Raw genomic sequence first — 72,089 nt, forward strand, 5'->3', positions numbered from 1 at the left:
TAAGGTCCCTACAAATCGCATCTCTAAAAAAGATAATTTTCTAGGCTAGTGGATTGAATAACTTATATCCTTTTGCATTATCACCATATCCAATTAAAATGGACTAAATAACTTTTGGATCTAAATTAGTTCCTTTTCTTAGGTACATGATCAATAAGCCTCACAACCAAATACCCTTAAATGTGAAATAGAAAGTCTCGTACCTGTCCACACTTCATAAGGTGTTGTATCAAGAACCTTACAAGGAGATTTATTTAACAAGTAAATAGCACTTATTGAACAAGTAACGATCACTACTTCCAAATTCTACCTAAAAGCATTTGTCAATTCATGAACTACTTAACATACTTATATCTCTTTTCATTATTGTCTAATTTGACCTCTCTACCACTCCATTTTGTTTTTGAGTATATAGAGTAATTTTTGTCTTAGAATTCCTGCATGCAAGATACAGAATTCGTTGAACTCCTTTGAACAATATTCTCATCCATTTTCCATTCTTAAACCCTTGATTTTACAATATATTGTCTTTTCAACTAAGGTCTTCATATGTTTAAAATTAGTGAAAAATTATGGTGTGTGCCCTATAAAATATAACCAAGTATATCTAGAAACATCATCAATGAAGGAGGCAAATATCTAGATCTTCCAATTGATTCAATATCCACTAGAACAAATAAAATTGGGTGAATAATTTCTAATTTATTTTTATACTTATTATTTCCTATAGGAAATGACATTTCATTTTGTTTTTTTAGACACACATTATTCACAAAATTCAAAACTCTCACCACGATAAGAAAACCCATCTAACAACCTTTTTTTCAAAATGGTTTTTTAAGTCATTCTCACTAATGTGGCCCAATCTATAGTGCCATAATATAATATTATTTTCAGATTTAGTTAAATTAGAAGATTTAACAATAGTAATGGCTTCAAACTGAAATAGAGTTTCCTTCCTTATCCCCCTTTCTATCATGAAATTTTCTCTTAATAATAAACAACCATGTTGTTCAAATGTTACATGCAATCCAATATAATTCAACATAGAAACTAAAAAATTCTTTATAATCCTACAACATGCAAAACACCTGAAAGACATTTATTCTCCCGACTTTGAAACACAATTGAATCTCACCCCTAATAACAATAGGATATGAAGAATTATCACCAAGGTCTATTCTTCTAAATCACATGTGTGGAAATCCATTCCTTATGAGTCATATGGTATGAGCATCCTGAATCAATTGACCAATGTTCTTTGGATAACTTGAAGAGAAGAAATCAGAATGTCATGACCTAAGTTTGAAGATTTCACTATAAAGGAATCAAATTATTTCTGTAGATTCTTGTGTTCCTTCTTAATATACCATTTCTTTACATTCTTGCATTCCATCTCAATATATCTTCTCTTTTTTTAGTTCCAACACTTCACTCTATTCTTTTTACCAAGATTTTTATATCCATTCTTAGACTTTTGTTTAGGCTCATTCTTATCTCCTTTATACCCTATTTATTTAGGCCTTCCCCTAGCATTGTGAGCACCACTTGAACTATCCACAGTCTTTCTCCTTATATCCTATGCCAATAAAGCTTCAACAAGTGCATCGATCTTTATATTTTTGAGGTTAGCTGTGATAGAAAAAATGCAAATTTCTCATGAATTAGGTAAAGAGAAAAGAATCATAATTTATCTAACCTCTTCCTCAACTAAAATATCAATAGAGGCTAGTTAAATCCAAATTAAATTAAAAGAATTCAAATGCTCAGCTATTGTATCACCTTCCTTCATGTCAAGAGAACATAATTTTCATTTCACGTAGAATTTATTACCAAACTTTTGGCTTGGTATGTCTCGTTGATCTGGTTACACAAAGAATATGTAGTCTCTTCTTTTCATACATTCAAAAGAAAAAAATTTCTCCTAGAGTCTTCATCAAAAAATTTCTCAAGTTTCTCTTTTGTTATTGTGACCCATTGATCTCAACCTTCAAGGAGATCTTCTATTTTTAGCTTTCACAACTCATAATCCATTTCATTTAAATTATCTATGTCAAAACTAGATGAAGTTTCGACCATGAGATCAACACAAATCTGCAAAAGATAGATCAACTAAAACTCCCACAAAATCTCAAAAAACCTTCCTTGTACTACCCAAACCATAGAACCAGACATGATATTATACAAAATGTGACAAAATAAGAGATGAAAAACATTATATGTGGCTTCAAATTAACTATAAATCACATTTAACAATGTTTATCATATGAAATAAATCAACTAGAACATCAAAAGATAACACTACAAATTATTAAACACATAACACAAGAATTATGTGGAGAAGCCCTTTCGAGAAAAAACTCCACCAAGAAGAGATGAAAGACTTGTATTATGAGAAATATGAAGTTGCAATATAGCTCTCAAACTTCACTCTTTCTTCCAATCCAACAACATAACCCTTGCAAAATAAAAATTAAACAAACTCTTGTTGTTCCCAACTCAACCCCTCAATATATAGATTCTTGGGGGCTAAAAACACCACCATCAAACATTGCCATGGGTCAAAGAAAGGTTCTAAAATATCATGTGGTAAAAACCCATATGAACCCTGCCTTCAAACATAGTCTCTTACATGACATTAAACCTTCTTACAAGTTGTCAAAATAATCCCCCAAAAATGGGAGATACCCTTACATGCATCATAGACTATCAATAAATATAGTAAGGATATTCATACATGTTTCATAATAACTAGTTCTCACATCCAAGATGATCCACCCCATCTTTAGATCTTACAGTTGTCATAGAATCCATTGTAATGTCTCTCATAATAGGCTTTCCATATTATAACACTTGATGGTAATCTTTGACAAATAATAAATTGATTTTAAAGGAAACATCATGTAGCAAAAGTGCCAACCCATAAAACACATGCCCCTTATGATAAAGCACAATTACTTAATCAAAATAAATGTAAAATAACCATCAAAAAATTTAAAATGATAATAAATAAATAATCCAAAATTTATAAAGTTGAGATACCTTAATTCCCCATAGTAGATTGGAAGGATGAAAATATTAATGTCACCCTAATATAATGCTAATTTTAATGGATCCTTGTGATGAAATATGCTTTGATCAACAAAGTATTCCTTTACAATTTCAAAGCCATTATTACCTTGTTATGAAATTTTCTAGAAGCCTAAAAACTACTTTCATAAAAAGTAAAACCACCTAGAGAGCAAAGGTGTTGATGTAATTAGGGCATTATCTAATTAATTCTATAATTAGGTCATTATAACTTTATTCAATTAAGCTAACTTAGGTACATATTATATTAGACTAATCATATCATATTTTGTCTAATTAATTATGGTTGTGACACTTGGCAATAGTTAATTTAATCTTTCTTTAGGGTTTCATTAATGCTTTTCATAAGGATTCATTTTTTCATTGTAACATTATTGTTTCTTTATCAATATACAATTCTTAGGTCATTGAGCTAATTATTCTTGTTTGATCTTCATTTTTTATAGTTGTTATGCTTGCAAGTGATCATGAGCTTGTGGGGTTGAATAAATGTTTCCAACATTGTATCATAGCCCCAAATTTGCTAAGTTCTTGTCCAAATTTTAAGAGATCTAAGCCATGATGAGAAAAATCAACACATCTTGAAGAAACACAATTTAACTGCAATAAAAAATCATTTAGTTCATTCCTAATTTTCTAAAATATGTCAAATTTTGTGGGGATTTTTTTTAAAGAAAAAAGATTAAAAAAACAGCTTTGACCTTAATTTTTTGTTTGTAATTTCTTTTGGAAAAAGATTTTTGGGTTTTGTTCATAGCTTCAAATGTTATTTTGGTAGCTATTAGATTTTGTATGTAGTATGTAAAATACATGAAAATGAAATTACAAGGGTCATGTAAACTAGTTATCAGCTAGCTAAATTGTGCCTATTTTTCATTTTGCCATAACTTTTGCATATCTGAGTTTCAAAAAATATATCGTCAAAAAGATGATTTTGATCCTAATCTATTGGTGCTGCATTTCTCATAGATTTTTCTCCTGGTGAATTCTACAAGCCTCAAAAGTTAGATCTAGCTATTTGTGCTTAGAGGAACATACCTTGATTCTACTTCTATAAATTTCTATAATTATTAATAGCTTATTGAAAAAATACCTTTTAATAAAAATTTTATTTCACATCCATTTTGTTAGCTTTTTAAAAAAAAATTATATTTTTATATATTATTTAATATCACAAACTAGCATAAAAGTTTTGCTTCTATAAATAATTTTTCAATTAACAATTTAAATTATTGTGATAAAAAATCATTTTTCAACATCCCGAATCTCAAACATCAAGATGATAGAAGTGCAAAAAAAATGTTGTCTTTAAATTTGAGAGTAAGAATCTTCCATAGTATTGCCACCAATAGGTTGCTTGTTACATTTGTGTCAATTTCATAATTTTCGTTATAATAAAATAGAGTAAAATTATCTATTTATTAATTTAGATTATGATGACTAATTCATTATCAAGAATATACACACATTAAATTTAAGTAGATAATTAGGAATAGAAACAATATTAGTTGATTGATTACAAGATGAATAGATGATTATGTTTAAATAAACTTATAATCATTTACATATAATCAACTAAAAATTCTTTATATATGAATAATCCAATAAATAGTAGTTATACTAATCATTTAATAAAAGAAAAGTTGTTAAATGACTTAACTGTGTATTAGTTGAACAAATACACTAATATTCATTTATTTTATTTTCTAATTTATGTGTATTATTCTTTTCTATACAAAGAGAAAGTAAAGAACCTTTATTTATATGTTGAACTCCATAAATAAATCGAAAGATTCAACATTTTAAGCTTATTACTCAAATGGAATTTGAGTATAGATGAGAGGGAAGACGTGCTTTAATAACAACCTCCAAAGATACTAGTTTTGGCATTGTCATACCAACTCCTTCATTTTTATCAAGGGTTTTATTGTAGTATCCCTACCGTAATCGATTTCTAACCTCAGTTTAATCTTGATTAGTTAATCGTAATATTATGTTATAGTCAGATGTTGATTTTACGCATAGCTATTGATATGGTTCTCACACTAGTTTTATGCTAGTTGTTTAGTGTTCTTATTTCATGGTAGTACATCGAGCTAACGCATTCATTAAGTTATTATATATGTATGCATGTATGATCGTTGGTTGCAGGAGATTTCAGGTGCGAAGTCGCATGAGTGCGAGGTTCGTCGTCACCTGGTTTTGCAGGTTTGAGCATACCTTTTTAATCCTTAGAGTTGGATTAGGTGGTCGTAAGACCCTAGTTGACCTTAGTCGTGCTCTAGTGAGCATCACCAGTCGTCATCGGTAATCCCTTCTTGCTTGGGTTTGCGAGTCGTCTGTTTGGTTGACCTTCTCGGTTTGCGTGCTTGGTGTGCCTGGTTAAATTGATTAATTAGTCCTTAGTAATTATGTTGAGTATTTATGCGTTTGTGCAGTGAAGATTAATGGATTAAATTAATCGGGTTCTCATCATGTGATTTTCGTTGTTATTGGATTGCTCATTTTTAATTGGGAGTAAATTCGATTGAATGTTTGATTTGGAATATTTAATACATTTTATATATGCTATTGAAAAAGAAAGTTTGGTATTTAATCGCAATAGATGTAATTGCATTCTGTTGGATTCTGATATTTGAAAGGTTAAATTTGATTAAAAGAGAAATCGATTTTTAATTGAAAAAGCAAGTTATATTGTTGATATTGTTGAAAAGAATTAATTTTTGAGTATTATTTTTTTAATAAAAGTTTTTATTCCAAAAATGGAATTTTTGGGGTCAACTCTTCCATATAACCCAAATTTGGGGAAAAATGGAAGGGGAGACAAATTTGGAGAAGATTTTGGTTGGGAATGAAAATTGGAGGATTTGGGAGCTGGAGATTGGGGCTCTCCTTCAGCCATTCCAGGATTGCGTTTTAAGGTAGGATTCTGAACTTGTTATTGAAAATCAATGTGATTGTCCATTTTAAATTGGCTGGAAATTTTGGTTTTGAGATTTTGGTTTTGAGATGTTGGTTAAATCCTCTTTGTTTTTGGGTGTTTGAAACCCTTGGACGTTTGAAAAGAATGAGAAAACCCAGCATGAAAACGTGATAACAATCTCAATATGTTTAAACCGGATGTATAGTAAATCAAAATTTCAGTATGAATCTTTGTGTTGGGCGTTTGTGTTTATTGATATCGAGCTGTGCATTTTATATTTCAAATCTATTATCAAAAACCCGAGCCGGGAAAGTTGTTTTTAACTGGGTTTTGGGGTTCCTATCGATTTAACTCCAACTGGGCGTATCATTGTTTTTTTTATTGTTTAAACCGTTGGATTGGGGTCGGAGGCGGTGAGCAGAGCTCCACCCACTCCTCCCCCCTTTCCCCCACTCGTACCCCCCCCTGGTTTTCTTTAAACCCTCGCTGGTGCTTTAGTCCCGGGCCGCGGCACACTGCGGTGGCCGCAGGGCGCCGCCGCCGCCTGGCCGTGTTGAGTGGCACCGCCGCGAGCGCCGCCGCCCTCTCCCTCAGCTAGGGTTAGGGCACGGCCGCCGTGTTTTCACTGTGTTGAACGCGTTTTTCTTTAAAAACAAGAACATAGTTTTGTTAAATGCGTTTTGTATAACGTAGATTATTAAATCGTGTTTTTTTATTAATGTATTTTGTTGGTATTCAAAAAAAAGCATATGGCTTAATATCATGTTAATGAATATTAGTTTAATGATTAGGTTTCCAATCTTTGATTAATGATTATTATATATAAGATTAATGGAAATTAAGTTGTGTATTTATACTCATCGATATTAATTCGAAATTTGTGCAAATACACTAATCATTAGTGAGATATATTTTATTGATAGAGATTAATAATTATATATTAACTAATAATTAACTGGGTTATTGTGCACTATTAGTCGTTAATTGTGTATATTTTATTTATCGTGGAATAATAAATATACTCTTTAATTAACAGTTCATTTTGGATTCTGCTATACGTGCGTAGGGAATTAAGATTTGGATTTTGGAAATGATTATCTCCATTTAGATTCTCTTTCTGCATTTATATATTTCCGTAATCCGTAAAATACATCTGGGCTTGAGAAATAATACGAAACTGTAGAGGTTGGTTTTAGCCCAGTATGTTAATGATGTTCTATTGGAGATTAAATACCTTGTTTAATTGATTAATGGTTGTTTGAGTTTAATTAGTATGAATTTGGTTTAAAAAAAAAAAAAACTCATTATGGCTTAATTTGCCTGTTCGATGCTTTGAACCTTAGGAGTTAGAAAACCAAGAACAACTTATCCCTTGATGAGGTAGATAACTGTAATCTGTTTTAGATCATGTAGAAAACTTGATCGATTTAAATGTTTAAATCATTTTGAGGAAATACTGTCTTTTCTATTTATTGTCTTGCGAGTTTAATTACTGTATTCGCTTTAATTATGAAATGGCATGTTTTGCTTTGTTTAAAAGGACCCTGTCATATGGATGATTTGGTGTTCCTGTGTCAGTCCTCGATTCCGAGTTAACGATTGTATTGTGATGTTGTCATAGTTGGTCGTATTCCTTGAGTGAGTCGAATAATGATTCGTGGATAACCTTAGTTGTCAGGTCTCTAGTTAGAGTACCGTCAGCAAGTGATTACCCTTGAGTCGTGTTTGACCAGATGATTGTTTCTCTCTTCTTGAACTCCGTTCATCTAACCATGTGTATTCCTTGGTTTTGAGTTCGTTGAGTATAGTCTAGTGTCGTATGGGAAAGTGGCTTTCGATTGGGGGCCGCGCCCAAAGTGGCTGCTGGGTAACCCGTCGAAAGTGAGTCTAATAAGTGATAACCTAAGTAGATTAGAAAATAATTTATAAATAAGATAATGTGCCTCACACATGGGACGAGTGCTAGCATAGACTCGACATGCTGTGAGAAGGCCTGAAATGGCAAACCACCTTCCTTGTCTTCACGAGAGGATGTGTGGGTCCACATGAGGCTTGGATGGGCCGGAAGTTCGGATTAGGTTGCCAGGGTTACCATTGTATGGGCCGGGACCTATGAAGACTTGCCATGGTATCCATACCAGGTTGTGTGATGACACTTATCCCTACGTTCGCTAGTGTGTTGTCGTTTTGTCCTGTTTTGAGTACCTTTGTGAGTCGTCCTTTGTCACTGCCCTTGTGAGTGTCGGTTTCATGTTAGACCTTGGGTGGTGATGGCTCAGTTTTATGGATGCTCTTCTGGACTTTTGTTTTAGCTTTGATTATGTTCAGCTGGATCCTGTTCTTTTTAAGGATCGTTTATGTATTAATTGACCGATGCGGTCGTCTGTATATTGTATGTATCGCCTTGATGGCTGGATTGTATGGTGTAACCTCTTGCACTCTTAACTTTATTATTTATCAGAGGGGGTCTTGCAGTTGAGCAGACCCGGAGATGTAGCCCTTTAGGGGTGAACTCCGAGATCATTATGGTGTTATGTGATGCATTCTCTTATGTCTCTTTATTCAGCTTTATCATGTATGATTAATTTATGTTGAATGGTTAAGTGGATAATTGGAATTAACTTTAAATGCTTATATTCAATTCTATCTTGAATGCCATGTTGTTCGAATGCTTAATTGGTTGGGATGTGATTTATCGTAAATGTATGTGTGTAATCGTCCTTTAAATGCATTAAGTTGGAATATGGAAAGAATGTAACTTAGAGTAATGAATTATACTCAGTTGTTGATAAGGAATTTAAATATGCTTGGAAAGATCTCTTGTGTTATGATGAAATCCTAATGTATTAGATTGTTAGATGTACGGTTTGTAATTTGAAATGAAAAGCTTGAATGAATATTTTGAATGGATCTTAATGGATGAATCTTTGTTGTGATTATATTTCTGTCCTTCGAAAGAAACTATCCTGATTATGAATTATCTCGTTATTAAGATATTCAGCGTAATGGATTAATTGTGTGAGTTAAATGAATTGTGAAATTTAAGTAATCTCGTTGGGAAACTCTCTAGGTGTTAGTTGAAGTCTTCCGCTATGCAATCTGAATCTTTGGTATCTTGTTGCATCTTATGTGTTGTAACTTTAAAAAAAAAATTTGCACTCTATTCTTGTAATTTTGGCTTTTCCCTTCGGGGTTTCCTGGCGGGGCATTACATTTATCATCAGGAAGAAACCAATCAAAACTTTGTAACAACCTTGCAAGAGTTATATGCACTAGGCATGTTGCCAAAGAGGAACCGGGACATCCCCTCCTTCCTACCCCGAAAGGAAACATCTCAAATTCATTCCCTAAACTTTGTATGCTCTCTCTTTCTATATTTTTTTCCAAGAAACGCTCCAGTATAAATTCTAGTGGTTGATTCCAAATTCTTGGGTCTCGATGAATTGCCCATGCATTTACAATTAGTATTGTTCCTACTAGAATATGGAAGCCTCCAATTGTGCACGCTTTAATAGATTCATGTGGTACAAGTAAAGGCCCGGGTGGGAAAAGACGCAATGTTTCCTTGACTATTGCTTGCAAGTATTTTAGTTTTGGCATATCTGACTCTTCTGCTAATCTACTTTTTCCAATTTTGGAATCAAGCTCCTCTTGGGCCATCTTCATTATGGTGGGATGCAATATTAATAGTGATAATGCCCATTCTAAGGCAAGTGAAAAAGTATCTGAGCCTGCACTAAATATATTCTAAAAGAAAAAAATAAATTAGTAGCATAAAAATAACAAGTACAAGAAAAATCTATCCTAATGATGGATTCATAGAATTTCATCCTAATCATTGACAACAGAAAATCTACATGATCTAATCTAGAAGAAAACATATTGCTCATTATGAATTGTGGAAATTTCATGAATTTAAAGTCCACTACACTACTCAATTCTTTAACAAATATAGATTCCATAATTATTATACATGATATGAAAATGATTGTTTGTATTTAACTAGAACACATGAATAAATCACACCGAATAAATCTGGGTATACACACACATACATGGAAAAGAGCTTACCACAGCAGTGGCTTTGATGAAGGTATCTTTGTCAGGGATCGCTATTATACATGATATGAAAATGATTGTTTGTATTTAACTAGAACACATGAATAAATCACACTAAATAAATCTGGGTATATACACACATACATGGAAAAGAGCTTACCATAGCAGTGGCTTTGATGAAGGTATCTTTGTCAGGGATCGCTTCACTATTCTCCTCAGCCTGCAAGATGAGCACATCTATGAAGTCCATCTCTTCCTTCTCTTCTGGAGGATTTTCTTGGTGCTTCTCCACTATTTTCTGCATGTAAGGATTGATTTTCCCCTGCACTTTCTTCATTGCCCTCTCATACCCTTGCAAATCAAGCCATTTCAACCAGGGAATATAATCCCCAGTATTGACAATCCCATGGAGCATAAAAGACTCTTCAACCAGATGTGCAATTTCTGCATATGATACCCCCTCTTGCTCTCCAAAATACCGATCACCCATTATCATGCTCATCAGAACATTCAAAGTCATCTGGGACAAAACACTTCTCATATTAACTGTGGTTTTCATCTGAGCATGTTGAAACAGAATATCCAGAGTTTTACAAATCTGCCTCATTCTCTTGGGTCGGTATGTTTGGATCTGTTTGCAGAAAGAAGCTCAAGAGCACAAATTTTTCTAACATTTCTCCAGTAGGAGCCATAAGGAGCCCACCCCACAAGCATATAATTGTAACCCAGATGCTTTCCCTAAGTAAGACGAGGCCTAGAAGCAAAAGATAAATCATTTACTGTAAAACATTCTTTGGCTAGCTCTGATGAACTGATAATCAAAACTGGGCGGCTACCAAATTTGAGGTGCATAATGGGTCCATAAACTTTTGAGAGTGAATCAAGAATTCTATGAAAGGGCTTTTCTTTGTCTATCAGGAGATGAAAATGGCCTACTATGGGCAACGCTCTGGGTCCTGGGGGGAGTCTACGCCTATCACTTCTATCTTTTTTCAGCCAAACTACTATTATTGCACAGAGAAAAACTGTGGCAAACCCAACTGTAAAATTATAATGCATACTGGATAATATATACAGGAGTTTTGAATTCATCATCCTCTTGTTCTCCATGTTTGTTTTGATTTAATGATCAGCTGTGTAGGTAAATAGAGAAACCCTAAGCGACTGTTTCTAGTACGAATACGCAATCATTGTAAGGCCTGTTACGTAACCATGATGAATACAGGCATTTAATTTAATCAGAGGGGGTAAGAAATCAAGTCAAACAAATTTGATAGGGATATAAAGATACCGTGAACAAATGTTTTTAATGGTGATACCCAATAATTGATAAATCTCCAGCACAATTTTTCTTCAAGATCTAGAAAGTTGTTAAATCAATAATTGTAAATAATCAACTCAGTCCAAAAAAAATTCAATGTAATCAAAGACGTGCTCCACAAAATCTCTTATTAGAATTTCTTCAACAATATCCTTAGTGTCTCATGTGCTTACCAACTCGATTGAAAGCATGTATCACTGACATTTACACCCATGTTTATTTAGTGTTATTTTTATAATATAGTGGTAAGTAATTTTAATAAATAAAATATTTGTCAAAAATATCATATTTGTTCATTATTCAATTGAAAAAAATAATATATGATTATATCATTTCTTATTATGTTGTTATATTTCTTCTAAACTCTTGACCAAAAAAAAATTCTATTAAGGCTACATTTTTTTATTATATTATCATATTTGTTCTTATCCTTGAAAAAAAAAAAGATTTTATGTAAAAACACTCTCCATCCCCCATATTTAATAATATTATTTATATAATATATATTTAAAACAATGTAGAAATGTATATTTATTTATATATATATATTTATTAAGAATATTAACACACTAATCTTGTAATAAAAATAATATAAAATTAAGGGTTGGGGGCCTAGCTTGATTGGCAAGAGCTTCTAGTGGTGAACCATGAGGTCATGAGGTCTAGTCTCCCCCCATCCAACATGGTACTAGATGATGTGTCGTACCAGTGTCATCAATAAATAAACAATATTTTTTTGTTTTTCATGCATTTAAGTATCACAAACATGTCAAAATAAATGCTTCTCATTTTAGTATTTTAACATTCCATGTATTATACCATTTACTATTATCATCTTGAATTAGCTAAGCACATACTGTTTGATTAATTGGTATGTACTTGCATTTAATATATTTTAATTATATTCATTAAGATCAAGATAATATAAGGAAATATCAATTATATTCAAAAGGCATGAACATTTACATTGTTGTACTTAAAAAAATTAGATTTGCACAATTATCTTAGAAATATTTTCATGGTTGAAATTTTCTATATCTAATCATCCTTATGTATTAATAGGAAAACAAATATTACCTACCTAGTTTACTTTTATCTAGTGCCTAGTAGAGCTATTCACATTATTTTAATTTCACTTACATAGGCATCTTAATGTTTGTCTCATCTCATGTGAACTCTACAAGTATTCATACACTTATCCTAAGAGTCCTACACATGTTTCATATTTGGAGGAGTAGTTCGACTTTCAATCCTACCTTCTCGCTTCCTTAACCTTGCGTCTATATGCAAATCTCTTTCATAATTTTTTCATGTTTTGTATGATAATATTTGTTTATCTTGCATTTTCATTTGTGAAATTGATCTTGATTTCTCTAACACCATGATCATAAAGTCATTTTTTAACAAGAGTTGACTTAGAGATCTTGTATCTTAGTTATTTACAAGCCTTCTAAAGGTTTTTTTAAATACCAAAAATCCACATCACAAAGTGAAGAAAAACTCGATGATATAAGAAGTGAGAGCACAAAGTCTACTAGACCATTTCTACAAGAGAGAAAATCCATAATTATGTAAATGACCTAGACTAATGAATTCAATCCCTTGTAGAGTTTGTTAACTATATAGACCCCATGGAAATTTAGAAAGAAAGATATGTTATTTCTAGGATCCATAAAATTAGATTTTAGCATCTCTAACATATTTATGTGTCGTTGTCAATTTTAGAGCTAAATATCTTTTTCCACTCATTCACATTCTACAATGGATATTTAATAATCACTATTTTTTATATTTATACCCAGTATATCATTTATTAAATTAGTTTAATTTATGCTTTTTCATTTGTATCTATTCTCAATTAATTTTTTGATTAGAAAAAGTGGGATAGGCCCATACTATTACATAACCACCCACCTATTACATAATGAAGAACTCACAACCAGTGAGACCACCAAAATCACATCACCAAAAAAGGACAAGCCCTTTTTTGAAAGGAAGCTTAAACAAAGTAGCAACCAATAGGACAAAGGGACCTACCACAACAAAATTTACATACTTAGAATAGAGGGATTTAGGAGAGAACCCCAAACCATCTTCTTAACCCAAACCATTGCATTGAAGGAAACACGACCAAGGGAATGGAGAACTAACAATGGGTTTTGAAAGGCATCCCACAACCTTTTTTTGGAGGAAAACTTGTTGACAGTAGGACAAAAACAATGCAAGAAAAGTAAGAGTGGGGGTGAATCAGTTTTCACCCAATTCAACCATATCAACAACAACTTAAGATATAATTAAGAATAGTAGTAGAAAAGATAAACACCATATCAAAAACACACATAACACATGGATTTTTGACATGGAAAACCTGGTTAAGGGAAAAACCACAGTGTGAACCTAATCACAATAAGATGATACTCTACAGTAGTATGTGTAAATATTACAATGATGAATGCACATGCATTCAAGCACACTGCCTACAGCTCATTGCTCAAAATGACAAAGGGCTACAACCCTGGGAAGGCTCACTACCTTACAAAGATTAGACAACAATCTATATTAAATTACTAAAAGAATAACATCTCCAAATGACTTATTATAATTTTGATTAACCACATTGTCTACACAATAACTTTTCTCTTCTCTTCCATAATTTCAAATGATAGATTTGCTTGTTTTCACATACAATACTCCCTCATATCATAAACAACATTGCAGACACACAACTAACATGATTACAATGCTTATTTATACAAATCATCAACCATAACTCAAGGCCGGCTCAACACATAAAGCCTAATTACCAAATTATGTCACGCGATGAATAAATCCATAAATTGACTAATATAATGTCAGAAAAGACATAGAATGGACCCAAATTAAATCCTCAAACATGCAACACCACCAATTACTTCATCAAGATCATTCGCAATGCGTTACACCACCAAATATGTCGCATAACATGAAGACTACCACTGGACCAATAAAATCTTCAAAAACGTGCACCACGATTAACACAGACCACCAAAACGCATAGAAAATGATCAGAGCACATAAAAAATAATCATGAATTCTACCACAATCACTGCAAAAACTTGGATAATAAGAATCGTCATTATCACCATCACTAGAGCTCAAGAACACCAATTGGCAAATTGAAAGATATTCTTGTGAAGTTCTAAATCATGAACCATCTGATCATAGGACACACACGAACATCCCAAACACTCTCCAAGATTTGTAGCTTAATATATCATCATTCTAGAGCAACATGAATCAAAAACCACAACTCTGCAACACTGAACACTAAAAAACTAGTCCACATACCAGACCTCACAACTAGACCAAATCACCACATAGCATCATGAAACTCATATTGAATCAAATAGAGATAATTATCTCAAAACTCAATAAACCACATCAACACATCTACAATAGATCAACCAAACCAACTCTCTGAAACAAACCAATTCACTGCAACATAGGAATATGTTGACATCAATGATAACAAAATATCCAAACAACTCTAATATCCAACAATCTCTCCCTTTGGCATTGATGGAAACATATGAGTGTGAAAAACAATCAATTCAAGTAAAGAACTCAACAACCAACAATCTTCCCCTTTGACATCATCTCAAAAATATTTTAGGGTATTTCACATGCTCTTCTCCCCCTTTGACATCAATGCCAAAGAGACATACAAATAATTATTCTTTCATGCATCTCTCCCTATAAGAAGGATACTATCTCTCCCTTAGGAAAAATTCACAAATCTAAATAACTAAATCACACACTGGCTACTCCCCCAGAGCAACAACACCAACTCATCAATCCAGATAATAGGATAAGATAATGAAGTCCATTGGCTCGATGTGGCTCAATGCATCTAGTTCACAGTAGGAGGGGAAATCACCCCTAAATTCTCTCTCAGATATACAAATGTTTCTGCATGCAACATCTTATTAAACATATATGTAATATGTTCCTTTGTAGGTACATACTCCAATCTCACTTCCTTATGAGTGACTTTCTCTCTCAGAAAATGAAACTTGATTGATATATGCTTTGTCTTAGAATGCAATACTGGATTCTTAGAAATATTGATAGCACTAGAATTTCACAATATATAATAGTAGGCTCATTATAAACAACTCTAATATCCTTCACCATCTGCTTCATCCAAATAACCTGAGTATAGTTGCAAGTACCAACAATGAATTCAACTTCTGTAGTAGATAAAGAAATAGAATCTTGCTTCTTACTTGTCCAAGCAACTAGCTTCTTACGCAAAAAGAATGCTCCACCGGTAGTGCTCTTCCAGTCATCAACATTACCTACCCAATCAGAATTAGTATAAGCATTTAAATTGAAATATTCATCCTTCGGATACCATAGACTAAAATCAACCATTCCCTTCAAGTATCTGAATATTCTCTTAATAGAAGTAACATGACTTTCCTTCGGATCATCCTAAAATATTGGAACAAGGCATACAACATTCATAATGTCAGGTCTAGTTTGAGTCAAATAATGAAATACACCAATCATAGATCTATACAAGGTATAGTTAGCCTTTGAAGATTCATCCTCTTTTTTCATCTTACATCCAGTCACCATACAAGTTTCAACAGTTATGGAATCATCTAAACCAAATTCCTTCACATAATTAGGTTGAGATATGAAAATGCCTTTATTAGTCTATGTAATTTGTAATCCCAGAAAGAATTTCATCTCACCTATCATAGACATATCAAACTCATATTGAATCAACTAGAGATAAGTATCTTGAAACCCAATAAAATGCATGAACACATCTGCAATAGATCAACCAAACAACTCTCTGAAACAAACCAATTCACTGCAACATAGGAATATGTTGACATCAATGACAATAAAATATCCAAACAACTCTAATATCCAACAAAACTGTGCCACCCAAAAATAGTTAACCACCTCAATAGGTCCACATGTGGTAGTAACACTAGATGCACCCCTAGGGTTTTGAAAGGCCTCCCTAAAAACTTTGCTTGGTAACGAAACCTGCCAACAAGAAGGCATGAACCACCTCATTAGTTTCACAATTGACATTGACATAAGAAAAAAAAGGTCTATGGTCAGAACCCCACAAACTTTTACCACTTGCAAAATGTACATGGGACAAACATAAGCTTTCTTCATCATAAATATACACTAGAGATAGAGAGGAAACAAAGGTAGAAGCAAGAATCCATACAAAAGGAAGAAATCCTCGAGAGGAGTCCAACATCACCATGGAAGAAAGAAAGAAGGGGAAAAGCCCTCTCTGTTTAGGTGATCACAGGGTAACCAACCCTCAACCTATCACCACATCTAACCCACAACTAACAATGGAGAAGTAAATCCCAAGGAAATCTCCTTACCAATAGAAAGTTCTTGGGCCCCATGACCCCTCTGAACTCAGACAAAGAGAAAGAAGGCAAGCACTTCATACAATAAAGACTACCAGAAGAAACCCTCCCCCAAAATAGGGAGCACAAATGGTAGGGACGACACCACAAACCCCCCCAAAAAAGGCCACGATGCACTGGAGGTATGGACCTAGAAAATAATCCAAACCCCATCGATATGGGATTGAACGAAACCCAAATCAGTGGAAATAGACAGCATCACTGGGCTCCACATGGGCATAAAACCAAAACGTGAAGGGAGCAACAACCATTAGAAATTCCCAACAATGAGAAACACGAGGTCAGCTAAGTGACCACAAGACATCAAAGATGAGAGATGATCCACCAAGGAAAGCATAACAGGGGGGCAAGGCATGGAATGACACCACCCATCACAAAAGGAGAATGAGAAGACATCACATAGACACCATCCTTCTTTGAAGACAAGAGCCTGAGAAACTATCATCACAACCACTCGCGAGCACTAAAAGTAGGTGAGACAGCATCAACAACCCTGTAGTTGTAGCCAAGAAAATAATACAGGACTAGAAAGGAGATCTCCAATGCAACCCACATAGGGATTAAAGGCAAGGGGGAGAGAGCTGCATCTAACCATGAAATGAGAGCCACCCACCATAAGATCAATGGCTTGACCCAATAAAAAGGAGGGAACAATGCCAGTTCAAAAGAAAGGACCTAGAACAAGGCATGAAACCCTTGGGAGGCCACATAGGCACTATAAAGAATGAAACTTTTAGCCCAAACCAAACAAATTGAAAGGGCTGAAGAAAGAAGCTTAGGGAAGGCAACATTCCTTCCCCCATCCCCATTTTTATCCTCCTCACCGATTTCCTTTGCAACAACCCCTCCATCTCCTCCTCTCAAAATCCTAGCACATCCGCTCCCGCTCCTGTCCTCTATTATTGATTAATGTCGAAAGGGTTTTTATTCCTTTATTTAATGATATTAATTTGATTAAATTATTTATAATTATTACTATAAATTTTTTAATCATATAACATAGATGTTTTTAATGGAATATTGGAGGCTATAATGTATTAAATATAAATTTGCAGGTGGTGGTTGGACTAGGTTTGGATTATGAAGCAATAAATATATAATCCTAGTTCATGAAATAATAATATGAACCAAACTATTTAAAGTAAATTTTTTCAGCTCATCAAAAGCAAGTAATTCAAAGAAAAATAAATGAAGGAAACAAATAATATTTTATACATCCAACAAAAATGAGGAAAACACCAATGGAATCAAGTGACCAATAAGTGAGAGGAAATAATTTTTTACAAATTTTTTACTACAACTTTTCAAAAATTCAGAAACTCCTATGTCTGACCACCTTAACTTGGTCAAAACCTTATGAAATTTAATTTTTTTAATTTTTCCCTATAGTAGACGAAGCGCAGGATGTGATGCATGTTTCAGATTGAAAAAATGTTATACCGTTTGAAAGTTTTGAGTGTTTTTCAATTAGTCTATCAATCAGGACTATTGTCACAATTCAATTAGAAAATAAATAATAATTATTTATTAAATTCGAAATAAGACAAGCCTTACATTGTTGGAAAGCTGAGTACGTCCTTAAAAAACCCTTTTTGTTTTATCAATGTTGGCTACAAAAAAATTCATTAGCCACCACTGTAAAGTCTGGAAAATCAAGGAATACTGAAAACCATGTTTTTTCAGTTGACTTTCTAGGCTTTTCACTTCCAATCCAAGTCCCAAAGCATTCTCAAGCCAAAATTTGAAATTTGAAATTTGTACAACAGAAATATCCGATTTTAATAAGTAAATTCACTAACTAAATTCACACATAAATAATCTATTGTTTATTAATATATTAAAATTTAATATTTTAATATATTAATTTATAAATAAATTAGTATATGATATTAGGGAGAGGGAGAGAGAGAGAGAGAGAGAGAGAGAGAGAGAGAGAGAGAGAGAGAGAGAGAGAGAGAGAGAGAGAGAGAGAGAGAGAGAGAGAGGCAAGGAGGGAGGGAGAGGGGGGAGGGGGAAGGGAGAGATAGATAAAGATATTAGGGGAGAGGGAGAGAGAGAGAGAGGGGGGGGGGCTTGTCACTTCCAATATCCAATTTTAACAAGTAAATTCACTAACTAAATTTGCACACAATTAATCTATTGTTTATTAATATATTAAAATATAATATTTTAATATATTAATTTATAAATAAATTAGTATATGATATTAGGGAGAGAGAGAGAGATTAGGGGAGAGGGAGAGAGAGAGAGAGAGAGGCAAGGAGGGAGGGAGAGGGGGGAGGGGGAAGGGAGAGAGAGAAAGGGGGAAGGGAGAGATAGATAAAGAGATTAGGGGAGAGGGAGAGAGAGAGAGGGGGCGGCTTGTCACTTCCAATATCCGATTTTAATAAGTAAATTCACTAACTAAATTCGCACATAATTAATCTATTGTTTATTAATATATTAAAATATAATATATTAATTTATAAATAAATTAGTATATGATATTAGGGAGAGGGAGAGGGAGAGAGAGAGAGAGAGAGAGAGAGAGAGGGGAGGGAGAAGGGGGAGAGAGAGAGAGGTAGGGAGGGAGAGAGAGGGGGAAGGGGGAAGGGAGAGAGAGATAAAGAGATTAGGGGAGATATATATATATATATATATATATATATATATAGAGAGAGAGAGAGAGAGAGATGGGGAGGGTGAAGGGAGAGAGATATGAGGAGAGGGAATAGAGAGAGATAGAGATATTAAGGGAGAGGGAGAGAGAGATTATGGGTCCTATGATGTCCTAAGGGGTCATATTGTGTCCTACAACCCCTTAGGACACCATATAACCCCTTAAGACACAAAATTGTGTTGTTATGAGTCATATTGTATTCTAAGGGGTCATAATGTGTCATATGACCTCTTTAAGACACCACATGACCCCTTAGGACACAATATGACCCTTTACAACTCTATACGGTGTCGTTATAGGTCATATGACCCCTTAAGACACCATATGGTGTCTTTAGGCATCATATGGTGTCTTAAGGGGTCATATTGTGTCCTGTGACCCCTTAGGACACCATATGACCCCTTTAGACACCATATTGGGTCGTTATGGGTCCTATGGTGTCCAAAGGGTTCATATTGTGTCCTACGACCCCTTAGAACACCATATGACCCCTTAAGACACCAAATTGTGTCATTATGGGTCATATTATGTCCTAAGGGGTCATGGGACACCATATGACCCCTAAGAACAACATTCGACCCCTTATGACACCATATTGGGTCGTTATGAGTCCGATGGTGTCCTAAGGAGTCATATTGTGTCCTCTGAACCCTTAGGACACCATATGACCCCTTAAGACACCAGATTGTGTCGTTGGGGATCATATGGTGTCCTAATGGCTTATGGGACACCATATGACCCCTAAGGACAACATACAACCCCTAAGGACAACACACGACCCCTTATAACACCATATTGGGTTGTTATAGGTCCTATGGTGTCCTAAGGGGTCTATTGTGTCCTACAACCCCTTAGGACACCATATGACCCCTTAAGACACAATATTGGGTTATTATGGGTCCTATGGTGTCCTAAGGGATCATATTGTGTCCTATAACCCCTTAGGACACCATATGACCCCTTAAGACACCGAATTGTGTTTTTATGAGTCATATAGTGTCCAAAGGGGTCATGGGACACCATATCACCCCTAAGGATAACATACAACCCCTTATGACACCATATTGGGTCGTTATGTGTCATATGGTGTCCATAGGGGTCATATTGTGTCCTACAACCCGTTAGGACACCATATGACCCCTTAAGACACCAAATTGTGTTGTCATCGGTCATATTGTGTCGTAAGGGGTCATGGGACATCATACGAACACTAAGGTTAACATATGACCCCTTATGACACCATATTGGGTTTTTATAGTTCCTATGGTGTCCTAAGGGGTCATATTGTGTCCTATGACCCCTTAGGACACCATATGACCCCTTAAGACACCATATTGGGTTGTTATAGGTCACATAGTGTCCTAAGGGGTCATATTCTATCCTACAACCCCTTAGGAAACCATATGATACCTTAAGATAGAAAATTATGTCGGTATGGGTCATATGGTGTCCTAAAGGGTCACGGGACACACCATATGACCCTTAAGGACAACATACGACCCCTTATGACACCATATTGGGTCGTTATGAGTGATATGGTGTCCATAGGGGTCATATTGTGTCCTATGACCCCTTAGGACACCATATGACCCCTTAAGACACCAAATTGTGTCATTATGGATCATATTGTGTCCTAAGGGATCATAGGACACCATATGATAGCTAAGGTCAACATACAACCCCTTAGGACACCATATTGGGTTGTTATGGGTCCTATGGTGTCCTAAGGGGTCATATTGTGCCCTACGACCCTTTAGGACACCATATGACCCTTTAGGACACCATATGCCCCTTAGGACACCATATGACCGGTTAAGACACACAATTGTGTTGTTATGAGTCATATGGTGTCCTAAGGGGCCATGGGACACCGTATGACCCCTAAGGAAAACATACGAGCCCTTATGACACCATATTGGGTCGTTATGAGTCATATGGTGTCCATAGGGGTTATATTGTGTCCTACGACCCCTTAGGACACCATATGACCCCTTAAGACACCAAATTCTATCGTTATGGGTTATATTGTGTCCTAAGGGGTCATGGGACACCATATGACCCCTAAGGTCAACATACGACCCCTTATGACACTATATTGGGTCGTTATGGGTCCTATGGTGTCCTAAGGGATCATATTGTGTCCTATGTCCCCTTGGGATACCATATGACCCCTTAAGACACCGTATTGGGTTGTTATGGGTCATATGGTGTTCTAAGGGGTCATATTGTGTCCTACGACCCCTTGGGACACCATATGACCCCTTAAGACAACAAATTGTGTCGTTATGGGTCATATGGTGTCCTAAGGGTCATGGGACACCATCTTACCCCTAAGGACAACATACGAGCCCTTATGACACTATATTGGGTTGTTATGAGTCATATGGTGTCTATAGGGGTCATATTGTGTCCTACAACCCCTTATGACACCATATGACCCCTTTAGACACCAAAATCTCTCGTTATGGGTCATATTGTGTCCTAAGGGGTCATTGGATAACAATGACTCTTAAGGACAACATACAACCACTTATGACACCATATTGGGTCATTATGAGTCATATGGTGTCCTAAGGGGTCATATTGTGTCCTACACCCCCTTAGGACACCATATGACCCCTTAAGATACCAAATTGTGTCGTTATGGGTCATATGGTATCCTAAGGGGTCATGGGACACCATATGACCCCTAAGGACAACATATGTGCCCTTATAACACCATATTTGGTTGTTATGAGTCATATGGTGTCCTAAGGGGTCATATTGTGTCCTACGACCCCTTAAGACACTATATCACCACTTAAGACACCAAATTGTGTTGTTATGGTTAATATTGTGTCCTAAGGGGTCATGTGACACTATATGACCCTTGGGGACAACATATGACCCCTTATGACACCATATTGGGTCGTTATAAGTCATATGGTGTCCATAGGGGTCATATTTTGTCCTACAACCCCTTAGGGCATCATATGACCCCTTAAGACACCATATTGGGTCGTTATGGGTCCTATGGTGAGCTAAGGGGTTATATTGTGTCCTAGCTAATTAGAAAGAATGACATACTTGCATTTGAAGACCATGAGAGATACAAAATCATTCTAATGTATTTACACCTTATTATAGCTACAAATGTCAAGTTGTTGAAGCATCAAGCAAATTCGAAGACCAAAGAGCTATGGACAGTGACTACTATTGATCATGAAGCAATACTGGATACTCTTAAGCAAAGAGATGACCCTTCAGGTATACTTGAGTAATAGGTCTTTAATGGTGCCTTATTTTTTTTATCATGCATTTAATTTCAAACAATGATCATTAAACCTTAATGATCAATTTTTTTATGTGTATATTAAGGATGTGTTCAAAATGCATGTCTATTGATTAACATTTTTTTTGGCAACACAATTTTTGCATGCACATAGCGGGTACACTCGATATAATTGGAAGGGACTTATTTTTGTAACACAACTTATTATCATGCATTTGATGAGCTTTACAATTTTTGTTATTAGACAACACTATTTTACAATTTTTGATGATATAATTATCGCAAAACCTTTATGCTCATGCAGGTCTTTTTTGATGATATACAATAGTATCACATTATGATTTTTGCGTCAACATAGTGGGTTCTCTTGATATAATTTGAAGGGATGTATTTTTATGATATATAATCCCACCTTTTCATTTATTATCATGCATTTCACTTGAAGTGTTTATCATAAAGCCTTTATGTTCATCCATGCATTTTATGTGTAGACTAACAATTCTTATAAATACAGGTTCATGCTAGATCATTCATCGTTGACTAGTTTACTCTTGGTGATGGTACATATTCCTTTGTGCATTAATGAGATTAAATTTTGTGCATAAACACTAAGTCAAGTGAATTTATTTCTATTTAGAAATGACCATATCTACCATCGTCTTTAACCATGCATAGAAATGCAGTGAGAAGGGCTTTAGTCAACATGTGTCTTTCTTCAAAGTTATGCTTGTATACTTTGCAGAGAAACTAGTAAGTTTCGTAATTATACAATCTTGTACATCTTAAAAATGTTTCAAATGATCTATTTATAATTTAATAAAATAATCTGTATTAAGTGTTATAATTTATTTCTTGTAGCACATTCATTCCACATAAAAAGGTTGCTTATTTTGGTCTTCATTTATATGCAGGCATTTCTTTAGGTAAGCTTTTCTCTTAGGACATGAGGATGTCTGATGCAGATGAAGTGGGATGTTGTATTTGTATATGGATGTGAATTAATGTAACTTTATTATGATGATATACAATGTCCATGAGCAAATTGGTTTAGTTATATTGATGATATACAATGTAGCTATACATGAGTACATTGGTGTAGTTGTATTGATAATGAAAAAAAATCATGTTTGCATATCCCTTCATGGATGTCACATGCAAGTGTAATGGTAATTATATGTATACAATACATGGAAATATTGATGATCATTATGTGTCTATAGTGCAATGCTTGTGTATCTATATTTTTCATTGAATGAGATTGACGATTTTTTTGCCAACTTTGCCAAAAATGCTGCCCTAATAAAACCAAAGGGAAAATTAAAAAACCGAGATAGGATTTTGTAGGGACCCCTCTCGTGGCCCCATAGATTCAAATAGATAGTTTGCAGGTGCCACAGATTTCGAGTTAGGGCCCATCAAAATTTGACAATTTTTAACACTTACAGTGCTCAAGGGACGACGTCAGTAGGGTATGACCCCGAGCATTCGACCGAGTCAGGGAGAAAAATAGGAGCATGCATACGGTAATAATGCCTAACTAGACATGTCAGAGCCAATGGTTCGTTATCATGACGAGCACAATGAGAAATTGACCACATGACAACATTCGATTGAATGAGACTGATGAATTTTTTTCCAACCGATAAAATGTTGCCCTAATAAAACCGTAGGGAAAATTGAAAAACCAAGATAGGCTTTTGTAGGAACCCCTCTCATGGATCATAGGTTCAAATGGATCATTTGTGGGTGCCACGGATTCTGAGTTAGGGCCCGTCAAAGTTTGACAATTTTTAGCACTTAGGGTGCTCAAGGGATAATGCCGATAGAGTATGACCCTGAGCATTCAACCGAGTGGGGGGAGAAAAATAGGAGAATGCATAGGGTAATAGTGAATTGTATTTTATTGTTCATTAAATGAATTGTATTGTATTGTTCATTAAATGAATTTTATTGTTCATTATACAAACAACACTTACGATGAAATGAAATGAATTGTATTGTTCATTAAATAACCATTATTAACCATTGTTAATTATTGGAATGAAGATTAAATATTTCCATGATAACACCATGCGCAGATGAGCAATAATTTATATGATCAAATATCAACTTTTGTATATATGAAAATGTCAAATGATTACAAGTGTATGTTCATATACAAATATGGCATAAACACCAACTCAAACAAAATGTATGTATATATACGTGAATGTATGTCCACATACAAAATATACATTCCAACTAGACATGTAAGCATCCCAAAACTATCTATAACATCCTAAGTTGTTGATGGGTCATCAAAATCAATCATCTTCGCTGCATTTCTCGGTTGTGAAGGATCCCGCACAAGAAAAATCAAACCACGATTAAGATTAGTTATATTATATAACTCACTTTCGAAAAGTTAAGATAAAAATGAACTATAATTGAACTATTCTTGTTTACTCATCTCCATGTTTTCTCTTCAGCTTTGCAAGACTCTTGATGTATTTCTAGGGTAGAGGAGGTATGTTTTCAATATTTTTATACACAACCTACATATGTTCACAAACATGACATTGATACAAGTTAGCATATAATTGTCACTGATAATAACAAATTATATCTACTAAACAAAAAATAAAATAAACACACTTGTACTCGAGGCATCTCTTCTTCTTCTTCATCTTCAGGTATATTGGGTGTAGTCAACAAGGACATGAAGACAAGAATTCTCTATGCATATACACAACAAGTATATGAAACTATCAATCTAATATGTCTAGAGGTATATAATCACTATACGTTATTTAAATTATTCATTCAATCATATTTGCATTCAATTACCTTTTCCTTGTCTCCAACTGCACTACCAGATCCTAAATCACACAACCCTGCACTCATGTTGCTTGTGCCCTACAAGAATAAAATAAGATACTACATAATATAATTAATACCAATATAAATGACGAGCATGTATGTACAATAAAATACAAACGACTAGGTGCAATAATATATGTATCGTCAAGTTAACAAGGCCAAATGAAATGGCCATCAAGGTGCCCTTCTGGATTTGTGTCAACTCCTCCTCGGTCATCAACTATTAAATAGACCATGTAAATAAAAATTAGTACTTAATATTATCTAGATTATAAATGTTCATTTAAAATATAGAATGAACTATGAAAATACAAATCTTACCACTACATCATCAATGTATGATGAAGGTGCCTCCTTGCCTCTAGCATGCGAGGACTCCCCAGGGTATCCTCTAGTTTGTCTCATAACATCTGGTGCATTGTGCATCTCGTACACCTCATAATCTGCACCGTGCGCAAGAGGATCAACAGGTTGTTCAACTGGACCCAAGCATACGTGCCCACACATGACACAACTATGGGTCATGCAAATATGTGGAGCCGAGGAGGACATGTTGGCGCCACTAGATGCACCACTACCATCAAAAGTAGGCTGAGCTATTGACCCATCCTGAGAAACCAAAAGGCTACTCAAAGAGTGAATAGCCGATATGGTCTATGATGCTGCCTCACAAATGATATCTGGATGCTGCACTAGAGGTGGGGGATCTACAGGAGGAGGGGGGACATATGGGCCCTGGACTACTCTGACTACTCCAGGTCTATTTTGGGGCATACCTAAACCCACACCCTCGAAAGGTTGGATGTCAAAGTAGTTCACATGTTTTCCTAAAACAAACTCAGCATTCAATTTTTTTATGAAGTAGAAGGGGACATCAAGATTGTTGTTGGGTGGTTTAACTCAAGTAATAATATATTATTAGATAATAGGAGGTATCCATTCAATGCATCTTTGAAAAATATAGCTATTCTACATTATGAATAATCCAAGTAAGGTTTAAGGAGATGTTTTCTCTACAAATGATCATAAAATTCCACAACTTTTAGCCTTAAGGAGGATTCAAAACTATAGAGATTCTTTTTAGAAGATTAGAATCAAGATATTTTGATTAAATGATTTTATCCCACTTAAAATTTGATTTTGGGAAAAAGATTCCAAACTATGAATCCTTAAGATAGATTTTTAGCCTCCAAATTATGAATCCTTATCCATCCATTTTATTTTTAGTTGCATAGATTTATCCAAAGAATGAAGAGAATTTTTTCATATCGTCTATGTTTCCTTTTCTCAAGAATGTTTTGATCTTTTTCTCTATGTCAAGGAGGATTCCGTCATGAATAGTTAACATTGACATTATGTAGTTTGGAATTATAGATAAAACTAATTCAATCATTAGAATCCTTCTTGATAATGGGAGCCATATGCTTCTCTGTGAAGAAATTCTAAGTTTTTATTGAAGAGAAAATAAGTAACAAAAATAAGCTTTTCTTTTCACCAACAAATAAGAGAATTTCAATATATTTTTCATGGTAAAGAGTCTTGCTTGAATCCAAATAAAAATTATAATTCTATTGAAGTATTCTGAAAAAATATCTTTGATTTGAAGGGGTTTACTTTTTTCTTTCAGCTATACAAATATTACTGAGTACTATTTTTATAACTTTATCTTCTTCCATGATTTATTCATCAAAAAATAATGTATCATCAACAAACATGATATTAGTAACTACCATCTAAGAATTTGGAATACCCTTTCCTTTCCATTTTCATGGTTGTATTTTTAAATTATTGATCCATTTATCATAAGAATCCTCCAAACTCATGATGCAAGGGCTAATAAACATTGAAGTCTATTAATTTTCCTTGACTAATTATTCTATATTCATTTTTAAATCCTCATAGATTGTGCTCTCCATTAAATTTTTTGTGTTTTAAAAAAAAATTCAATATTTAATCATAAGAATCACTTTGTTATGGTTAATGTCAAACTCAATTTTCTATTTCAATCTTAAAAGATTTATAAAAATATTTTTAGCATCCACAAAGATCCAAAACTAAACTTTATATTATATATTTTGAAATAAACCTATATCGTGTTTTTCAAAAATACCCACATGATTTCTGAAAATTTCTATGATTTGGAACAAAATGAAAAAAAGTAATAAAGAGCATGCAAAATCATCAAAAATTTATCATCCAAAATCAAGAAGTCACAACCTCGAATAGGTCATGAATTGTGACAAAGCATGAGAAAATTGACCTATAGGAAAAATGCCTAATTTAATCATTCTCGTGAATTTATTTGTTATATGTACATACAACAAAACAATGCAACATGCACATGCATGTTGTGAGCACAAAGAAATAATGATGACTTCTATAGACACCCATGAACAACAAGGTTTCAAAATATAGAATACTTTCAAATTCTCATAAAGTATTTTAAACAAACATTCAAATAAACTTGTAACATTAATAGACTAATTAATTACAATTAATCTTAACTGTATCCTCTGTTACGATGACTACTATGAACCGTGAAGAATGTGAAAAGAAAATGACGAACAAAGAAGAACATTAATGTGTCAATTGCCCATTTAAAAGTACTCATAGGAATTTTAAATTCTTAATTGCTTAGAACTATGAATGTAATGGATAGATTATTGAGGAGGTAAAATAATAACGTATTATTTTTTAAATTAAAAGAAATATTATATTTGTGTCTTATAATAATACTCATATCTTATATATTATAGAATATTTAATGCTTATTTATTATACATTTTATTTGTTCAATTTACCAAAATTTATCATAATTAATTGTTGGAATGTGGTCATGTGAAATTTGATAAAGAAAAAATAATCTCCTTGATTAAAAGAGAGATTGATTTGTATAATTTATAAGCTTTACCGTACTCGACATGCGAGAGAGAAAATTTAAACATTCATAACATAAATTATCATAAATAAAATGAAGACAATAGAAAAATGTTGTATATTAGAATGTTAGGTTTGAAACAAAATACAATGTTTCTTAATTTTTTTTTTATTTATTTCATTTGAAATCAAATTTGAAGAATCTTTTGAGAGTGAGGTTTAAATCTCTATTTATAATCTCAATTATTTTCTTAATGTTTTATTTTATGGAAAGACATTATAAAATATAATCAATCATTTCATGTAAGACATGAAATTTGCTCTCAAAAGTTAATTTAAAATGAATGTGAAAACTTATTTATATGTCAATATTGAGAATCATCAAGTTATTGACTATGTTTGTCAAGATATAACTTAATATTATTTAAATGATCAACAAATACCTCAATAACAAAAACACATAAAGATAAAAAATATGATAACAGGTATTACTAATTTTAACTCTTCCAAGAGCTCTCCAGATAACCATAATGAATTGAGAAGGACCAATAACCATTTAGAATGATAAATGTAAATAATATAAATTACATGTCTATTATTTGTTATAATTTATTATGAACTTATGATAGATAAGTAAATATTTTTAAATATGATTAACATTTACAAACAATTATAAAATATATATTCTCCTTAACTATTAGATTAATTACATTATATAAAGCATTTAAAAAATCTATAAAATATAGAAAAAAAAATTAATGCATAATATAGATTTTTTTCTCTAAATTTAATCTGATTTTTGTTACAGAAGAAAATTGGTGATGAAAAACATAAATATTACAATTTATTAATTTACTACTTAAAAAATCCAAAAATAGTACAATCCACACACAAGAATCAGAAAAACATACTTACAGTATGAAAACATCATAACTAGTCTCTAAACTTTCCCTTCTTAATTCACAACCAGTCACTAAACTTTCCCTTCTTAAAATATACTTAAACACCATCCATTAAATATCTTTAATCTTTAAATGTTCTTTCACCTTCCTTCTTTTCACAATTCAATTAACGCTGCCTTTCTCTTTTCTTTTTTTCTCTTCTTTTTCTTCTGCCTCCTCATCAGTAGACTGCAGATATAGAGATGCCAACATTACATTCCTTATAAAAAAATACAAACTAAGTGAAATCAATTTATGATTGTTTAATTCCTTTATAAACCGATTGAAAAAACTGGGTAAATAGATTAAAGAGAAGTTACAGAGGTAGAAGAGCTGCTTACGAGATGGGGCTTTGCAATCAACTCCTTCTGATCTGTTTTCCCTTCACTATCACTGGGCTCTTTGGGCTCCACCACACCTCCAGGGTGAACTGTGTCTAGGTGTCCATTTACATGTGGATCTGCAGGAAGAATCTGCTGGTCACTCTTTTCCTCTTCATTCTTCTTCCCAAAACCCTTCTGCTCTGGTTCATTTCTCTCCAATATTACTCCACACAGAGGAAGATTTCCATTTAAGCTCTCTTTCTGTGTCTCTCTTTCTGATTCACTTGGGTGTTTCAGATTCTCCATAGGTTTAGTGTCAGGATCATCATGATTCACTGGAAGTGGAAGCTGCTGCCCATGTATTTCTTCTTCATTTTTATTCTCACATAAACTTAAGAAATCATCATCTTGCTGCTCTTCTGCATTTGTTTGCGCCATTACTACACACAAGCCAAGAATCCAACAATACAAAGAGAAGAATGTAGTTGAAAGACTTTGATAAAATGATTAGACGGGCATGGAGGACGTGCTTTTAATGGTCGTGTGACAGTGAGATCCATTGTTAAGGTGACAGGTGACTGATGAATCCTGATTCAGAATTTCAGTTATACAAATTTCCTTACTTTAAAGACGATTTGCACTATTTTTGGCCCTCGAAATTAATTTTTTATATGCATGGTAACGTAGAAGTCAGATTTTGTCACAGTTGTGGAGTAACGCTCAAAGTTTTTTAAATTGAGAGAAATCAGTAGAGTAACGGCACTAGTTAATTACAATGAATCAGAACCGTACCCTCCGTTACCATGAACCGCGTTACTATGAACCGTGAAGAATGTGAAAAGAAAATGACGAACAAGAACATTAATGTGTTAATTGCCCACTTAAAAGTATCTATAGGAATTTTAAATTCTTAATCGCTTAGAATTATGAAAGTAATGGATAAATTAGGGAAGAGGAACAAAAATTAATGCATGATTTTTTTAAATTAAAAGAAATATTATATTTGTGGAAGTCATATATATATATATAGTCATTCTCATATCTTATAATTACAGAATATTTAAAGCTTATTAGTACTTGCAAGCTCAAATAATTTGCATCTTATTACCGGATTTCTAAATGCTTATAATTTAATTTATAATCCTTAATGATATTATAAATTTAAACTTAATTCTTATTTATTATTATAATTTTAAAATGATTATAATAATAATTAGGATTAAAATTAGGTTTCTTAATGAAAGTTAGTGTTAGAATAAGGGTAAGGGTTAAGGTTAGGGTAAAAAATAAGGTTCAAATTATTTCTAAATAAGATTAAATTTAGGCTTAGAATTAGACTCAGAATTAGGTTAATTTTTAAAAAAAAAAGGATTAGGGTTGTTTTAATGTTAGATTTAGAGTTAGAATAAGGTTAAAATTTTGGGCTACTATGAAAATTATGTTAAGGTTAGAATTAAGGTCATTGTTAAGGTTTGAATTAGCTATAGATATTATTGTAATTTTATAACTATGTTATAATTATGGGCACTCTCTTTTCCAACCTACCTGTAAACAAATATTTCACTATTACAATATTAAAAAAGCAAGTACATACATTCTATTTTAATTTATCAAAACTTGTAATAATTAATTGTTGGAATGTGATCATCAAGTGAAACTTGATAAGAGAAAAATACATCTCCCTAACTAAAAGAGATATTGATTTGTACAGTTCATAAGCTCTATTGTATTGGGCATGCTAGAGAGAAAATTTAAACATTCATAATATAAATTATCATAAATACAATGAGGATTGAATGTGGTTCATATATATTAAAAAAATTACAACTAGTTTAACAAATTTATATACCTCATAGACATGTAACATGTTTTGAAATTAATAAAATTATAAAAGTCATTTAAGTTGAGAATTTAACAAAAATGCTACAAAATGTTTCATAAACATTAAAAATGATCACAATATTGTAAAATAAGTTGTTTAAACCTTAATCCTTCTCTACGAAAAGAAATTTCTAATAGCATTTTATTCTTAAAAAACTATTCAAAATTGAACTTCACATTTTATAAATGTATCCACATATATTGCAACTACTTCGATTAAAAAACAAATCAATTTCCACTAAATTTTCATTGATCTCCATACATTGTTCTATAGATTCTTCCATTTTTTGCGCAAAGTAATACCATACTTGAAAGAGGAAAATATTATTTAAAGGAGATCTTTATCAAAAAAGAGAATGCACTTTTGAAAAAAAAAAAATGCAAAGTAGGATTTTATCATCCTCTTTAATTGCATATTTTCAAATAATGGATAAGAGCATCATTATTTGAAAGGGAAGTTGATAAACTCTACACAAGCGGTATGTTGTATAGTTTTCAAAAATTACTGCAAATTTGTTTGCATCTCTATTATTGTTAAACCACAAAAAATTTACGCAAAAAAAATGTGTTTTGCAAATCTAAGAGATTTTTTGTGTTTTGTAGATCTAAAAAGTTTTTTGGAATGCCATTTTGTATGAAGATTAGTCTATATAATTTAAAAGAGTAGTTTTAATATATTTTGCAAGTTTTACTTCTCTTGTCACATCAAATATATCGTTGGGAATATGTCATCATTTTGGTGTATGTTTCAATAGATTGAGAGATTTTATTGTACACCAAAAAGATTTGTGTTGGAATGTGAAGTCCAAATTGGATTCTCATCTAGATGTGGTTGAGTCATCATGGATTCCAAAATTTTTGTGACTTACTATAAATAGTAATTTGACATGTGTTTTGGGTGTAGTTGTGCAAGTCACACTTAGTATATTTAGTAAGTTGTCTTTATATAGAACTCTACAACTCGGTTGCTATATGATTCTTAAAGTCATGTTTTGATGTACACTTTTGAGATTGTTGTAACTCTCAAAATTCTTGAGAATCAATACAAAAGATATTTTGTTGGAGGTTTTTTACTAGTATATTTCTATCAATTTTTTCTACATAAAATTTGTGTGTTATGTGCTATTGTTGTTCTCTACAATTTTTTTCACTTGTTATTTTTATTACATTTGGTATCAACGCATAGGTTATTTGTGTAGAATTTGTATGTCTTAATAGTTCAGAAATGACAAGAAATAGTGTTACCAGATTTGAGGTGCATAAGATAGATGGTTCCAATTTTTCTCTATGGAAGCTTAAGATTCATGCTTTGCTTGTGAAGGATGGATGTGATAAAGCTCTTAAAGGAGTAGCATCAAAACCTAGAAATATGAGCACATTAGAATGAAATACCATGGATAGCATGGCTAAAGCAACAATCTAGTTATCTCTAAAAAAATCAGTTTTTTTCAATGTTGCAAAAGAGAAATTTTCTCATGATCTATGCAATAAGCTTGCAAAGCTATATGACACGAAGTCATTGGCAAACAAAATTCTGCTACGTAGGCAGTTGTATAATTTGAGGATGTTTGACAATTCATCTATCATAGATCATCTCAATAATTTTAACACATTGGCAAGCCAGTTGGCTTCAGTAGGTGTGAAAATTGATGAAAAAATTAAGGCATCATGATTACTATGCTCCTTGTCAGATAGTTGGGATCAATTGGTTATGGCTCTAAGTAATTCTACACCAAGTGGAAAGTTGGTATTAGAACATGTGGTAGTCGCATTAATCTCTGAAGATTCAAGTTAGAAGACATCTCAAGGATCTTCTTCTAAAGAAACCCTTGTTGCAAGATGCAAAACTCAAGAAAGAGAAAATATTGGGCATGGACAAACCAGGTACAAATCCAAGGGGCAAAAAAAAGTGAAATGCTAGAATTGTGGCAAGAATGGACACGTCAAAAAGGATTGCAAGCTACCAAAAGAAACCAATGAGAATCTTAGTACAACAACATCCGAGGCAAACATCGCTAAAGTTCAGACACCACTAGAAGATTGAGAGGTATTAATTACTAATCTGAGAAGTTCTTTACTTCAAGTTTAGACTCTTAACTCTGGTGCTTCCTTTCATATGACACCACACAAAGATTGGTTTTATAGTTATCGATCTTTTGCTGGTAGTATGGATTACAGGGGAAATAACAATCCATGTGAAGTTGTTGGTGAAAGAGAGGTAAAAATCAAGATGTTTGATGGATTATTTATAACTATTCAGCATGTTAGGCATGTACCTAGTTTTAAAAAAAATTACTTTCACTTGGAGTGTTTGATGAACAAGGTTATCAATTTAGTGGTGAAAATAGTTTATCAAGGTAACAAAGGGAGTTTTGGTTGAGCTAAAGGGAGAAAATGTTGGAAATCTCTATCCGTAGGCTGGACAAACTGACACTGGAGAGGCTGCTGTGGTATCTGATGTAGAGATGGACTCATTATAAACTCAACATCAAAGGCTAGGCCATATGAGTGAATGAGGTCTCAAGGTATTTCTAGATAGAAATGTTCTCTTAAGTGAAAAATTTAAAGATTTAAGTTTCCGTGAAAATTATTTGTTTGGAAAACAAAATAGACTAATTTTTTTTAGAAGAACTACCAGAAGTAAAGATGTATTAGATTTAATTCATTCAGATACTTGGGAAGCCCATGTAACATCTATTAAAGGTTCATTTCATTTTGTTTCATTTATATATGACTATTCCTATAAGGTACATGAGTTTATCTCCTTAAGAAGAAATCTAAAGTGTTTTCTTGTTTGAAGAGGTTTAGGGCTCTATTAGAGAATCAAAAAGGCAAGACAATAAAATGATGCAATCACCGGTTAGAAGGGACCTCAAAGAGATCAATCCGGACCGTGCAACAAGAGTAAACATAATGAAAACAAGAGGATATCATGGAGGTAATGCAAAACTGACTGAATTAGATCATGAAAATTGATTACATATAATCTGTAACATCTGCAATACAAGATTCGGCTCACTGGCCTCTTATATACATGCTCAATTATAGAATTGGTCAACTCTGGACCTCTAAATCTTAAGAAATTTCTTCTATATTCTCTCCTCCCCTCTCAATTATGATGCTAAATTACATTGATTTATATAATCAAGAGGGATCTAGGTTGTCCCAAGAGGGATCAAATGCCGAAGAACAAGATCAAACGTGTAAAACTACTAGGTCGACCTTCTCCAAAGAGATTCCTCTGGAAAATCCAAAGGATGAAGTGAAACTTAGAGGGAAGGTTGGCCACCCGCCAAGGAACATTAGAATCAACAAAATGGGGCTCTACAAGCTACAAAAAGGATCTGCAAGATTCACCAATAGAAAAATACGTCTAGACAATTTCGGTATTCTAAGCTAGAAAAATGTTTCGAAATCCGGAATTGATAACTTGCCAGAAAATTATCCAAATGCTTAGTGGTTTAGGGATAAGTAAGATGTTCATGTTCACAAGAAAAATCTAGATCTGCAAGATCTGGTGAGAAAATGCAAGAAAATGCAGAAAGAAATGTTGAAACTGCAAAACATAAAACAAATTGAAAAGTAATATTTTTTTGTTGATGCAAGATTGCCAAGAACCAAGGATACTCCTGCATCAGACATCTGGGGTTGTTGAAAAAAGTGAGTCTCTCAATTTCCTGGGGTTAGAGGAAAACCAAGGCAGTCCACCTCTGCCCGAGAAATCCAAGATGAATATTCAACTGGCCTGTCCTTCCATTTCACAAGATACTACACCCAATCCTAGTGTCCAAAATGTCTTCAATCTGCTCTAGTTCCTTTCAAGGAAACTATTTCTCCAAGTCCACAATATTGTCTTCATTGAATTATGATTCATGATACGGATGTAGATCTACAATGTTGAATATGGGTGAAATACTCAAACTATCTAGCATCCACTTCATATGCATTTCCGGAATTGAATTTTCTCAAGATCTTGCAAGGTCCAAATTTCCTCATGTACAACTTGTTATAGGTTCCAACTGGAAATATTTCTTTTCTTAGATACACCATCACTTTATTACCAACTTCAAATTCCTTACGTCTTCTCCTCTCATCTACTTTCTCCTTATACTTGCTATTCATATCCTCCAAATGTTGTTTAACCTAAATATGTAAAGCCTTCATATGATCTACAAATTCTTCTTCCTCTGCACTCTGCTTATCTTCATTACTGATATCTTTCAATTTTGATATACCTCTAGGGTGTGCTCTGGTAGCAATCTCAAAAGGTGTTCATCTGGTGCTCCTGTTCATTGAATTATTGTAGGCAAGATCTTCTTTTGCAAGAATCAAATCCCAACTTCTGATTTTCTCTCCAACTAAGCATCTCAACAAATTTCCCAAGATCCTTTTTACTACTTCTGTCTGTCCATTAGTCTATGGGTGAGCGTCGATGCCACGCTAAGAAATTTGATGAGTTGACAAATCTCCTTAAGAAGAAGAACATCAATTTTCCATCCACCTATAATAAGAAGGAATCATCTTTTTCCACTTCCTCACAAACTAAGGGAAAAGGGCAAGCATTTGTGGCTACAACAGGTTCTTCACAACAGTGGATACTTGACTCGGGTGCCTTTTATCACATGGGTTCTATAAAGGAGTAGTTTTCTTCATTGGAGTCATCAAAGGTACCTCACATTTACATAGGTGATGATACACAAGTTGAGGTAGAAGGGAAAGGTTTGGTTGCCATGGATGATAGAAAATTTGAGAATGTTCTTTATGTTCCTAACTTGTCTACCAATCTTCTCTCTATCTCTCAAATCACTCACTATGGGAATGGGAAAAAGGTTGTGTTTACACCTGATTCAGTTGTGGTAAAAGAACTTGATAATGATGCCTTGGTAGCAGTGGGACAAGTCAATGTTGATTCAAGGATTTATTCATTCTCCCACTTTGTGCCAAGTTCTCCTTCTATGGTCTTTCTTACTCATTCAGATTCAAAAAGAAAGCTATGGCATGAGTGGTTTGGTTACCTCAACTACCTCTATCTTCAGCAGCCTAGCACTAAGCAAATGGTCACAGGTCTACCTCAAATCAATTTTTCAGAGGGTGTATGTTCAGGATGTTCCATGGGCAAGCATCCCGAGGAGAAGTTTGATAAGGGGGAATCTTGGAGAGCTTTGGAATTTCTTCAACTTGTTCACAACGATGTAGTAGGTTCATTTACATCACCTTCATTTATTAGTGTTGGAGTAAATAATTATTCATCTTGGATATTATTACACCTTACTTAAGTTTACTTAGGAAATGCATTTCATAGTAGTTTGGGTATGAGATAGTTGGGTGTTTGTGCCACATTGGGATAGTGTGTGTAGGAGAATTTCCACCCTTTATGGTGTTGATAATGTTGTTACACTCCACATTCAGTTTGTGATCCACCTCATGTGGACTATTATATTGTTTCTCCTACCTACCCACATCTATTTCCTACCTACCCTTGTTTCTTATTGAGCCACATGTCATGTGTGTGTGCTCACATATCCATATAGCCTTGCCTATATAAGTAGGCTCATATTCATTATATGTAATGATTGATGATCCAGTTGATCAGTATTTCCATCTTGATAGAATATAGTTTATTCCTATCAATATTTTATCTCTCTAATTTGTGATTTCCATTGCCTCTAGATGTTGGCAAAATCTCACATGGTATTAGAGCCATTAGAGTGTCATTGGTTTGTCAATTGAGAGAAATTTGATGCTATTTGGGGTTTGCATTTTGGAGCTTTCTATTATAGGTGTTTATTGAAGCTTGATGGGTCAAATATGAGGTCACCATTGGATTGAGGTGGTCCAAGAAAGTCAATTTTGCCTTTTGTTTCATCCAAATCGGACTTCGGAGGCCAAATCTAGAGGTGTTTGAAGTTTGAAGTTGCAACGAAAATTTTCCAGAAACTATAATTTTGCAGGCAATTTTCAAATAGTGATATCTCACTCATCTGGACTTCTTTTTTTGAGAATTTTTTTTTGTTGTGGGGAAGAATTTCGTGATCTGTACAGTGGTGTAGGATTTTTCTATTTTTCGGATACAGGTTTTTTGGAAATCATGAAATCCCAATTTTTATAACTTTGGAGGCTTCATTTGGGCTCATATGGACTCCTTTTCAGGTGCCGTTTTTCTTGAAAGTGCATATTTTTTCATATACTTTCATAATATACCATTTGTTTGAAATTCTTTTAAGTATAAATTTTACTTTCAAGTATTTGGCCATTCTTGGCATAGTTGGTACTTGCATTTTGCTTGGATCTCAGTTTAGATCACTAGCAGTATTTGTTGAAGTCTCTTAAATCTCATTTTGAGAAGTTGTAAACTGAAATCAGAAGTCCACTTTGCCTTGTTTTGCAAGTGGCCTATTATATATGCACTAAGTATAAAGTGCCAAAATCACCAATTTGGGGGGGGGGGTTCTTGATTGAGTATTTTAGGGGGGTGTCTTGTGTGATTGTGCCTCTATCTATGTTGTGTTTTTTTATTTTTGTGGTATGGGTTCTCCTAAATTTCCACTTTTAACTCCTCATAATTATGCATCATGAAAAATTAAGGCATGGAGTAAACTAATGGAAAAAGGACTCATTCATTATGTAAATGAAACTATTACAACACCACCTGATCCTAAGGTTGATCCTAATGCTCAAATTGAATAGCTTACTAAGAATGCTATGGAACTTGGAACTCTTAGAAAGTATGTATCAGATGACCTCATTTTTCACATTGATAAGTGTACAACAATTAAAGAGGCTTGGAATATTTTTAAGAAATTGTATGGTCAAGTTGACGAGATTAAGGGCTACAAGCTTCATAGTGAACTCACAACTTTGGATCCCAAGGATTTTGATACAATCCAAGATTATGTCACAAAAGCAACTGAGCTAAGAGCAAAGCTAAAGGATTGTGGAATTGACAAAAAGGATGCTCAATTGGTTTATAACTTGTTGGACAAGCTTCCTTTAGAGTATGAGCCTTTGTATCTAGCTTTCACACCCATAGGTTAGCTCAAGGTTCCTCATACACTTCTCCCTCATTTGATTTATTCATGGAGATGTTGATACTTGAGCAATCTAAGTTGACCACGATGGGGATTCTCAAATCTTCAAAGTCACAAGCTTTGGTGGCTAACAAAGGGAATCAAAGTAATCAAGGAAAAGGAAAGAATTAAAAGCAACTTAAGTCAAAACCACAACAAGATGGAGCACAATCTTCCTATCCACAACAAGGTGATTCACCATTCTCGCCTAAGAGGAAATCATATAAGGACAATCTTTTTTGTGGATATTCCAAGAAGTTAGGACATGATGAACATCGTTGTTATAAGAAGGATATTGCTAAGTTGAAGAATCTTCTTGAGAAGAATAGAATCAACCTACCTTCTAGAATGTCTACATCGACTTCTTCTTCCAAGGATAAAGGAAAGGATCACTCTTTTGGGACAGATAAAGGAAAGGGGCAAGCTCTTTGTGCTACTACAAGTCATAATTTAGGAAGATGGCTTCTAGATTTAGGGGCTTCTCATCATATGACATCTTCGCAGTCTATGTTTTCTATATTTGAGCCTTGCCACATGCCGCATATTTTGATGGGCAATCATACATACATGGATGTGATTGGGAAAGGATCTATTGCCATTGGGGATAACTCCTTCAATGATGTGTTGTGTGTACCCCACTTAACAAATAATCTTCTTTCCATCTATCAAATCACACATGGGGAAACTAGGAAAAAAGTGGAGTTCACACCTGATTTAGTTATCATTAAAGACTTGTAGAGTGGAGCTATCATTGTGACTGGGGTGGTTGATCATGCATCTCGGTTGTACTCTTTTTCAGATTTTGGTCCTATTGATGAGGTTGATTCTTCCTATGTTGGCTAGCTTTATAACACATGCACATTCTCTTGATCCTGTCTTTTTGGTAGAGGCTATCAGTTGTGCTACACACATCCAAAATCAGGTTCCTCACAAATCTTTGATGGGTGTTACTCCTTTTGAGGCTTGGGCTGGTAGGAAACTGATTGTGAGACATTTCAGAGTCTTTGGGTGTCTAGCATGGGCTCACATTCCTCTGCAGAAATACAAGGCATTGGAACCTCAGATTAGGCCTTGTATTTTTGTTGGATATCCCGAGGGTGTTAAGGCATATTGATTGATGGATATAGAGACACATGAGGTGTTTATTGAGAGTAGTGTTCATTTTGAGGAAAGCTATCCTAGCTTAGCCTCACTTCCTCCTCTACCTTCCTCCATTATGGATAGTGATGAGAGTGATTCAGATGAGACTCGAAGGGTTACACCTCCATAGGGTCCACTAGAAGTTGAGGAGCCTTGTCCTCCACCTCCACCTAGACCTCGTTGGGCTCGACAAACACTTGAGTCAGTGGGTTCTCTTGTTGGGGATCCTTTAGATACACAAAGGACTCGATCACAACATCAGGACCTTCCACATGCATATATTGCTACCACTTCTGATCCACAGACATTTCAAGAAGCATCAGGGGTTCCCGAGTGGGACCAAGCTATGGAGGAAGAGTATACTTCCTTGATGAGGAACAACACTTGGGAGTTATTCCCTCTCCCTAAGGGGAGAAATATGGTTCAATGTAAGTGGATCTATTGGACCAAGTTTGTAGCGGATGGTAGTGTGGATAAGTATAAGGCTCAACTTGTTGTGAAAGGTTTCTCACAGGTTCCAGGTGTTGAATATACTGAGAAATTTGCGCTCATAGCCAAGATGAACTTCATTCGCTTGACACTTGCTATTGCAGTATCTCATGGTTGGTTTGTCCATCAGATGGATGTGAAGACTGATTTTCTTCATGGGGATCTTGATGAGGAGATATATATGGAGTAGCCATAGGGTTTCATCCAGGATTCTTCATTGGTTTTCCAGCTAAGGAAATCTCTCTATGGCCTTAAGCAAGCCCCTAGGGCTTGGTACGCCAAGATGGATTCCTTCCTTCGCTCAATAGGGTTCACCGGGTGTCATTCTAATCCAAATGTCTACATTTTGCGAAAGGATGATTCACACTTGATACTTGTGCTCTATGTTGATGATTTGATCATTACAAGGAGCACCTCATCCATCATTAGCACTATCAAATCTACTTTGCATGACATATTTTCTATGACTGACTTGGGTCATTTGCACTACTTTCTCGAGATAGAGATTTCATAGTCACCTGTCGGGATTAAACTTTCACAGCCCAAGTATGCTCTTGATCTACTTGCACGATTTCATATGGTTGATTGTAAGCCTGCATCAACTCCCTTTCTTTTAGGAGTCAAGCTTGAGGCTAAGTTCTCTTCTCCACCAGTTGATGCCACATTGTATCGTCAGCTTGTGGTAGTCTCATCTACTTGACTCACACACGCCTTGACATTTCATTTGCGGTTGGCATGGTTTCCTGCTTCATGCAGGAACCACATGAGCTTCATTGGAAAGCTGCTAAACGCATCCTACACTACATCGAGGGTACACATCATTATGGGATTCACTATGCAACAGGCACAGGACTTTGCTTGGCTAGATACATAGACTTCGATTGGGCTGGCAATCTTGATGATTGTATGTCTACTTCTGGTTACAACTTCCATCTTGTTTTGGGCCCCATTTTTTGGCAGAGCAAGAAACAGCATGCTATTACTCTCTCTTCAACTGAGGCTGAGTATCGAGGGGTTGTTAATGCAGCGAATGAGACTATTTGGTTTCAGCATATTCTCATAGAGTTTGGGTTCTCCACTCCATGGCCAATAGTTCTACATTGTGACAATCAAAGTGCTATTGCAATCTCGAAGAACCCAATTCAGCATTAGTGGACCAAACACATCGAGATTCATATGCACTACATTTAGGAGCTGATTCAGGAGTAGGTCATTGATTTGGAGTATTGTCCTACAACGGAGCAGATTGCAGACATATTCACCAAACCCTTCACTGAGAGTAAGTTCCAGGAGTATTGAGCTCTCTTGGGAGTGCGAGATGTTTCATTAGGGGGGGTCAGCTGACTTCTCCTTCCTCTCTTATGCGGGGGACTTTTTCCTCCTTGAGGTTTTGTCTTTCTTCTTTGAGATTCTCTTTGTACATTTATCTCTCGTTTGGGGGGGAGTTTTTTCCCACTGTGTTTTCTCACTTTCTCCGTTTGTGAGAGATTGAATTGCATAGGTTTGCTTGCATTTTCTTTTTGTACATGGGTACCTATCATGGCCTAGTATCTGGGACCCATCTTGCATTGTTGACTTGAGTCTTCATTCCCCTAAGTTTCACTTAACGGGGGGTGTTGTTGTAATTATTTATTCTTATATGATATAATTACACTTTACTTAAGTTGACTTAGGATAATGCATCTCATCATAGTTTGGATATGAGACACTTAGGGAAGTGTGCACATAGGGATGATGCTTGTAAGAGAAATTCCACCTTTTGTGGTCTTATCTTGCTGTTACATTTGACATTCAGTGGGTGACTCACCTCTTGTCGAATATTATATTATTTCTCCTACCTACCCCTACTTTTTCTTACCGACCCTTGTTTCTCATTGAGCCACATGTCACGATTGTGTGCTCACATATCCCTTTGGCCTTGCCTATATAAGCAGACCCATATTCATTTTATTGGTTAATCTAGTTGATCACTTTTGCATATTGATGAGAATACAATTTGTTCTTTTCAAACTATTGTCTCTCTTTTGTGTGCTTTTCATTGTGCCCTTGATCTTGGCAAAATCTCACAAATAATATACATTAGATAAGCTCACAAAATCATGAACTATTTAAAACATGTAATTAAAGAACATTTTATGACATTTTAAGGAAGATCACAAACCATTAAATTCTACAAAAATTAGAATAAGGGAAATCTTCAAGTACAATTCATTGGACCTATTAAGAGACAAAAGTTAGAATTGTAGATTTTTGTAGGTAGGTGGAAATGTGTACTTAAGTAAGGAAACTTATGCTAAATTTTTTACCTTACAACACTTAGTAACTTTTTGAAATATAAGTTATGGGCTCTTGGTAAGTAGAGACAAATGGGAAGGGTACCAAGGGATGTGATGAAATATGAAGTTAAAAAACCTAGTGGATGAAAAGTACTTATAATTTAAATGAACATTTAGGATTCAAAGATTGGAACATAAAACAAATAGAATTTTAAAAAAGATACACTTAGAAAGAACATAAATATGGAATTTTATTTGTCTTTAAAGGATTCATCGATAAGGTGGGAAAGTATGGACAACTCAAAATATCTAAAAAAATAACAAAACAAGATGAACACGTGTGTTTTGGACACCCCAAAACATTGATACCTAGTATGAGAGCATGAGCCACATTAGCACTAAAACTTAAACATATAAAACACTTAAACAAAACTTTAATATTTTTAGGATTATAATAACAAAGAATATGACTTATAACTAAATTTTGGGGCTAAAATATAGGTATGAGCACAAAACAATAACATTATTTGATTATGAGGGCTCCAACAAACTACGCATTAACAAAAACCAAAAGGTGGATGTGTTAGATATTGTAATGATTTTTGCATGAATAATGGTAGAGAAAATCGAATTGGATATAAATGATATGACTAAATATTTAAAATCTAATGATTATCCATAAGAAAGATATATATTATATAAAATTACATTTGCAATCATATGATCTCCCAATAGTTCCTAGCATCTTCCAATGATATATGATACCACTCTAATCCACCACCTCCTATAATACCTCTACCTATTGCCCCATTAGATTTGTGGAATATTTTTGAGTTTCTTTTGAATATCTATTACTCTAAGAATCTTTTAAATCATTTTGATCTTGATGAGTAATGGAGCTAGGGAATGATCATCTTTTATAACATATTTATCTTTTATAACATATTCCAACATGAATTATTGTAAAATCAAATGGTCTCCATTACTCATCAAGATCAAAAACAAAATTCTATTATGATGTTGTTATCAATTTATTTATTATTGTCTATTGTAGAAGGATATGTAATATTAGTAATTAAAGTGGTTCATTTTTAGGAAATTTTGTTATTTGTGACCATCTAAATTTCATTTTTAAGATTTTTAATAATTAATGAAATTGAAAATGATGGATACATGTATATGTTGTGTTCATATTGATTTTTTAAATTTTTTTCTCATTAATTATCTTTAAAATGTTTTAAAGTTTATAATAAGTTACACCCCGGTTTTTGCAGAATTTATTGGTAGATATGATTTTTTTTAAGTGGCTAAAGAGAAGTAAATTTAAATGATTTTGGGAAGTGAACTTCACACTTTTTCTTTAGACCCCTTAAAAAGTAATGAAATGACTATCAAATATAAGTTATTGATGTGAGAGAAGGGTTTCTTATGAAATGTAGTTTTCTCATAAAACCATCTATCACTGGGATGTTTAGGCTCCACCATAGCTTGCGGGTGAAATATCAAATATGTACATGCGGATCTATGGGAGGCAATTATTCCTATATTTCGTATTCATTCTTCTCCCCAAGGAGACTAAAGAGACTAGAATGCATCTTCTTTACGTCATTATTATTATATCACAGAATGGAATATTTCACATCAAACCTCCTTCATATGTGTTTCCTTATAAGGTTGTCTCTGTTCGTCCATAGGTCCAAAGATCAATCAAAATTTTAAAAACTATATTAATTATATACTAATTTTGTAATAGGCATACACTTGTTGTTCTTATTGATTTAAGAATTGGATCGTGAACCATAGTGGGTACACATCTTCAATGGATAAAAGTTTAGGTTCAAGATCCCATTATTAGATGAGCACCATATTTTACAAAAATGAGTACCATTTCTATAAAGATTTTCTCTAAACTTAACACTTCTACTAAAACTAGATTCATTATCATTGTTTCACAAGAATGTATCTATATCTTTTCCAACTACAATATCTAAAAATAGAATCCACTTTCCTTTATATTATCATGCATGCCCATACCCTATTTTAAAGCTTACATTTCCACACAAGCTAGTTGTTTACTTGTAAAAAGGAAAACATAAAAAAAAAAAAATATCATAGAACGAAAGAATACCCTTATTTACCATGTTATGTAGGATAAGTCACTTCATAACTAATTAACATATATATATATTTTAAAGTAAATGATTAATTATTTAATTTATTTGAACTCTTTAGTCAAATGTAAGAGACTAGATTAATAAATAAAGGATTACAATTATTTAGTATTCAAACCAAGAGATTGAGATCAAAGGCGAATAATACAATATTTCAAATATTATGTTTGATACATATCTCATGTATTGAAACTGAACCAATCCACCATTATTTTGCACACCTCACTCAAGGAATGATATATGTGCTTACATCATCTAAATAACCTTCCATATAAAAATAATTCCATATTTAACAATAGAGATTATAACATTTTTTCATATTATGTTTGATACATATCTCATGTATTGAAACTGAACCAATCCACCATTATTTTGCACACCTCACTCAAGGAATGATATATGTGCTTACATCATCTAAATAACCTTCCATATAAAAATAATTCCATATTTAACAATAGAGATTATAACATTTTTTCATATTATGTTTGATACATATCTCATGTATTGAAACTGAACCAATCCACCATTATTTTGCACACCTCACTCAAGGAATGATATATGTGCTTACATCATCTAAATAACCTTCCATATAAAAATAATTCCATATTTAACAATAGAAATTATAACATTTTTTCATATAGATATTTGATTTTACTAGACAAATCTTCGCGAAGTATACTTTTTCAACACTTATCAAGAATTTTTTTTGTGTTCCTTCTTATAGGCTACTCCAATAAAATTCTGAAGAAAATAAAAATATAATGTTAGAAGTAAATACTTAGAAGTTAGAGTAAAAGAGTGAATGGCATAGTGGGTATACAAAAATTAGTGGTAAGGCATTATAAAAAAATTGATATAATTATTTCAATTCTACAATGTTGTCATTTTTCTCTTGTTTTGGGTTCATTTTTATTCTTATGTTGGGTCCATTTTTATTCTTGTATTTTATTTGATAATAAACTTAGAAGTGTCATATTCATGTATAGTAATTTTATTTTGAAACAGTTTACTATTCATTTTGAATTTGTCATGCAAATAATGAAAAATAAATCTTTATTATTTTTAAAGTAAGATACTTTAAGAAAAACTTAATCATTTATAAAGAAGTATAAAATTCATTTTAAAAAGATATTTGAGAAAGTCAATATTGAAATTGATTATTTAAATGTCAATATATTTAAATGATTATCATATATTCTGATTACTCATACTAATGGTGACATATTAGTGATTTTAAATCATCTGAAAGCTCTCAATTAATAGATTAATTACATCATAAAACATATTTACAAAATCTATAAAACATAAAAAAATTTCTTTTTTTTAAAATTTAATCTGTTTTATTTCTACATAGACATTCAAGACATATCAATAATTAATTGAAAAAGAAAAGAGAAAAAAAAAGTATAATTTCTTATTAATTTATTATTCGAAAAATCAAAAAATAGTATATTATCAGTTGTACAAACCTCGCACTATATTTGTAACGCTTAGAGTATCCAAAATTGGAGTAAATCAATGAAATAAGGCCCAGAGTATGGATAATTAAGATTGTTTCAATATTAATGTGTATGGATAATTAAGATAGTTTCAATATTAATGTGAAATTTTAGTGTATTACTTTTTTTTTTATGATTCATTTGGTTTTTATTATTTCAGTAAAAATTTGAAAAAAAATTCTAACGAATGTGTCAATTTCACATAATTGTGATGAAAAAAATGGTGTAAGAGAAATACAAAGTATATTCATATAATAAAATTTAGAAGAATCTTTTTAAAGAAAAAAACTAAAGCACTAAAATAATATTCATAATTCATCATATTATCTTAAGAATAAGATTACAATTTGTTCATGTAGAGTCTCCACACAAGACATCTTATTTACCAAGCAATTTTGTTACGCTTCTTGATATAAATGATTAAATCACCACAATTTAGTTACACATCCATATCTATGCTTCTTATAATCATACTTGATACTAATTGATTCCTAGAATAAATATTTACCTCAATGCCACATGATCCTCATCCATATTTGTGTCCCAATGAATTCCCATAATATTTAGTGTCCACATATCTATGTGCAATAAAATTACAAAATCTCTAGATGCACTAGATTTGAATATGTATTTTTTATTATTTAGCATTATTATTATAAAAGGTATGTCACATACCATTCCCCAAAAATTTGAGAAAAATTAATATATTCCTTAATTTTACTGATTGAACAATTGTTTTTGGACATATTATGATGATGAAATTTCTCCTATGTGATTATGTGATTTCTCTTTTCTTCTTGGCTCTATCATTTCTATTTCTCTTTATTCCTCAATTCCTTCCCTTCTTTATTTCTAGATTCAAACCTCAATATCTATTTCTAAAGCTTTAAGTATTTGGGTTATTTGTTTTTTTAAGTTGTCTTCTATTTGTGTCCTTTGACTTCCTATATCTACCAGTTATACTTAGTTCTAAGATGTATTTTTTAATAGTTTTTTTTTTTTTTTTTTCTATTAATTTTTTTCAAATAAATAGATATTTTAGAAATGAGGAGAAGTTTCAAGGTAATGATAAGGAACTTATTGGTTTTTTTAAAAAACTCACACATTACAAAATTGTTGTGCAGGTATGCTTTTTGATGAACCTTGAGAGGAACAAACTACTACAGTTCCTCAAAGACGACGGAGCAACCATGTTTGTTTATGAATGGGCCAGGATCGCAGAGAACCAAACCGCCTTTGATGATGCAGTGAAGAAACTGATCAAGGAACTTCAAGATACCAGAGGTCCTCCCTTCAACAAGATAGAGATGTGTACCTAGATCCTGGAGCGAAAGAAGGTATCAGGATGAGATTCTACATTAGTGCCTTATGATAGTAACATAACTATATGTACTCTTCAGTGTCTCCTTTTTTGTGGTTAGTAGGTGACTGTATATGCTACTTGGTTAGTTTCGTTTGTTTCACTGTTTGGTGGTTGAGGCTCTGCCTACCTTGACCTCTTTTGTATAAACTCTATTATCAGTCTCTCAATTTCTAATATAAAATAAATAAATAGATACTTCCAAATGGATATCTCTTGACTTTCTTTACATAAATTTTTTAAAATATAAATATATTAGTAAATAGATCTTTTCAAAACTATTTATTAAAAAAAATTGTTAACAACAATCACATCTTTTTCAAGATTGTATATAAAAATTATAAATATTAATAAAATTAATAATCTTTCACTTTTATTAAAAACAAAACAAAACAAACAATCACATCTTTTTAATCCAAAATTTAAAGAAAAAAGCAGTCTCGAACTAAATAGTCAAAACAAATTGATACCAACTAAGACCCATAACGAAATGAAGAGGAGGATCAATCATCCGATCATCTGTTAGAACATTTCGATCGTTTTGCATTCAGTATCGTAACACAATTTACTGGCTTTGCAATAAATATATTGTTCCACAGGCCTGTTTGTCAATATTACACTGCAACGGAATAATATGAATATACACATTAAATATACACACCACGTAAAATCGATTGAATGTCGACCTAAAATTTGACGGGTTGCGATGAATTATGGATTCTATTTCACATAAAGTTGGAAATGTATATTTAGAGTATTATAATAATATTCTTAAGGCGTCTGACTTCTAATCAGGCGATTGTGGGTTCGAGTCCCACCGGGCGTGTGGGCAATAGCTTAAAAAACTTTCTCGTTTCCATTCATGAGCTTTTATTTGAACTGCCCAGCGATAAATTCAATTCATGTTTAGTAAAATCTATAATTTGATCATATGAGAGAGTTCAATTTATGAGTTTGCAAGAATTTTTATATTCTTTGTTTCTATTGATGATATCTTTGGATCCAATTTATTAGTTTGATCTTTCACATTTTTATTATTTATATTTGTTTGAGATTTATATATGTTTTTATATGTTTATTCATGAGATTTTTAAGTAGATCTTCTCAACATAATATGCTCAAAGTTGTTTCTAAAAGGTTAAATTCATAAATAAACAATAGAGGAGAAGCATAAATCTTATTATTTGGATTTCCAATGGTAAAATTATATGCATTAAGAAAGAAGCATTCAATAAAGTAGAGGATAAATGATGTCTTTAATGAAGTTTGAGAGCTGTTGGATAACATAATCATCTTATGATAAAACTTTGCTATCATGAATGAAATAAAATTGGTGATTATTTCTCAAATCAAGCTAATAATCATGATAAAATAACCATTCCTGAAAGTTTGTAAAAAATGATGAGAATGCAATTTAAATAATTAATACATTCAATCATTATCATGTGAAGTAAAGATGGCACACGATGTTGAATTATTCAATATTATAGGAAAATTGTGGAAGCATCATTATTCATCAAGTTCTAATCTAGCAAGGTACCTCTATCTAAATCATATACATTCAATATATTTTTTGTATCACTTGCATCAAATAGAGTTATTTAATCTATTGCTAACCATAAAAAAATTTAGTTCATGCCTCTTTGCTCTAAACAATATGGAGCCAATCATTTGAGTTGATGCAAGATTTGATAAATGAATTTCTTGATGAAATAGGACTGATTCCAAGTAGACAACTGAGAGGTGGGGAGGGTAGTGCGGGGGTGGGAGTGGATCAGTTGTCTCACAAACTCACACAAATTAAACTTAATCTCTAATTTGATTATTGAGAATGAAAGCATAAATCAACAACAAATCAAGAACACACATAACACCAAGATTTTTTGCGTGGAAAACTTGGTCAAGGGAAAAACCACGGTGGGAACCTAGACCCACAATATGATGATACTCTATTAGAAGTATATGGAATATTACAATGGGAAATACACATGCATTCAAGAACACTGCCTAGAGCTAACTGCGGAAAAACAACAAAGGGCTACAACCCGGGGAAGACCTACTGTCTTACAAACACATTCAAATTACATCGGTAAGATCATGAATTGAAGAAATAGCATCTACTAATGCCTGGTTATAGTTCCAGTTAAGGACATAGGCAACTTCTCTGCCTCCAAAAGATATATGCATTATTCACTCATACACATCTGATTCTCATCCACACGCTTATCTGCACACTCTATTACAATGATATTATATTTACTTATGCATGACGAATCCTCATCAAGGTTAGCTCAACACACTTCAACTAATTACAAAAATACAGCCACACACACTACAAAATCAATGTGGACAAAGAAATATCAGTTAAGAAATAGCACAAACCCATATCACACATCTCAAATATGAAACACCTTCAAAAATTATGTATCGAATATCCGCAACATGCTGCAATCATCATGTCGGCCAGGAAAATGAAGATCGCCACCGGATCAAAGAAAATCATCAATAACGTGCTCACTAATCAATGTGGATCACCAACACAAATAGCACACAATCTATAGACATCCACAAGTATCATAAATCACCACCGCAACATCCGCAACAACTCAAATTACTAGAATCATATCACCAATATACCGAACTTCAAAAACACTAACTGAACTGACTCTCAACTTGAAAGATTCACTTGCAGAGCACTAAATCACGAACCATCTAAATTGAAGACTCACATGAACATCCCAAACACTTAGATCCAAGTCTACAGATCAAGATATTACAATGCAGAGCAATGCAAATCAAAATACTAAACAGTATGGTATCATTGAGCAACAGGAAAACTGGCAACAACATTGATAACCATAACTCACTCAAATCTTCATGTGAACCCCTAAAAATTACACTAAATCATCTACACACAACCATCTAAAACCCTTTTATTCTACAAACATTGATCATCAACATACAACATAAACCAACTAACTAAATTCCACTGCAACATAACCACAGACAGAGAAATATGTTGACATCAATGACAACACATCTCTTAGATATCATTAAAGCACATATTTGGAGCAATCACCCAAACATCTAACATTTCTGAGGTTATATAAATGAGGTAAGAAGTATATGGTGGGTTTTTTATTTTTTAGGGTGGTGAAATTTTGGAACTAATCTAGGATGTTTTATGAATAGTGAAGATTAGAGTAAACACAAAGTGATAAGGAGGTCATGAAAATCTTAGGAAATTAATAGATTTGGCATGAGTTCAAAGTTTGTATAAGTGAAGGTGTCGGTAGCAATATCATGCTCTTCAATCCCATTTCTATCTCATTTACTACTTTGAGATCGAAAGGATTGAGTTATATTGAGAAAATTTGCAAGATTGAGATAAGATTGATGGGATTACTCAAGGAATTCATTTTCGTTTAGAAAATTCTCAAAAGTAACATTGGGTTTTATAGTCCAATTCATAAAGTCATGAAACTTTGAGCTATAGAAAAATTGTCCCCTCTAAGAGTAAATCAACTCATTTGGAACATCCAAAACCATCAAATTTCTAATATAGAGAGATGGATTGGTGAAAAGAGAAGACAAACCTTATGGGTTTGAATCCCTAAGTGCATGTTCCTACTCTCATCACTAGTCTACCCAAAAATCTTTTGGTCTTTTGATTAGTTGTTGATATTCTCTATAATTGTCTGTTATTATAAATGATGAATTATTATGTTTTATTTGTTCATATCAGACAATTATATGTGTCATTAATGGTATATTTTTGGTTTGAATAATAGACCACCATTTACTAATCTACCTCTATGGAAAGGAGTATATGATATGAACAAGCTACCATATTGTGTGTGTAGTTGTAAACTTTAAACTTGTGACTTTATGAAGGGGTTTATTAAAAAAATAATTATTAGGTTATTTAAATACTTTGGTATGATGATTTAGGATCTAAATTTGTCAAATAGACCTACTTGTCTGAGTAGTTTTTTGTGATGGTCATCCATCCGAAGTTACCCTTTATGTATTTAGATGTATTTCATTTTGAATAAAATATAAAAGAATAATTTTATAAAAAGTTTGACAATCTATCTAAAATTATCTCTTTCATTTATAAAATCTTCCTATAATGTTAGTTATATTTTATACTTTAAATAACTAAATATAATCATATGACCATAAAATGTAGCACCTTTTGTGCTATTAAGAATAATTAAAAGCTTTTGACTATCACATGGCCCTCTAAAGTTTTATAGAAGTAACTAATAGAAAGTTTTTGAAGTTGGATGTCCTATAATATGTTTATCATAAAATATGAAAGGGAAAACTTTGCGTGCAAAGATTCACCTAAATTTAACGGGTGCTTTCTAATGATTTAAGGGTAATGATTGCAATTTTAATTTTTAAATTAAAAGGGGCTCCTATTTTTCAAGATGGCATTTCAATTTATCTAGTAAAAGTTTTTCTTCATATAATGAGACCTATCTCTCAATGATTAATAATATTAATTTTTATAATATGAAATTGCTTCTTAAATTAATAATTGTGTGAGAAAAATGTAATTTTTTAAGTATTAATTTAAATATTTTTATTTATTTATAAATTGTATGATATTTTTATTTTTATTTATATATAATTCTTTAATTTATTATAAAAATATCTTTGTATTTAAATTTTTATTTAAAAATATTTAAAATTCTAATGATTACTTACAAAAAGTTATCCTTCTAAAATTTTAACTAGCTCCTCCATAACACCATGTAGACATAAAAAATTCTTAAGACCTAATGAACTTACAAAATGTAACTAAAGTTATTGGAAAATCTTTTAATGATTATAAATTCTGTATAAAAGAAAAAAACAATAAAATTAAGTTGAGAGGTTTTCTATAAGAACAACAAAAGTAGTGGTAAACATTTTAAAATTTAGTAAAAAATTATTGGAGTTCATTGTCATTGATGTTTACATGTTGTAATTGTTGTCAACCCTCATTGTGTTGGCATTGATCTCTATGTATAGTTGTATGTAGAAAAGTTGCTAAGATATGATGAAGTCCATGGTTGTATGTCAACCCTCATCTAGTATTGATGTCTACACTCAATATGTTCTATTGCCATTGGTCTTTGCTTTTTTATGATAATCATGATATGTTGAAGAATAGTAATGTCATGATAAAGTTTATGATTTGATGCCATGCCTTGTTTGTTGTCAACAAAGATGTTATCATATGAAGATGAGGATTACAAGCATTAATATGAAGATTAGAGGCACTAAGTTGAGGATTAGAAGTATTATTATGAGGATTAGAAGCATGGTGATGAAGTGGATATCATGTTGATGCCTTGTGCATACCACAAGCTATTGTTCTATCTCTCTTGTTTCTGGCAAGTAAGAAAAAGGTGTTGAAAAGGTGGTTTGGTCTTTGCAAATTAATGAAGTGTGAAATTATAGGAAGATGCTTTGATAAATACCTAGAAGAATGCTTCGCATTCCTCTACACTCTAAGATATGATCTTATTGTTTTGGATTTAAGATGCATGTGTTGGAGACATTGTACTCCTATCCTTTTAGCTCGCTGGTGTTTTCACAAATGTTTTGTCATAAATGCAATATGTTGGTAGTTTGGTTGCTTGAGAGGACTAGTTTGAAAAATGCTCTATATTTCTCCGAAGTGATGCTTCTATTCCGATGGCTTGGTGGACATGCTTATATTGTATGCATAGTATCTCAATTCATATTTCAAGTGATAAAGTGTATCACAAGTTTGTTTGATAAGGTTCTATCTCATGACTATGTCTTCTAGGATTTTGAATATAAAGAACTCTATATTTGTTTGGTTGCAGCATCTTGTTTTGGCATGAAAATGTGAAATAATTATTTTATCATATTGTTGAATGCTTAATAAATGTCTCTATATGGTCCACAGGATAGTGATCATCTTTTTAGTAACACATTTTGTCTAGAGTTGGTTTTTGGGGTATTTTGTTATTTTTTAAAAGATAGAGCTTGTTCTCTTGATTCAGGTATGCATTTATGGGTATGCACTAGCATTCATGGTTATGTTTAGTTGTTTCTAGGAACTATTGTGTCTCAATTTGATTTGTATTATGCTAATTCATTTGGAAGCTATGTTTTAGGTTTGATTGGGTAAGTGCTACACGTTACCTTGTTGGTGACTTTGGAATGTGTGCACCACCGTGTTTTGTATAAGGGGATACATGGAAACATGTAATAAGTTGTTTTAGGTCCACTCAATTTCTTGGTTTGGACTACTTTTAGGACAATATGTTTTTGAGACCGACTTGTTGGGGTCATTGCTTGTCTACTATTATGGCTGATTTAATTTATTGTTTTCTTTGTTTGAGGAGGATATATATATATATATAGAAGATCAAAATAGTTGCAAGAGATTGGAGTGTGTGGATTATGAAATATGTGAGATTGATGTAGTTAAATTGTGTGTTGGAAGTTTTGGAAGTCAATTGCTTAATGGTTTCTTGAGACAACATGACAAGAGAACCTACATTCTAAGGCTTATTCATTGTATTTCAAATATTCATGTATTCTACTTTGAGATAGTAAATCTCTTTAGCAAGTCCTTTGTATATTTATTTGAGGTAGTTAACTTCTTCAAAAAGTCCCTCAGGGAGTAGTGGGCTTCCTTAGGTATTGAGCCTTAAAAAAATTTGTAATTCTTGTTCATATATATTATAAGATATATCTCAACATGGGTTTTACCTTATTAGGTTTTCCACATAAATCTAGTGTTCTCTTGTGCATAAATGTTTGTTTCTTTATCTTTCGTTACTCCTAATATGTCTAAGATTTTTGAATTTGAATTGTGCTAAAGGATTTAAGTTTTAAGGATACTTGGTTTATTTGTTTTTGTCCTTGTACACGGGCTTTCGTGTTTTCCAAGGCCAAGAGTCAAAACCTTATCCTCGGCAGTATCAATTGTATTTTTTTCCCAATGGATCTATTCCACTTTGCTAAACATCACACTAAAGCTATCGATAGAGTCTTACATAATTTTTTGGCTTTTTTCTCCAATTTTCTTTAGGGTATTCTCATGATTGAGTACCCGCTTCTCCAAATCATTGAATCTAGCCTTAACAGCCTTAAATTGAGAACCATATGCACTAGTGATAGCCTCTTCATCACTGATGGCTTTTGTCAAATCATTCAGGTAGTTAGGCAGGATACTAAGCTTTCCTGGATGAATCCTCCTGCTTGTTCTTCAAACTATCCATCTCCGAATAGACTCAATCAATAACCTTGTAGAACTCCATCATCCTACTCTTCGTTTTATTAAACATGGTGATAGGAGAGTTCCTTCTATCTATGTTGAACTCAAGAGAAATATCTTCCAAGATCTGCACTAATAGTTTTATCATTGGGAGGCAGATTATCACCTTCCTTCACTGTCTTCCCATCTTCTTGAACATCATCTTTCCTGTTATTGGGGTCTAGAGGATTGGGTTGAACATTTAGAGAATCATTACCTTTCTCTGGACTGATATCAATGATGGCAGCACTCTATTTATTTTTCTTCTTAGGCAGTGGACTAACATAATCACTATCAGTCTCCATCCCCTCATCATCCTCTTCATCTTCTTCAAGCCGATTGTTCTCCTTCTGAACCTTACTCCTTTTTCCTTTAACCCCTTTTCCAGCTTTCTTTTTTCCGGACCCAAAAGCCATATATTTTTCCTTCCCCTTGCTACAACCTTTAGCAAAGGTAATCTTGTCACCGTCATCTTCCCACTCAGTATCAGACCCCTCATCTTCACTGTCTTCTAAGTTCTCAGACTCATCATCTGAATCTGAAAGCTCAGTGATAGAATGCTACACAGAGGAGGCCTTAACAAGGTTGTATAAAAGAAACATTAACCCTTCATGCATGGGAGGGTTACTATCCAAATTTGCCCTAAAATCCTTAATGCTAGTGTTAAGGGAGCTAAACAAATAGAAGGGTATATACACCAGATATTTATGAAAAAAATGATTCAGAAGCACAAAGTGATAACCATAGACATGAGAGCATGTACCATCAAGAGTAACATATTGCATGACAACAAACAGAACCCATCTCCATACCTTCTTAATCACCTTCAGCGAGTAGTAGGTCTTGTTGGATTTCACCAGCTAGGTTTTCTCAAACTCCTCCTTCGAGAATCGCTTGACATCAACCTCTGTGAGATTTCTATCTCTGTAAAAGTTTTTTCCTCTCATCGGCATGCCAGTGACTTCCGCAATCATCCCTTCGTCAATTTCAACCTTTCTTCCTCTTATGGTAATTTTGCCTTCTTTCCAAATCTTCTTGAAAATTTTGGTAACGGTAGGATTTTTCCCAATAATTCTCTCCATATACCTTGTCATCTTGGCCATTTCTAGAATAGCCCATGCCTTTGTCTTATCTTTCCATTCATCATAGGAGAGCAAATCAATTCTTTTCTTGTTACCTCCCATGACATCAGCTGCCAGATTTTTAATTTCCTTCACAAAGCAAAAGAAGGAAAAAACAAAGATCAAAGTACAGAGCACAAAGGTCTTGAAAATAGAAATGGGCACCCATAAAGCATGTAGAGTCTTGTCAGCATTAAACACCAGCTCAATCTTTAAGGGCCACTCTTTCCAATTCATTATGGCCATTTTTTATTAATAAGTACGTTGTCATTATTCCTTATCACTCCCTCATATCCATGCACTCTATCATAAATGAGGAAGGCACATTCCTCATGAGGAAGATCTAGCTCACCTCTCCAACTCATCATGTGATCAGCACAGATAGCCATGTTGGCAGCCCAATCAACCATAGTGTTGGTTTCTCTATAATTATGAGATATAGCACACTTCTTGAAAGAATTAATTATCTCCTTGGATTGAGATATGATATTTTTAATGGTCCATGATGGGAAGGATAGATCCTAGAGGAATTTAACAATTATAGTAGAATTTCCCTCAAGACAAACTTTACTAAATCTTAGCAATTTAACAAGGTGTTGGTAAACAAATTTGTCACTGTGGTCATTTATCTGAAACAAACCTTGTTTTCTCGATAAGCAGTGTCAAACATTCCAATAGTTGGAGAGATTGCATTGAAACTGCAATCTTCCTCTCCATTTCAGAGGGGCAACTCCCTCGTATGATAGAGTATTTAGGATTTTTGTGTACTTCTAACCTGAAAGTACATAAAGGAGAAAACGTAGAACTTAAACCAAGATTATTAACAGAAATCCTACTAGAAGACATACGAATACCAAGTAGGATTCCATAAAGGATAACAATTACAAAAATGGTCACCGCCAAATAGGTTAGTCATGCAATGATGATGAAAGAAGTACAATAAACCTCGACACATGAAGAGATAGGTTGCACTAGCACATGCAAGTCAAGATACCATGAAATGATGTGTTCCATCAACAAATTTCACCAATACACAAAGGGATTACTAATTCAACATATGAGAAATTAGTAACAATAACTCATGAATAAATTCAAGACACATGAACACAATGCATTCTTCATTATTCTTTTCGAAAATATACAAGTTCAAAAACCCCTTAGTACAAAGGTATGAACATAAATTTTTTTTCACTTAGTTCCTCTATAAAATGCTACAGAGTTTTCCCCCTGTTGTAAAAGTCCCCATACATTACAAATAGCCTTGTATTTATAGGCTTTCCAGAATAACCACCTTAGTAACTAACTTTGGATAAGTTAATAACTAACTCATTTTTATGCAAAAAGAGTTTAGTTAGAAACCACTTCACCTTTTAACCTTTAGTTACAATAAGTGACAAAAGTCACTTTTACAAAAAGACAAGTTTAAACTTGTAATATCGATGAAGAACCAAGTCATGAGTTATGTTGAGGAACTTCTCCATCTTCATCCACTTCATCTGATCTCATAATCATATCACCATCATCTCCCTTGATGACACTTGGGCATGCACATTATGTGTAAGATGCAGTTATCCATCAATCCTTTGCATCGAACATATTTTGAAATAAAGGTGGTCTTCTTTGATTTGGAGTAGCTTCTATTTGAAATATGCACATCCATCCGTGTCAGAGATAACTCTATCCACTTTTATTCTAGTCACAAAATTATCTCCTCCCTGTATCTTGTCTAGCTCTCGGACATCCTTATCCCTCATGAACATAATATTTCTTTGAACAATAAGAAGGCTTATATGATGGTATGATCAGTTCTTATGTAGTCACCTCCATCAATCTTCTAAAAAGTGATAATGCATCCCTATACACAATTAACCTCCATCTTTTCATTACAATATTCACATGCCTAAGAAAAATTGACATAAGGGCCCATTCTTATGTAATCATCAAATTTGAAGTGAGACAAGCTATAACCACCACGAGGCAATAAAAATCTCCCTCATCTATGACATTACCATATCAACTCTACCTATTTCAACAACCCATTTCCTTCTATTATTAGACTCTTTCATAAATTTAGCTTTACAACACGTGGTACCCTTGTGTTTATAGCCATAGGATACATGAGACAATAGCGTTGAACAACTATATCATAGCTCTTTCATCTTTTGGCTAAAACTCTACCAAATGTCTATCAAGTGAAGAATGCATACCCACATTTATTGGCATATTGGGAAAAGTTGCATTCTCTAGCCCATATCTACCACAATCACTTACTTTTCTTTCTATGATGAACCCTTTTTCTGAGGATCAAGATGTTATCATGTTCATGACATTATTTACGTGGCCTCCTAGCTCTTGTGTGCCATTCCACTATGGTTCGAGTATGTTGGTTGAGGTTCGTGAAATTACTATTGCAATCTGCCAGACACTTGAAGTTCCTTGAGTATGGTTCCACAAGTTCTGCACGTAGATATTCTCAAAAAGTATATTTGTCTATTCCTTGCAATTAATTTGAGCCATGAGTCATGCCAATACATTTTTTTGAAATCACCGCATGCCATGAGATGAATTCGAGGTATTCTATAAAATGAATAGCACATCTTGTCTTATGCTTCACTTTTGTCATACAACAATCCTCATTTATTTAGTGCTTTGATGATTTTACAAACTCTGTTTCAAAGTTTTCATTTTGCATAGGCATGTAGGGTGGCAGCAAATAATTTGACTCTATACCTGCCAATTGCATTCAATTTAAAGTTTCTATCACTTTTCCAATGATTGCTTGTGTGTATCACTGCCATCATTTCATTATATTCCTGAGATTAAATCTCTTTGAGGAACTCTAACAAATAATTTGTGTGCTTGGTCTATGTTTCCATATTTTACCTTTGGCATCCTGTCAAATGGTTCACTTGCTGTGCATATCAACTTGAGCATTTCACATGCTATGTCTAAGCTTTCACTATCTACAATGATGTCTACCAGTGCAGCCCATGGTGTAGTTTTGTTTCCACGGTTTGCATGCGTTTCTAACTCCAATGCCTGACAAAACCCGATTTATCCTTAACCTAGTTCAAAGCTCCCATTTTGCATAGGCAAGGAGTTAGCAAAGGCATGGGGGAATTTGGCTTTATATTTGCCAATTGCATCTACTTTAAAGGTTTTAAAAACTTTTCAACAAACCTGTCATCCTATTCCATGGGTTTCTATCTCTTTGAGAAATTTTGTCAGATAGTTCAATTGCCTTGTCGATTCCTCTATCTTTTATGCTTTGATGAATGTTGCCACCTTGATCTGAAGCTCCCATTCTAACATGATATGAATGAATGCTTATAAAGGTGGTGAAATTTGGTCATACATCTGCGAATTGTATTCCATAAGCTAACGTTTCTTTGAAGCATTTTTTCAGATAGTTTACATGCATCATCTATGCTTTCATAATTTGCATTTTGCAACCTTCTGTCAAACACTTCACAAGCTTTGATTATGCTCGACGTTCCCCATGCATTCCAGTGGTCCCTGTGCTCCTACCTTTCTTGTTGCTCCTATCCTTCAGTATGTAACATGAGAAACTCCTGGCGGTACCTAAACTAGATCAACTTATGGTATTGGATCTGCTTCAACGTCTATTGAAACTGGTACTTCCTCTCTTGTCGTGAGTATGCTCCATGATGCATATAAGTCTACCAAACCGGCTGCAACATCATGGTTAACAAAATTCCTCTATCCTCTATGCTTTGTTGAATACCGTGACTAGTTTTGTGCATATTTTGCGATAATTGCATTAAATGAGACTACATTTCTTTAATACATTCAGTCAAGCAATTCACTGCATTCCTCATTCTTTTTCTACAATTGGAGTCATGTTTAACATGATGCACATATTGCAATCATATACATGTATCATTCCCTAGGAAGATAGTTTGTTAAGGCATTCTGTCAAATGGTTCACACCTTATCCACGCCTTATACATTTTACACACATATCTGCATTTTACGGCATGTAAATGCTTCTATTATTAGTAGCGTACGACATTTTGTCAAACATTTCTCATGTATTTTCTTTGCTTCCATAGCTTTTGCAAAAATGTCGGCTAGGGCCTAAAATGTATTCATTATAGTTTGGTAGATGTCGATACTCTTTTTAGAGCTTCCATTTCAGCACAGGCAGAGAGGATGCTGGCGTAGGTTGCAGAGTTCATTTCCCTTGCCAACTGCAATCATTTGAAAGTTTCAAAAGTCTTTTCAACAAATACATTATCTGTGTTCTGCCATTATTGCAACCGTGAGATGAAATCTCTTTCAAAGGCTTCCGTAATTTGCTTTCATGTCTCCAGAGAAGCTGCAACTTCAACATCTGGCGAACTATCACTCTTCTTCAATGCATTGATGAATGTTCATAACTTGTTATTTAAAGTTCCTTTTTAAAAACTCTTATGGAGGAGGTTAAGAATGCTCCAGAATGGAGCATTTCTAACCTTTTTGACAAAGCGGGCCCACAAGGTTATGAAATAAGGTTAGGAATGCTCCTTTTTGGAGCAATTTTTAACCTTTTTCTTTTTGAGGTTATGAATTTGGATTAAAAATGCTCGAAAATGGAGCATCTCTAACCTTTTCTTAAAAATACCATGACCTCGACTTCAAAAATCATCAACCATGGAGGTGAAATAGAAGAGAAATTGAAAAGACATTTTTAGATGACTTATACCTCCTTAATTGACTTCACATATTAAAATAATTTAAAATATTAAATTATTTATTTGAAAAATAATTTAAATATTTTAAATTTAATGCTCAGGCTTGAGAAAAATGACCATATCTTTCAAATGGTAAGGAGTTAGGTCCTAAAATTTGAAACACTCATCGATTATAGGGAAATGATCCAACAATATTATTTACTCCTCATGAATAATCGTAAAATGTGAGATTTTAATCATTTGTGAGCGAGGGACATCAAAATTTGAAAGTTTAATATATGATAAACTATGAACTGGGTTCAGATGAAAATTAGCCACATGACACAAAATCATGCCGAGAACCTATCTATCAAATTATTTCCATCAATTCTTGGTGATTTTTAAAATTCATCCAAAGCGATTGACGACGACCTTAGATCACGTGCCCACTGCTTACGCATAAACACATATTTGGGCCTTCATTCAACATTGGGACCAATTTGAAGTTCAAATTTTAGGTATGCCAAAAATGGGAGCAATAGTTGGCTCTGACTAGCATTAAGGACTGCAAAGGACGCAGGATGAACCCAAAATCTCTGGTTCATAGGCTAGTGCAGTATTTATTGGGCAACAGAGTCAAAGAGGAAACAACATAGGGAATAGTTGAAGAAATCGAACACAAACCAAAAATGGGACGAACACAACAAAAATTATAAATAAATTATGTACATGGTAGGCAAGGCCTACCTCAAACTTCTCCAGGATTTTCATACAAAACCATTCATAGGCTGAGAGAAATAGGCACCTTTGTGGAAAAGTGGTGTGCGTCCATGTGACACCTGTAAACTCAGTGGGTTGGCAAGATCAACATGTATAAGATGAGAAATATCTTTGAGAAATGAACCAAACAACCATCTCTCATCATAAATCTCCAGGCTCTCTTGAAAGATTTGGGTACAAATTTGAACATTATTGGCAATTTGTGAAATATTCTCAAGTATACCTATATCCTCTATTTGAAGATCCCTTTGATAGTCTAGTTTGCAATAAATTAATCCATGAATTGGACAACCTTCATACAATTTGTGATGTGAAGAAACTTGAGTAGACATAACCATTGAATCATGTTCATGAATATCATCTTGAAAAACACCTGTAGAAATACACTCATTTGAAATCAAAGGATTGAGGTACACACTTTCACCAGAGGAGAAGTCATCACTTGAAGCCTTCAAACACCAATCTAAAATACAAACATGAAGAGAATTAACTTCATGGGCTTCCTTCGTTAGATCATCCATTACCTCATTTATCTCTACATTTTTGGTACAATTCTGAAAACTATCCTCTTGAATAAGGATGTCTTCTTGACCCAAATATTCAAAAGGAGGATTGCTTTGAACCTTGAATACTTCATAAGGAATAGATTGTAATTCCATCAAAATGGGGACATTTGTTAATATACCTACGTAGATTTCATTTTCAACCTGCTCATTTTCAACCTACTCATAGATATTTGTATTACTTTTTGTGTTCTCTTGTCCCAATGATTCCTCTTCACCACACTCTTCATGAAATTTGAAAACTTCATACTTAGGTGGTATATATGATAAAGAGTGAATTCTTGATGGTTCATCTTCTTTCACTCGGGACTGATCTAGAGGTTCAGTAAAGGTATCCATTTTTTAAGATAAAGAATATGTCTACAAAGTTTTACTTATGGCTGCTTCTCCATTGGTCATATCCATACTAGTTTGTCCACTAGGTATCATACCTTTTATTTCCTCATAAAAGCTTTCATCTTCAACTGTCAATGATGGATGAATGAGAATATCTTCTCCACATAAAAATTCATCATCAGAAGAATTGAGACACCAAGTTGGAATGAGGACTATAGGAGATTCATCTTGGGATGCTCTTTCTTCATCATCTTCTTCAAGCTTCGGCTGCATGTATGTCTGAAAAGAATTTAATTCATCATCTTCAAGTTCTTTATTTTCAAGTTGATAGAAGACATTTTCTTTGTTATGACAATCTTCATAGTGCTCATGGCATTTTTCAATGCAATCTTATTTCTCTATCTCACTAACCTTTAGATCTTTCTCTTGACATGTATCCTTACAAGTAGATGTGACTTCATCTTCTTCTACATATACACATTCTAATGAGCTCCTTTGATTACTTTCTTCACAGGAGTTTATATCAATGAGAAAATGATTCTCAATCTCATCTTTTTGTTCAATCTTTTGTAATGTTTGAAGCAAAGAAGGATGCACTTTGTCATGATCAAGTTTTCTATTTCCATAGAAGCTTTCGAAAAGCTTGATATGTGAATCATTGAGAATCTAATTTTGTTGAGAAATAGGTGGAGGAGAATGAGAATCATCATTATTACCCATTGTTGATTCAAGAATACAATCACAAGCAAGAATTTGGTTCTCTCATCCATCTTTTTCCTCAATCTTTTGCAGAGTCTGGAGTACAGAAGGATTAATTTAATGAGGATCAAGTTTATTTCCACTATAAAAACTCTTCGAGAAGTTGGCTTGTTTAGGATCATCATGAATTTGATTCTATTGGGAAATTGGTTTAGGAGAAAGATCACTTTTATCCTCATCTTTCTTGATTGTTGACTTGGGTAAATAATCACAAGCAAGAAAACCAATCTCCTTTCCATCCTTTTTTTCAATATCTTGCAACACTTGACATAAGGAGGGATGAATCTTATTAGGAGAAAACTGCATGCCACCATAGAAGTTCTTCAAGAATTCAACTTGTATGGGCTCATTAGGAACTTGCTTCTTTTGATATATATAGTCTTCATCATCACTTTCACTATCACTTTCCAACTTTCCTTTGTACCAAACCATTTCTCTAAATTCGATCTTTCAAACAGAGTCACCAACCTTCATTCTGAGGAAGGTGCCTTACAATTTTTGAGGAACAAAGCACACTCATATTTCATTCCCTAGCAGAGTCGCCAAAAATTTGTTGATAAATAGATTTGTCACTACAGTCGTTTATCTAAAACTGACCCTGTTTGCTCGATGAGCAGTGTCAAACGTTCCAACAGTTGGAGAGATTGGTGTGAAACCACAATCATCCTCTGCGTTTGAGAGGGGCAACTCCCTCGTATGATGGAGTATTTAGGATTTTTGTGTACTTTTAACCTAAAAGTACATAAAGGAGAAAACATAGAACTTAAACCAAGATTAATAACAGAAATCCTACTAGAAGACATACGAATACCAAGTAGGATTCCATAAAGGATAACAATTACAAAAGGGGTCACCGCCAAATAGGTTAGTCATGTAATGATGATGAAGGAACTACAAGAGACCTCGACACATGAAGAGATAGGTTGCACTAGCACATGCAAGTCAAGATACCATGAAATGATGTCTTCCATCAACAAATTTCACCAATACATAAAGGGATTACTAATTCAACATATGAGAAATTAGTAACAATAACTCATGAATACATTCAAGACACATGAACACAATGCATTCTTCATTATTCTTTTCAAAAATATACAAGTTCAAAAACCCCTTAGTACAATGATGTGATAATCCATCAATATTTGCATCAAACATATTCTGAAATAAAGGTGGTATTCTTTGATTTGGAGTAGCTTCTATTTGAAATATGCACATTCATTCCTGTCAAAGATAAATCTATCCACTTTCATTCTAATCACAAAATTATCTCCTCCCTGTATCTTGTCCAGCTCTCAAACATCCTTATCCCTCATGAACATAATATTTCTTTGAACAATAAGAAGGCTCATATGATGGTATGATCAATTCTTATGTAGTCACCTTCATCAATCTTCTGAAAAGTGATAATGCGTCGCTATACACAATTAACCTCCATCTTTTCATTACAATATTCACATGCCTAAGAACAATTGACATAAGTGCCCATTCTTATGTAATCATCAAATTTGAAGTGAGACAAGCTATAACCACCACGAGGAAATAAAACTCTCCCTTATCAATGACATTGCCATATCAACTCTACCTTTTTCAACAAACCGTTTCCTTCTATTATTATACTCTTTCATAGATTTAGCGTTACAACACATGGTACACTTGTGTTTATACCCATAGTATACATGAGACAATAGCCTTGAAGAACTATATCATAGCTCTTTCATCTTTTGGCTAAAACTCTACCAAATGTCTATCAAGTGAACAAAGCATACCCACATTCATTGGTATATTGGGAAAAGCTACATTCACTAGCCCATATCTAGCACAATCACTTACTTTTTGTTGGTGTAAATAATTATTCATCTTGGATATTATTACACTTACTTAAGTTTACTTAGGTACATGCATTTCATAGTAGTTTGGGTATGAGATAGTTGGATGTTTGTGCCACATTGGGATAGTGTGTGTTGGAGAATTTCCACCTTTTATGGTGTTGAGCTTGTTGTTACACTCCACATTCAATGGGTGATCCACCTCATGTGGACTATTATATTATTTCTCCTACCTACCCACACCTATTTCCAACCTACCCTTGTTTCTTATTGAGCCACATGTCATGTTTGTGTGCTCACATATCCATAAGCCTTTTCTATATAAGCAAGCTCATCTACATTGTATGTAATTGAAGGATTAATGATCCAGTTGATCATATTTTTCATCTTGATAGAATACAGTTTATTTCTGTCATCTATTTTGTTCTCTCTTATTTGTGCTTTCCATTGTCTCTTGATCTTGGCAAAATCTCACACGGTATCAGAGCCATTAGAGTGTCATTGGTTTGCTAATTGAGAGAAATTTGATGTTATTTGGGGTTGTGTATTTTAGAGTTTTCTATTGCAGGTTATTATTGAAGCTTGATGGGTCAAAGTTGAGGTCACCATTGGATTGAAGAGGTCCAAGAAAGTCATTTTTGCCTTTTGTTTCATCCAAATCGGACTTTGGAGGCCAAATCTAGAGGCATTTGAAGTTTGACGCTACGACAGAAATTTTCCAGAAATTATAATTTTGCAAGCAATTTTCAAATAGCGATATCTCACTCATCCAGACTCGTTTTTTCGAGCAATTTTTTTTGTTTTGGGTATAATTTCATGATCTGTATAGTGGTACAGAATTTCTCTATTTTTTGGATATAGGTATTTCAGAATTCACAATTCCTGATTTTTACAACTTTGGAGGCTTCGTTTGGGCTCATATGGACTCCTTTTCAGGTGCCATTTTTTTTGAAAGTGCATATTTTTTCATCTACTTTCATAATATACTATTTGTTTGTAGTGATGTTGAGTAGAAATTGTACTTTCAGTATTTGGTCATTTTTGGCCTATTTGGTACTTGTATTTTGCTTGGATCTCAGTTTAGATCACTAGCAGTATTTGTTGAAGTCTCTTAGATCTCACTTTGAGAAGTTGTAAATTGAAATCAAATGTCCACTTTGCCTTGTTTTGCAAGTGGCCCATTGTATACGCACTAGGTATAAAGTGCCAAAATCACCATTTTGGGGGGATTTCTTGATTGAGTATTTTCGGGGGGTGTCTTTTGTGATTGTGCCTCTCTCTATCTTGTGTTTTTTCATTTTGGTGCTATGGGTTCTCCTAAATTTCCACTTTTAACTCCTCATAATTATACATCACGGAAAATTAAGACATGGAGTAAACTAATGGAAAAAGGACTCATTCATTATGTAAATGAAACTATTACAGCACCACCTAATCCTAAGGCTGATCCTAATGCTCAAATTGAATGGCTTACTAAGAATGCTATGGCACTTGGAACTCTTAGAAAGTATGTATCAGATGACCTCATTTTTCACATTGATAAGTGTAAAACAATTAAAGAGGCTTGGGATATTTTTAAGAAATTGTATGGTCAAGTTGATGAGATTAAGGGCTACAAGCTTGATAGTGAACTCACAACATTGGATCTCAAGGATTTTGATACAATCCAAGATTATGTCACAAAAGCAACTGAGTTAAGAGCAAAGCTAAAGGATTGTGGAATTGACAAAAAGGATGCTCAATTGGTTTATAACTTGTTGGACAAGCTTCCTTCAGAGTATGCAGCCTTTGTATCTAGCTTTCACACCCATAGGTTAGCTCAAGGTTCCTCATACACTTCTCCCTCATTTGATTCATTCACGGAGATGTTGATACTTGAGCAATCTAAGTTGACCATGATGGGGATTCTCAAATCTTCAAAGTCACAAGCTTTGGTGGCTAACAAAGGGAATCAAAGTAATCAAGGAAAAGGCAAGAATCAAAAGCAACCTAAGTCTAAACCACAACAAGATGGAGCACAATATTCCTCTCCACAACAAGGTGATTCACCATTCTCACCTAAGAGGAAATCATATAAGGACAATCTTTTTTGTGGATATTGCAAGAAGTCAGGACATGATGAACATCATTTTTATAAGAAGGATATTGATGAGTTTAAGAATCTTCTTGAGAAGAATAGAATCAACCTACCTTCTAGAATGTCTACATCGGCTTCTTCTTCCAAGGATAAAGGAAAGGATCACTCTTTTGGGATAGATAAAGGAAAGGGACAAGCTCTTTGTGCTACTACAAGTCATGATTCAGGGAGATGGCTTCTAGATTCAGGGGCTTCTCATCATATGGCATCTTTGTAGTCTATGTCTTCTACATTTGAGCCTTGCCACATGCCACAGATTTTGATGGGCAATCATACATACATGGATGTTATTGAGAAAGGATCTATTTCCATTGGGGATAACTCCTTCAATGATGTGTTGTGTGTACCCCACTTGACAAATAATCTTCTTTCCATCTATCAAATCACACATGGGGCAACTAGGAAAACTGTGGAGTTCACACCTGATTTAGTTATCATTAGAGACTTGGAGAGTGGAGCTATCATTGTGACTAGGGTGGTTGATCATGCATCTCGGTTGTACACTTTTTCACATTTTGGTCCTATTGATGAGGTTAATTCTTCCTATGTTGATGATTCAGATTTGAGGAGAAATTTGGGCATTTGAACTTGGGGATACTCACATGTGACCCCTTTCTTGAGCCTTGCATTTCATCTCCTTCTCTTGATATCACACCACGTATTGCACCTGATGATGCAGCAAGTGCGACAGTTTTGCCTTCTTATGATTCAGTGTAGCAGGATATTTCATGTCTTCCAGCTTTAGTTGATTGGGATGCCTACTTGACAGACATTACAGGTTTGTTTGTGGAGTCCTAAATTATAGATTTGGGAGATACCATAGATGACATTCATCTTCTCTTTGATGAAGATGATCCTTCTTTGATTGTTGCGAGGGATCACTCTAACCCTCTTGTGCATTCTCTACATAATCAATCTTTAGAGGTTGACATGATTGTGGATACTTTTGTACAACACTTGGAGAAGGTCTCTTTGTCTTTTAAGGAGACATGAGTCTTTGAGACATGTTCTACATCCATCTCCACTATATCTTGGAGTGCCTTTTTCAATAGTGTGGCACAGTTTACCACCTTTGGAGGGGGTATCTTTCAGCATCGACATGGGGACACTTGAGTAGTTTTCAGAGATTCCTTTCATCATGAGTTTTTTTCATACATCTTCCCTTAATGATTGGGAGACTTCATGGATACACCTTTGGTTTTGTTTCTTCCTAAGGGGAGGAATGTTTTTCGACGATCGTGGATCAGTTTCTTCATACATCGAGCTTCTATCATTGGTGTAGATTCCACATTGATGGGGGGATTCCTAGTCTCTCTTCTTCTTCTTCTTCTTCTTCTTCTCTCATATGGGGGGGACTTTTTCCTCACATGGGGTTTTGTTCCTCACATTCTTCTATGAGAGTTCTCTTGTATAGCTTTCATCTCTCTTTTGGGGGAGGGTTCTTCTCTCTTTCCCCACTTTGTGAGAGATTTCATTGCAATGGTTTTCATGCATTTGCATTTGTACATGGGTACCTAACATGGCCTCGTAGCCGGGACCCATCTTGCATTGCTTCGTTGCATTGTAGACTTAAGTGCATTCCCCTAAGTTGCACTTAAGCAGGGATGTTGGTGTAAATAATTATTCATCTTGGATATTATTACACTTAAGTTTACTTAGATACATGCATTTCATACTAGTTTTGGTATGAGACACTTGGGTGTTTGTGCCACATTGAGATAGTGTGTGTAGGAGAATTTCCACCTTTTATGGTGTTGATCTTGTTGTTACACTCCACATTCAATGGGTGATCCACCTCATGTGGACTATTATATTATTTCTCCTACTTACCCACACCTATTTCCTACCTACCCTTGTTTCTTATTGAGCCACATGTCATGTTTGTGTGCTCACATATCCATAAGCCTTGCCTATATAAGCAGGCTCATCTACATTGTATGTAATTGAAGGATTAATAATCCAGTTGATCATATTTTTCATCTTGATAGAATATAGTTTATTTCTATCATCTATTTTGTTCTCTCTTATTTGTGCTTTCCATTGCCTCTTGATCTTGGCAAAATCTCACACTTTTCTTTCTATGAGGAAACTTTTTTTTGAGGATTAGGACGTTATCATGTTCATGACATTATTTCCTTGGCCTCCTAGCTCTTGTGTGCTGTTCCACTGTAGCTGGAGAATGTTGGTTGAGGTTTTTGAAATTAGTATTGCAATCTGCTAGACACTTGAATTCCTTGAGTATGGTTCCACAAGCTCTGCACGTAGATCTTCTCAACAAATATATTTGTCTATTCCTTGCAATCAATGTGAGCCATGAGTCATGCCATTCCATTTGTTTAAAATCACCACAAGCCGTGAGATGAATTCGAGGCATTCTATAAAATGAATAGCATATCTTGTCTTATACTTCACTTTCATCATACAACAATCCTCATTTATTTAGTGCTTCAATGAATTTACAAACTCTATTTCAAAGTTTTCATTTTGTGTAGGCATGGAGGGTGGCGACAAATAATTTGACTCTATACCTGCCAATTGCATTCACTTTAAAGTTTCTATCACTTTTCCAATGAGTTCATGTGTGTATCGCTGCCATCATTTCATTATATTCCTGAGATGAAATCTCTTTGAGGAACTCTCAAAAACAATTCGTTTTCTTGGTCTATGTTTCCATATTTTCCCTTTGGCATCCTATCAAATGGTTCACTTTCCATGCATATCAACTTGACCATTCAACATGTCGTGTCTAAGCTTTCACTATCTGTAGTGATGTCTAGCAGTGCAGCTCGTGGTGTAGTTTTGTTTCCGCAGTTTGCATGCATTTCTAACTCCTATGCCTGACAAAAACTGATGTGTCGTTAACCTAGTTCGAAGCTCCCATTTTGCATAGGCAAGGAGTTAGCAAAGGCATGGGGGAATTTGACTTTATATTTGACAATTGTATCTACTTTAAAGTTTTTATAAACTTTTAAACAAACCTATCATCCTATTCCATGGGTTTCTATCTCTTTGAGAAATTTCGTCAGATAGTTCAAATGCCTTGTCGATTCCTCTATTTTTTATGCTTTGATGAATGATGCCACCTTGATTTGAAGCTCCCATTCTAGCACGATCTAAAATAATTCTTGTAAAGATGGTGAAATTTGGCCATACACCTAAGAATTACATTCCATAAGTCGACGTTTCTTTGAAGCATTTTGTAAGACAGTTTACATGCATAGTCTATTCTTCCATAATTTGCATTCTACAACCTTCCGTCGAACACTTCACAAGCTTTGATTATGCTCCACATTCTGCATGGAATCCATTGTTCACTGGGCTCTTGCCTTTCCTGTTGCTCCTATCATTGGGTATGTAATGAGAGAAACTCTTGGTGGTACCTAAACTAAATCAACTTATGGTATTGGATCTGCTACAACATCTACTGAAATTGGTACTACCTCTCTTGTTGTGAGTATGCTCCATGATGCATATAAGCCTACCAAAGCGGCTACAACACCGTGGTTAACAAAATTCCTCTATCTTCTACACTTTGTTGAATACCATGATTGGTTTTGTGCATATCTTGTGATCATTACATTAAATGAGACCACATTTCGTTAAGGAATTCAGTCAAGCAATTCCCTGCATTCCTCATTCTCTTGCTATGATTGGAGTCATTTTTAACATGATGCACATATTACAGTCATATACATGTATCATTCGTTGGGAAGATAGTTTGTTAAGGCATTTTGTCAAATGGTTTGCACCTTATCCATGCCTTCTACATTTTACACACATATATGCATTTTATAGCATGTCTATACTTCTATTATTAGCAGCGTATGACATTCTGTCAAACATTTCTCATGTATTTCTTTCCTTCCATATCTTTTGCAAAAATTTTGGCCGGGGCATAAAATGTATTCATTATAATTTGGTGGATGTCGATACTCTTTTCAGAGCTTCCATTTAAGCATAGGCAGGGAGGATGGTGGCATAGATTGCAGAGGATTTCATTACCCTTTCCAACTACAATCATTTGAAAGTTTCAAAAGTCTATTCAACAAATACATTATGTGTGTTCTGCCATTATTGCAACCGTGAGATGAAATTTCTTTCAGAGGCTCCCATAATTCGCTTTCATAGCTCCAGAGAAGCTGCAACTTCAACATCTGGTGAACTCCCTCTTTTCTTCAATGCATTGCTGAATGTTCATAACTTGTTGTTTGAAGTTTCTTTTTAAAAACTCTTGTGGAGGAGGTTAAGAATGCTCTAGAGTGGAGCATTTCTAACCTTTTTGACATAGAGTGCCCACAAGGTTAGGAAATAAGGTTAGGAATGCTCCATTTTGGAGCATTCTTAACCTTTTTCTTTTTGAGGTTATGAATATGGGTTAAAAATGCTCAAAAACAAAGCATCTATAACCTTTTCTTAAAAATACCATGACCTCGACTTCAAAAACCATCAACCATGAAGGCAAAATAGAAGAGAAATTGAAAAGACATTTTTAGACGACTTATACCTCCTTAAATGACTTCACATATTAAAATAATTTAAAATATTAAATTATTTATTTGAAAAATAATTTAAAAATTTTAAATTTAATGCTTAGACTTGAGAAAAATGACCATATCTTTCAAACGATAGGGAGTTAGGTCCTGAAATTTGAAACACGTGTCGATGACAGGGAAATGAGGCAACCATATTATTTACTACTCATGAAAAATCCTAAAATGAGAGATTTTAATCATTTGTGTGTGAGTGACATCAAAATTTGAAAGTTTAATATATGATAAACTATGAACTAGGTTCATGCGAAAATTAGCCACACAACACAAAATGATGCCTAGAACCTATCTATCAAATGATTTCCCTCAATTCTTGGTAATTTCCAAAATTCATCCAAAGCGAATGACAACAACCTTCGATCACGTGCTCATTGCTTACGCATAAACACATATTTGG

General features: G+C 33.8%; 1 protein-coding gene across 1 annotated transcript; it reads right to left on the bottom strand.

Annotated features, from left to right (window-relative positions):
• Positions 1-6,488: 6,488 nt before the first annotated feature.
• LOC131074436 (cytochrome P450 CYP82D47-like) lies at positions 6,489-11,182 on the bottom strand. The gene is made up of 4 exons (XM_059217286.1): positions 10,853-11,182; positions 10,233-10,703; positions 9,226-9,760; positions 6,489-6,607 (listed from the first exon to the last, which is right to left on the bottom strand). Exons 1-4 carry the CDS (start codon positions 11,180-11,182, stop codon positions 6,489-6,491), a joined length of 1,455 nt encoding a protein of 484 aa, XP_059073269.1.
• Between the last annotated feature and the right edge of the window lie 60,907 nt (positions 11,183-72,089).

The sequence above is a fragment of the Cryptomeria japonica genome, chromosome 3, assembly GCF_030272615.1.
Source record: "Cryptomeria japonica chromosome 3, Sugi_1.0, whole genome shotgun sequence".
NCBI lineage: Eukaryota > Viridiplantae > Streptophyta > Pinopsida > Cupressales > Cupressaceae > Cryptomeria > Cryptomeria japonica.

Coding starts and splice junctions, on each gene's coding strand:
- LOC131074436 (XM_059217286.1), bottom strand. CDS start 11,182: ATGGAGAACAAGAGGATGATGAATTCAAAACTCCTGTATATATTATCC. Junction 10,704..10,852: donor TAGCCAAAGAATGTTTTACA/GTAAATGATTTA, acceptor TTCTGCAAACAG/ATCCAAACATACCGACCCAA. Junction 6,608..9,225: donor GTTTCTTCCTGATGATAAAT/GTAATGCCCCGC, acceptor CCCTAACCCTAG/CTGAGGGAGAGGGCGGCGGC.